Here is a 72,089-nt window from a genome sequence, read left to right as displayed (position 1 = left end):
ATGCAGGAACTGGAAAGGAATTATACTGAAAAGGCAATTGAAAATACATTCATTGGGGAGAAAGATGCACTGCCTACTGTAGTTAAAGGACGCTCTCCATGGTACTGAAAATGCCAGAAATTGGGGAAATAAATATTATATTAAGCCATAAAATCAAACTAAGCCCTGTCTTTATATATTGAGAATTGAATGTAGCTCAGTGTTATTGAAATTCACTTGGTTGTGTTTCACTGAAACCAAAGGAAAACTACAAAATATGGAAACTTATATTAAAACAATGATTGCTCAGGGAAGGCCTAGACCAGGGGTAGGCAACCTTGGCTCTTTTATGATTTGTGGACTTCAATTCCCAGAATTCCTGAGCCAGCCATGCTGGTTCAGGAATTCTGGGAGTTGAAGTCCACAAGTCATAAAAGAGCCAAGGTTGCCTACCCCTGGTCTAGCCCATGCAAGCCTTTGGCCTAATATTAACAGAAAACTTGTTCATCATTCATACTGATAGTTGCTCCCTGTTTCTGATCTGCTATTGGAGAAAGGAAGAGAGGGAGTCCCTCCAACCACTATTGGCTTTTCTGCTTCCCTTTTATTACCCAACCCCAGCAAATTACCTCTGGGGGAATGTGGTCATTGATGGGAACAGGTAGGGTATGAGCTTCTAGGTTTATTTCCTTAGGGAATGAGAGAACTGCAGGTGAATATATAAAAAGATATTGGATTATTAAGAAGCATGACAAAATGAGGAAACTAGTAAAGGGCGAGGGCTGTCAGGAAGGTAGGAAAGTAGGTAGGCAGTCTCATGAAGGGAAGCCAGTTTGGCGTAGTGCTTAAGGCATGAAATCAGGACACCATAAGTTTTAGTCCTGCCTTAGGCACAAAGCCAGCTGGGAGACTTTGGGCCAGCTACACCCTCTCAGCCCTAGGAAATATGCAGATAAATGTTCTTCAAGAAATGCAAAACAACATAGTCAGTCCCTCCCATTTTTCTTCCCAACAACTCTTGTGAGTTTGATTGAAAAGTAATGATTTGCTGGAGGTCCCAAAGTGAGTAAGCCTGAGGCATCAACTAATGAAATACTATAACCATATGCTATATTTCTGTTAACTACTGGTATATGCTGTTCAGAATTCCACTGGGCAGCCTTATAAATGCATGAAATAAATAAGCAATACGTCACAGTGGGTATGTTACCAATAGATTATATTTATTACTCCAGCAAAGGGAATGGAAGGGGAATTAAACTGAACCTACAGTCTTGTTCCTGATTTCTAGCATAATTTCTGCTAAGCCCAACATACAAATCTTCTGGAATTCCTGTTGTCCCTTTCTAAACTTGATGGATTTCTCCCTCCATTTCTGTCTTGTATTCTATCCAACTCTCAATGGCTCTGGGCAGGACAAACAATTTAAAGAATTACAATAAAACCAATAGAACATGAAAAAGAAAAGATGGCAAGTGCAAAAAGTGAGAGTTTGAACTTTGCCAAAAAAAGGTCTAGGATAGAATAATTATTGTATATTTATATAGTCTGTATGCAGTAGACTGTCAGGATAACAATGGCTCCTTCTCCCATAAGGTCAAACATATCCAGTGGAGTTGAGAATGATTCAGTCTCAGGATGTTTAAAACTGGGAAAACAATTTTTTACTCTTTTGACAATGCCCACTGTATAATCCCACACCAAACCAGCAGGGTTTAGAAGGAAAGCCAGTTTCTACTTCCTCATTTTCAAACATTCATGTGCTCACAGGTTTCTGCTAGACCAATTCTTCCACCAGAACAATGAAAAAGAAGAGAATGAAGAAGGGGGGAGACAATTGTTAGGGTTCAGGTTAAAAAAACTGCAGGCCAGGACAAGTTTATAAATAGATACAAGGGTCAGGATCAAGATGGAAATGAGTTGTATCCTAAGGTTGAAAAACACTCCAGTATTTTAAGTTGCATGTACTTCAGTAAAATATCAAAATGCCTAAATTCTAAGTACAGTTTCAAAGTGAGTTAGATGATAGGTGAAAACACAGTCTATATTCAATTGTCTTCTATAATAATAACGTTCTCTTAAACCCTTTGGGTGCAGGTCATGCTCTGGGAGGACCATGGTCTGAGTTTTCATTAATTTACCAACACAGCAGTTTTCAGCAGCATATGCTGGGATGTTTAAATGTTAACATCAAAAACATGGTAGGATGAAGGCAGAAGTTGAGCTGGTGTAAAGATAGTAGAACAGCAACTTTCCCATAGGTGGAAAAAATGACAAATGATTTAGGAGTTTTGTCTTCAACACTTTTTATAGTTGCTTTTGTAGTTGTCTACCTCTAGATTCAAGGCTTCTTCACCCTACTAATAAAGACACCAGAAGTCACACGTGAATCTCCAGTGGAGGAAAAGTTATTGAGCACGAAATGTAACTTCAGTATAGGGCTAGTTGGATAACAGTCAGGCTTACAGGCTACAAATGTTGTGTAATCCTCTTTTTTCCCCTCACATAATCATGCCCAATTCTCAGAGACTGACTGGACAAGTCCCTGGTGTTTCCTTGGCAAGGTTTTTCAAAATGGTGTGCCATTGACTCCTTCCTAGGACTGAGAGAAAGTGACTGACATAAAGTCCCCCAGCTAGTTTTGTGTCCAAAGCAGGACTCACCATCTCCTAGTTTCTAACCTAATGCCTTAACCGTAAGGCTCGTCTTATCTTAATATTCATTATAAGTTATACTTGGAACAGAAAGTGAACAAGAAACTTCCCTGACTTTTCCAGGTCCAAGTAGAATTCATGTTGGAATTTTTTTTTAAAGCTTCATCTGTCACTTCTGATCTTAGCTGAAATCCATTTCTTTGCAATATCCTGATTCAACCTTCATAAAAATATTGCAAAGAGAAAGAAGATATAGAGCCAGTTTGGTCTAGTGCAGGGGTAGGCAACCTTGGCTCTTTTATGGCTCGTGGACTTCAACTCCCAGAATTCCTGAGCCAGCCAATTCTGGGAGTTGAAGTCCACGAGTCATAAAAGAGCCAAGGTTGCCTACCCTTGGTCTAGTGCAGGGGTAGGCAACCTCGGCTCTTTTATGACACATGGACTTCAACTCCCAGAATTCCTGAGTCAGCATAGCTGACTCAGGAATTCTGGGAGTTGAAGTCCATGAGTCATAAAAGAGCCAAGGTTGCCTACCCCTGGTGGTTAAGGCACCAGGTCAAAAATCAGGAGAGCATGAGTTCAAGTCCCACTTTAGCAATGAAAGCCAGCTGGGTGATTTTTGAGCCCGTCACTTTCTCTCAACTCGGGGTTGTTGTTGTGGAGAAAATAGGGGGAAGAAGGAGCATTAGATATGTTTGCCACCTTGAGTTGTTTATAAAAATAATAAATGCGGGCTATAAAGAATGAATGAATAGATGAAAAAATAAATTCCATACCAATACAAAGTAGATAGATTGTACAGGCAGGCAGACAGAGAGAGAGACAGATAGATGAACGGATTATATTAGATGGGCCACAAGTACTACTTAAAAACTGGAGAGGCCTCAACATGAGACTCAACATGAGCACTTAAAAAAAACAAGAAAGCAGGACAGGAATAAGGGAGCTGCATCACTCTATTAAGGGCTATTTATATTACCATGTTTAATCCTATTAGTGAGGGCCTGGAGCTGTGATCTGTGGCAAAGATTTCTCTTGGTTGTGAGCATGAGGCATGGGGCTGGCAGTGGGTGGCAGAATGGGTGGGCCGGGAGTGCCATGGATCCACTACAATAGAAACATCACCATCAATTTGTTCTTATTTCCATATCAATGGCATGGCTCAGAATGGGCAGCTGGGGAAATAAGGCTGCTGGTCCCATCTGGATAATCACCCCTCCCTTTCACTGGGGTATGATGGGCTTTGGCTCCTCCTGCTCAGTGTCCCGTTGCCCCATTTCTTTTTAACCAGTTTCCTCCACCTTCGCCCCAATTCCCTGCAGTCCATTCCTGTGTGCTGATATCCATTTAAGCAATTAGGAAAGCTTCATTAGCTCTGAGTTGTTAACAAGGGTAGGCGTGTTCTTCCCTCCTGTTCAGTTGTCATGTCAGCCTTTCTGTTTCATCAGACATTCTGTGACCCTTTTTTTTTTTTAACCCCAAAGTCCTCACTGCCTGTTGAATTAGTCACGCAAGTCAAAAAGAAGCAAGACAAATGTTTTCTTTAAAAACAGAAACGGCTCCCCTGAGGCTGAATCTTGCCAGCAGAAGGGTTGCAAGCTGATTAAGAGAAACCTGATGTTGGGGAAAAGTCAGTCTGATGACCCAAATGAAAAAAAATGCAATACAATGCAAAGTTGTGTGGTATGAAAGTAGACCTTTTGTCTGTCTAGCTCAATTCTAACTTGGGTTAGAGGGGGTGACAGACCCGTTATTTGATGTTTAGGTCTATTTGATAGTGTTTATTTCTATATTTTTCTCTTTTAGGTTATGTGCATTCTTGTTTTCTTTTCTGATATTGTAAGTTGCTCAGAATTGTCATTGATTACGGTGACCTTTGCATTTCCATATAGAACTGTGATAAATATCATTTATTGTGATCACGGTCTCAGCAGGGAGAGAAAAGGGACATTCCCCCCCCCCATCTAGGTCTCTGAATTCATTTTAGTTGGTGATATTTGGAATCAAAACCTATATTTCTTCATAAAGACTATGCCATTTCTTTTGATCCAATTTTCAAAAGTGCTTTTCTATCATCACAGCTTAAAAACTATTTTGGAACAGAGTAAGGCTGCATCTAGCATCTATATATCCACTATAATTGTCTATCTTCTCTCTTTAAAATAGTACACAGAGAATATAATGCTATCAAAACCAGGCACCCTTTAGAAAAATACAAAAAAAGCGAAACCAGTCTAGCAATTTGGTCAATTATAAGCTGAACAGTATCCTGTGGTGATACGACTCATCTGAAAAGTAATTAATTTAGACATAGGTTTCATATAAGTGCATTCATCCATCTTCCAAAATAACAATTGCCTCTGTTGCACACTAGTCAACTACACTTGGTCCAACAACTTGCATCCCACCATGACTGAAACAAAAAGCTAATTTTTTCCTGAGAAAAACATTGTTATAATTTATAGGCATTCTGGGGTGTGTGTGTTTGTTTGTATCTATTATTTAGAAAAGATCTGCATCCAGGGTGCATGTTAATGCTTACTTGGAAGTGGTCCAGCAACATTTATAGTCTTACTTCCCTATCATTTTTAGATTTGTAATCTCTCTACACCGTGGGTTGTATGTGCTAGGTACTTTCTCTATTCCAGTAATAGTTTGGCATAAGACCTTGCAATGTAAAATGCTCATCTCTAATAAATTAAGGTGCAGTGCTGTAGAGATGTTTCTGTAATTTATTCAATATCTCATCATGGAGAGACAAGAATTAGATTTCAGGGCTATGGGATCCAAAATGCCATGAGTGAAGAAAATGCTCTAATTCAGCCTGCTCTTGAGCTAGCCAGGTAGGATGCAGAAGTAGCCCAAGCTGAGTTGGGACATTGGGCATCTCAGACATTTTAGTGACATCTTTTAAATGAACTCTTTGCTGTCCAATTATACAAATATACTCCTACCATAAGCTATTCTACAGTAAATCACCCAGGATATCCAAAATAGACCAAACTATATTATTTTGGTGCTGGTGTTAAAAAAAGACACGTGCAAGTCCATAACCTCTTGAAACTGTCCATCAAGGAGAAAGAAAGGGAGTCAATTCTCATCAACAGGGATAGCAAAGGTTACTTCCTAATGCAATTGTTTAAATTCACTTAACAGAGAGTGACTAATTATATACATGTGGTGCTGTGGGCATATATCAAGCTATATATAATTTATAATGGACTAAAGCAGCCTTTCCCAGTTTAGTGCACCTAGAGTTTTGGATTTCTAATTCCCACCATCCCGATCCAGGTTGCAGATGGTAAGAGTTGAATTCAAATGTCACTAAAATGTCTGAAATGCCCAATGTCCCAACTCAGCTTGGGCTACTTCTGCATCCTACCTGGCTAGCTCAAGAGCAGGCTGAATTAGAGCATTTTCTTCACTCATGGCATTTTGGATCCCATAGCCCTGAAATCTAATTCTTGTCTCTCCATGAGATATTGAATAAATTACAGAAACATCGCTACAGTACTGCACCTTAATTTATTAGAGATGAGCATTTTACATTGCAAGGTCTTATGCCAAACTATTACCGGAATAGAGAAAGTACCAGGCACATACAATCCAAGGTTTAGAGAGATTACAAATCTAATAATGATAGGGCAGTGAGAATATATTTAAACCCTGTTTTAAAGCCATAAATTCAACTTTTGTCACCTAATCAATCATGCAGAGCCTTGCAGAACACAAATGGATTGCTGTGGCTATTGTGATGCGACAGTCAATGTCTGTGCAACTTTTGAACATGGAGAGGCAGGGTGGAAAAGGAAGATTGGCAGGACATTTGCAAAAGCTCTCTCTTTTCCTACAGTAGTGCCAAACGTAGTAAATTTAATTTGAGAACAAGTGTCCCTTTCTTGCAATGGTTAGTTGTTTGCTTTTGAAAAGAGCTGATGTACTATCCTAGCTGTCACAGCTAATCCACGCCCACCCACTCTGTCATGGGTGGCTCCCCTCGTTGCTTACGATTTCGCAGTAATAAGTTAATATAAATAAGCTGAATTGGTTTTTTTTCAGCTTGAAGGAAATATAACTTTCAGGCTGAACAATTAATGTGCAATCAATTTCTTTCTTGAAGGAGAAGAGGAACAGGCTTGTTAAATGCGAAGTGTACTGTCATGTCTCTCAATGCCATTCTCCTTAGCTGTGAATCCTTTTCCAGCAGCTCCTTTGTGGCTAGCAGCTATAATAATAATAATAATAATAATAATAATAATAATAATAATAATAATAATAATAATAATAATAATAATAATAATAATAATAATAATAATAATAATAATAATAATAATAATAATAATAATAATAANAATAGCTTGACTCCCTCTTCTTTGTGGCAGCCCCTGAGATATTGCTACCAACAGGGAGCATGTGGCAAGTACCATAGCTGTGCCCTAAGAATTACACTCCAACTAATTTGATTGTTATCTTGCAGTGATACTCATGAGGATCTACCCTATTTGCATAAGCAAAATCACTCCATTTGGAAGCATCCTGTTTGCATGTCCCAGTTCTCTTGACTGAGTCTTTCAAACCAGTTCCAAATGCCTGATTTCTAGGTAGGGAAGGCATATTCCTAAAATGGAACATTTGGTTTAACCAGCTGTGTGGGAAGAGGACCCATGCATCCTCCAGCAGTATAATTAAAGTTATTTTTCTTGGAAATATCTGCTGATATGTAGCACCCTCTGCTGACCCTTTATGGAATATTTCCAAGGTAAGGAAATTAATTGGCAGTCCCTGGTAGAGGCAATACTTTGACTTCTGTATTTAGAAGAGTTTTGCTATTCATTTATGTATGCCAATTTAACCTAGACATTCTCATGCTTTATCTCAAACCCATCATTCCACTAACTTCCTTCTTGTTGCCAATCAAGTCTCCTTGGTCACTGATTATTTTTTTTAAAAAAACATGTCTGTGCATTAAAAATAATTTATAACATTCTGTCAACAAGTCTTCTTAAGTCACCATTCATCAATGAAGCTAACCAGAAACATCCCATATACTAGTTCACAAGTGAGCAATATCTTTGGAAAAATCTCAGTTTGTCAAGATGTAATATTTTGAGCAAAGTATTGAATAAAATCGGGGCTTCCAAATTTGTTTCAAAGTATTTTAAAAAGAATGAAGATACTAATAAAAATGTAAAACTAAGAGAAAGTAGGGAGGTGACTGCTAACTATTTGAAGTTGAGCTACTCTTTCTCAAGCTTCATGACAATACTAGCAAGGCTTAATTTTAATTTTTTATAAAACTGGAAAATAAAGATGGTTATAAATGTAGCCCAGTTTCATCTTTGGCTACTGCAAAACCGATCCTTGTAGGACATTTGAGAAATAGTTGTCAGCCTCTCTGCTGAAAAAAGTTGATGAAAGAAAGAACGCTACTTTCAAAGATATTCGTTTCCCCTCTTATTTGATAGAAAACCTTCTTATGAATGTGAACCCATTGTTCTAATTCTTATCTTTTGGAAGAGCAGAAAACTAATTTGCCCATCCTTTATTGGAAGCCTTTTAAATATAGATATAATTATTTCTTCTCCAGGCCAACTACATCAGCGGTTCTCAACCTATGGGTCGCAACCCCATTTGGGGTTGATTGACCATTTCACGGGGGTCGCCAAGCAAGGCTGTCTGCCATTTTTTCCCCCTTTTCCGGCGGGTGCCTTACCTCCCTTGAGCTGGGCCAGCTAGTGGTCGGCCTGCTCCGTCTCTGCCGCTTGCCAGCTATGCCTCGGCCGGCGCAGGGGGCGGAACCACGCATGCGTGGCGCTCCCAGGCAGGGAAAGTCCTTGACTTACGACCGGTTGGGTAGTCCTCGACTTACGACTGGTTTAGTCCTCGACTTATGACTGGTTTAGTCCTCGACTTACGACCGGTTGGGGGTCATGGCATTAAAAAGGTTGAGAACCACTGAACTACATCCAACCTCTTCCGGGCTTTAGTCTCCAAGTTGCTCCTTATCTTTTTCCTGTTTCTAGAAATGGATAAATCTCTTCTTGCCACAAAAGAAGACAAATTGTGATTGTTTCTGCTCTCTACAGTGAAAAGGAAAAGTGCTGAGCTTGTTAACTTCTGAGCACTGTGGCAAATAAATCACTGTAAAGTTCTATTTCTTTCCAATGAGTGAAAGTCTGTATATTTGTGGGTGTAGCAAAGTCCCCCCCCTGTATATTCAGAAATAGAGATTTGAAGAAAAACACTATAATTTTGGCTTACACAAATGATCATCCACCAGACCAAAATGCAAAATGCTGGCTATTAGATGCGCAGAGTCACCTTGCAACAATAGGGGTGATATAAACAAATTCAATAAATATAAATATAAATAAATATGAACCATGTATATGCTGACAAATATTAGAAAATATTGTTTATTTTGTGTCTCCAACAAGTGAGAAAGGGGATTTTTCTTTAATGGAATTTATTTATCTTAAATAGGGAAGAGCAGATTCATTAAGAGGGGGAGTCAGTAAAACTGCAAAACCAGAGTCTGCAGAAAATACCAGAATTAGTAAAATACTTTATTCATTTAACAAGTAACAAAAAAAACTTTGCCCAAGTATTTGGAATTGGCATAAGGCAATTCCCTAAATTGCCACTCAATTAGATAAGTCATATTAAACAACCTCTAACTTTTGCTGATTGATATATTATGGATTTGGAACACTGTCGCTTTTTATGATGAAGTCACTCTTGTCTCCATTCCCAATAGTCCAATTTATCTAAAATAATAATCCATACATCTGAAAAATTAATTGCTTTTCTGTTTTCTTCAAGAAACCCTTGTACACAAATGTTGCATTGACAGAGAATAAACCATTTATTCACTGAAGATCACACCAATTCTGCATTAGCACATTTAGTATCAGAAGAATAGACCTTGTTAACCCTAGCACTCACTTCACTGACATGTCTATGGACTTTGACCAAACTACAAATGCATTAGATTCCGTAGCCACCATTCTTTTTGGAAACAAATAAAATCCCATTGTTTACTCCAGCATTCAAATGTGCCATTTGATCACATTGGTATATAGTAGTGCAATACATAACCCAACTAAAGGCTGATTCAGTTTCAAAAGTTATGACACCAACCAAGAGGACCTAATTCACTTTCCAGGCTTAAGGCGCCCAATCTACAGTACTTATCTGGTCATTTTCTCCCTAATGGATTTCTTGTGGCAATGAGGAAGTAATGGGAAGAAGCCATATGAAAGCGCAGCTGTGCTACAGACTTTAGGTAATGTTTATTCTTCTCCATGCTGATTCCACAGTGAAATTCCATAAATTATACAATAGGTTTCATCTGAAAATATTCTAAAGGCAGGTTACTACCTTAGGCTAACCCATAAATTAGTTTTGTGCAAACCCATCCCTTCTGGCTTGTAGTTTATGATTTAGCATATTTGAATCTAAACATTATGGTCTATTCCATGCATCATGGTTCAAACCATGATTTAGTGTGATGTGATGTGTTGTACTTGTTTAAAGATGCCCTCTTAACTAAACCAGGGGGCATTTCTCCCAGCACATATTATATTAGCATATATTCTCCTGATAGTTGTTACAATTTTCTTCCAAAAAGGAGTGGAGTGAGCAAGCCACTCAGCCCTTTGATATGCATAAAAACATACAACCACTATTATCTTAGATAAAGATCCTACAGGATCCTAGAAGCACAAGTCAGAAATAATAATAATAATAATAATAATAATAATGATGATGATGATGATGATGAGGATGAGGAGGATGATGATGGAAGGGACCTTGGAGGTCATCTAGTCCAACCCCCTGCTCAGGCAGGAAACCCTACACCATTTCAGACAAATGGCTGTCCAGTCTCTTCTTAAAATCTTCCAGTGTTGGAGCATTCACTGCTTCTGGAGGCAGGTTGTTCCACTGATTAATTGTTCTAACTGTCAGGACATGTATCCTTAGTTCTAGGTTGCTTCTCTCCTTGATCAGTTTCCATCCATTGCTTCTTGTCCTGCCTTCAGGTGCTTTGGAAAATAGCTTGACTCTCTCTTCTTTGTGGCAGCCCCTGAGATATTGGAACACTATCATGTCCCCCCTCGTCCTTCTCTTCATTAAACTAGACATACCCAATTCCAGCAACCGTTCCTTATATGCTTTGGCCTCCAGTCCCCTAATCATCTTTGTTGCTCTTCTCCTCTTTCCAGAGATAGGCACCATAATTTAATTACTGCATGAATTGGCTTAAGACTTAAGAACTGGCTGGTTTTGCTTCTCCCCCTCCCCATTTCAATTCCACTGCTCAGTTGGATCCTGTCTTTTGTGCTGGATATGTGTGCGCCCACGGCCATGCTGTCTTTTTAGTCACAGACACTCACAAGACATCCAGTGTGAGTCAAGAAATTTATTGGATTTCTCATCCATTTGAGAAATTTACATCCAGTGAAAAGACAAATGCTTACACTTCCCTCGCACCCTGCCCAAGATCACATAAAAACTGTGCTTTTCTGAAATAATTCTTAAATTTTATTAGAAACAATTATCCCGACCAATCCCCATCCCCACCCCTTTGGTCTCTTTTAGCAGAAAGCTTTTACCAACCAGGGAATTCTGAGCATTTTGCAAAGGACAGGGAAATAAATAAAAGCAACGTGAAAAGCAAATCTACTACCACTCATGGGGTCAGATTTAAGTATGATGGTGAAGAGGCATGAGGAGCCCCTCTGTGGGTAAGAAGAAACTTATTCTTGGTGGGTAGTTAATGGGCTGTGCTGGTAGCTACCTAGAAGCAAAATGTTAGTTGTCAGAATCAAAGGTGGAGGAGGACCAATTGCTGATGCAAAGATGTCATTGCAGCACAGTATCCTCAAGGAGAGGCTTAAACTGGGAGATCTGGACCTGGTTTTCACGTGTGACAATTTCCAACATGGATTTAACTAAACATGTGGGAACTGCTGGGTGTACTTGAAAACTTACCATTTTTCAACAAATCCATTTTTACTTAACCCAAAACCTGTTAAGTTTTTGATCCAGAGAGAGAGAGCAAGAGAGAGATTAAGCCACTAATGCTTTTCCTGTACAGCTGAAAACCATTTTCTAGTAAGTTGCATTAGATGGAATTAGCAACCCGTTTTATTTTTCTGCATGTAAACCTAGCAATTCACTAGTTTTTTAAAAAAAATGCACATATGCATCTAAAACAATAATTTTGTCAACGATCGTCAGAGTTGAGTTGATCTCAGGCGTACTCTGTAGAAACATGATCGATATAAAATGCACACAATTGTCCTAGTGGTGGCTTTCCACATTGCCTTGGCAAAGAAAGATCCATATTTATCAAACTAACGCAAAGAAGAAAGGATCTGCAGAGCGAATAAGCAATTCTTCTCTGCAGATGGCTTTGGGTCTGTTTCTTTTTCTTACATAAGCTCAAACATCAGATCCTCTGCTCTGTATCCCTCCCTTTGGGATGCCAAGAAGACAGAAAATTAAGCTCCTGAAGAACATCTGCCCTCCTGTACCTTCAAAAAGCAATAAAACACTTTGCAAAATCAAACAACCCATTTTCCCTCCCTGACTCTTAAATCTATCCCTCCACAAGCAGAGAATTCCCAGTTCTGTTTTCTAATTTTGTTCCTCTTGGTGAATTTTCAAGACCAGCCAACATGGGTGACATGATTAAATAATATTATTACGATAAACCACCTTTTGGTGAATCCAGTTAGACTTGGCTTCTTAAAGCAGGCTGAGGTCTTTTTCCCCCTCGTGGCACCCTGTACTCTTCCTTCTTTCAGTGCATGTTTTTAGGTGGAGTGATTCTTTTAATTTGCATTAGTGGATGCAGAAGACAAAGAGAGAGCTTCCATTACTGCAGTTCAATAGTCTACTGATCCAAAGACGATGGTATGATGTCCTATACAACTTTCCTCCTCTCTGTTGCCTGTTCCCTTACCATAATTGATGTGCCCTTCTTCTTTCCTGTGCTTATTGCGCCCAGATTAGGTGAACTTTCAGCTGGAAATAAGCATTTCCATCTTTCTTCTCACAAGGGCGAGAATCCAGGAGTGTCTCCCGTGTAGCTGCTTTGGCCACAAAGGAACAATGCCAGGAGGCGTACAGTTCCTAAAAGGAGATGTTTTTTGGGAGAAGTCTCACAACCCCACACTTGGCCTCTCCCTACAGCCTCCTTGCATATACAGTCGCACAGTACTTCCTTAATCTGCAATCTGGAGTTGCAGAATTTCCCAACCACCTTTTTCATTCATCCCAGGTTTGAGGATCTCCACCTGGCTCACTCTCCTTTTTGCATCAGAGGCTCTTCAAAACCAAAATAGCAGCGTATGGCCCCATTACTGGGCACTCCCTTCTTAGCCAACAGCACAAAGAAGGCAGAAACAAAAGTCGAAACCTTCCTTCCACTCTTGTGCTTGGTATAGGTGAGGGGAAGTCAGAGGTCCCACCTCCTTTCCCCCACCATTGGGGTTTGGCTGCCAAGCAGTCCCACCCAAGAACCAGTGGAGGCCACTGGGTTTCTCCCTGTCTCAGAGGCAATGGAAGACATTCACTCAGCTCTCAAACTGCACTGTGGCCAACTGGTGGAAGCTATCTGAAGCTAGGAACATTTGGCCCAGACGGTAAAGCAGGACAGAGTACCAGTGCAGACCTTCTGGCTGGGTCCAGTCACGCCCTGCCCAGTGGAGATACAGTCGCAAGGGCCAGAAAGCCCACTGAGCCAAATGATGGTCCCGCACCAAAGCAAAACAAGAGGCTACCACTTCATCCACCACCAGAGTCCCATGACTGGTGAGGGGCGCATAGGCACCAATGTCCACCTGCAAGGAGACAGCTGCTACCCTGGCCGGCTGCAGCTGTCCCCCCTCAGTTACCAGCACGTATTGACCTGGCTGGACCAGGCTGGCAAAAATAGTCTTCATGGGTGCGGTTGCGTTCTCCCCGACAAAAAGGAGATGTGCTGCTGTGAGAGCCAAGCGGCGGGGTGGGTCCTGTGTCTCAATGACGTGGAAAGCGGTCCTTGATGACAGTGCCTTATCCAGAAATGCCAGGAACTCACTGTACACGAGGTGGCCTTGTGCATCCATGGCTTGGACCCGCTGCCCGGGCTTCAGTGCCCACAATGGAATCTTGGTCCCACTCTCTAGAGTTGCCAGGGCCCGGGCTGGGAAACAGCCTCCCGTCTTTGCTGCTGCTGAATGCTCTGAACAAAAAGAGAGAAAGAGTGCAGTCTGGTTATTAGAAAGAGGGGAACTCAAAGGCAGGCATAAAAATTAATGGGAGATGGAGTGAGGTGGGAGGGTCTCCGGGCTCCCTATAGATTGGATAAATAGGATCAATATACTGTATGAATAAACGTATTGCTGCTGTGGTGAAGGGGAACAGTTTTGAAGCAATCCGCTGCATATTCATCAGGAAGAAATACAGACACAAAAATAACACGGATGGTGGAGAACATCGAGAAGAAATGTGTTTTTCCAGCTGTAATCTGGCCAGGAAGAAATACAGATTCTGAAATTATAGAGCCAACTCAATACACCTTCTGGAAGCTTAACACCGCTTCCATATAATAGCAGACAATTCTCTGGGTGGATGAGTGGCAAATGTTTTTTTTTTTTTAAAGGGGTTTGATGGAGAGTGGGAAATAGATTTTATACATCTAATTGAGGAACAATTTTATGTTTTGGGGGGTAAGATAGATTGGCTTTGGAGACTTGACTTATATTTAATTAACCAGCAATTGATAAGGGATAGTATAAAGAAGCAAATGTGGGTATTTGATCCAGGATCAATTAGGATTAATATTTGGGATGATTGGGGACTAAAGCCATGGTAAATTTTCTACAAGTTGATCAAAATAACAGCTTGTTAACAGAGTGTTTTAGTATTTCAACTTTGGTTTTTTTATTACTGCTTACAATTTCTATTATTCTCGTAGTATTAAATAATATGTTTATTATTATTGATTTTACTACTAACCATTTTGTTATTAATATAGTTCATAAATGATAGGCTAACAATTTGTAAGTAGACTGAGTAGTTTAACAGTTTGAAATTTTGTTGGCCTGTTATGCAAGGGGTGCAAAACCAACATTGTTGTATTATACTAATCAGCATTCAACTAGGGAGGATGTTAGGTGTATATGTGTTAGTATCCTTAGGACGTTTTTTTGGTTAACGTCTTTTTTGTTGTATTTTTTTCTTTTGTTGTTTGTTTAAAAATATTTTGGTATTTTGTATTTTAAACTTTTTTGAATAAACTACAATTTTCTACTATAAAAACCAGTTTTGAAGCAACAAATGAAGGTTGGTTTTCTTTCTCAATATGGAATGACTAACACATCCAAAGTTCCACCTGGATGTAGGAAGGAGAATCAGTTTATAGTAATGCAAAAGAGGGAAGATCCTTTTTTTGCACAATTTAAGAGACAGTGGATGCAATCCACTTCAGCCATTCTAACTTCTATGCTGCTAATGAGTATAGTATTAATCTGTATTTATTGTTTTTAAAGAAAACAAAATAAATTGCTCCCAAACTCCCCAAAGAATTGTAGAACCTGTTCTTTGATCATAGTGCTTGAAAGCAACTTTTATTCCTACTCCTCCCAATTAGTTTTCCGGGGGGAAAGTTCTTATGGCAGGAGAAGGCTCAAAACGGAACAAGACTCTTCTCTCTTAACAGCTATGAGGAAGAGAGAATTTCAGCAAGTACAACTTGCACGACAGGGCACATCACTGATATTTTGAGTCCAAAACTCTTTGGCAAGCACCCTGCATCACTTCTCCAAACTGATCATGGTGTAAAGAAGAGTGAAGAACCACTTCTCTGGCCCATATAACCCAATGGCAAGATAAGGAAATCCATCCTTTACTCAGAAGGTAAACTTATTGTTCTCCAAATACTTGGACAACAAAACACATCATTACTTGCCTTTGTCTCTTAAAGGTCTGTATTTGCTGCAGGAGGGAGAATAAGAGAAAAGCAAACCAGATATCACAAGATGGTCTGCACTCCAGACACAGTTCTACAAGTCCTGGACTCTTTCTCTGCAAGCACTTCTTCATTCTCAGAGAAGAGTTCAGAGAGATATGTGTATTGATTCCTCCGATTTACTATTATGTCTTTGCACAGAAATAAATGATGGCATAAAAGGATCCCTAGAAGAACAGCACATGGCAAGTATAATTCAGTCGTAATTTTTCTGCATAACTTTGTTGTTCAAACTTAAACATGATTGTATTCCCTGTGTGCCAAGACCAATCTGCCTTCTTTAGACCTCAAGTCTTGGAATATCTCACTGGGATTCTGCACATAGGTGCTACAGGAATAAGGCTAGTCTGCAATTATGTGATCCTATTTGACCTTAGATGGAACAGAGAAGGATATATAGATGTGTAATTCAGGGATCCCAATGCTCTCCAGGTGGGATATTACAGAGAGTGGCGCACACTAGCAGCTGATGAATGCTACTCATAAGTAACCATGAACGAGAAATCAAATATATATATATATTTGCCTGTAATAAATTGACATTCATTTGAAAGTAGATTGATTCAAGCTTAAATTGGCAATAACTCTTCTACGTGAACATTTTCCAAGTTTGTTCTAGAAGTTCATTGCACTGGGAAAATATGTTTCATTACCGGAGCCAAGCACATGTGCTACAAAGAATATTAAACAGTTAAACTGTCCAGTTTTGTTTTTCAATATTGCATAGATATTTACAGAGTCCAAGCAAGAAAAGAGATGGAGAGACAAATAGGCCAGATTACAGAACTGATACAGATGTTAAGTAGCTGTTATCAGGCCAGATATCTGGGGTACACAGCATTACCAGTCACATAAAAATTATCTGATTAAACACAAAAATCCAATTGCCATTCAACCAATTCATTATCGTTATATAGTTTCTATACAACCCTTTCAAACAGCTCAAGGCTAAGGTATCCTATCTGTACTGCCCACTAGGTTTTCTAATCTCCATCTGCCTGAAATCCTGAATAAAGACCTCTTTTAAGATTGTCTGTTCCCCCAAGTGCCGGTTCTCACTACCAGCAGGAACTGGATTCTCTCACTTCAGTGACCAGTTCTTTATCCCTGCAAAATTCTCCTCCTCCAGTTGTCCACTACCATGACAATTTTTCTGTCTTTGAATAATTTGGAACATCCATTTAGAAATGTGAGCATCCAGAAGCAGACAGAGTATCCCAACAGTGTGCACAGCATTAATAAGATAAAGCAAAACTGCTTTGCTATTTTTGCCCGCAGAGCTTAGAGAAAGTGTCTTAAATATATGATCTGGGGAAATCACCTGGCAGTGATCTATCAGCAGTCCAGGATCTCAGCTTGGCAACAGACAGGCCACGGTACCCAGTGCAACAACTCAGTTATGAATATATCCATAGCAGTTCTGCTGATATCAAGGCTTTGGATACCCAAAATCCAAGGGGGAGAAGTTGGATAAAGTTTCTTGACACTTGGCTAGCAAAGCTCCATCCAGTGGTCTATAAGGCAGCATTGTCCATCCTAATACCAGAAGGGAGAGGCTGTGCTCCACTCTGCCTGGACCAGTCTCTTTCTCCAGCGCCGTTCACTCCGGATAGGCTGCAGTCAACTGATGGAGATTTGGCTGCTGGGCCAAGCACTGTAAGATCAAGCCTGGGCAAAGGCACTTCGTTCCCATCAGCGACAGAGCCTGTGGGTCTGGAAAGGGCTGGGACACCCGCAGGTCATGCTAATGGTCAAAGGACAGGAACAAGAGGCCACAGTCAAAGCGTGGTACTCTGGCCACCAGGGGGAACCCCACAGCATATAATCCCAACAGACAGCATAGGCCTTAGGACTGGGCCAGGGTTCAGGGATGCCTTCTGCTGGACAGAATCTATACTTCTGGGCTTACATCACACACACACACAAAATACTAGCTAGTGTTCTCCACTGGGCCAGAGTAAGAACTTCCACCTATGTTCAGGTGCTCAGGCTAATGCTGCAGGGAAAGGTTGTTTTACAGAAGATACCTCTCTTATCTCAACTACTCTCCACCATGCTTGGTAAAGAGAAGGTGAGGTAAGAGAAGTACCTTCTGTACAACAACCTTTCCCTGCAGCATTAGCCTGAGCACCTGAATATAAGTGGGAATTCTTACTCTGGCCCAGTGGAGAAGACCCTGAGGGGGAGCCATGCTGAATGAAGGTTGTCTAAATCCTCATACGTTAACTATGGCTTATATCCAATGTTGCCTTTCCATAAACAGTAATGGGATGTCATTTCTTGTTAATTACCTCACCTCACCTATCATATTGCTCTGGGAAAGAAAAAGTCCCTGGTCCAGAATCAAGGAATTTCTTCCCATCCATTCCATCGACAGTCTCAATGCCGTCAGCTATGAGGACAGAGTCCTTGGAAACTACACAGATGATTTGTGGGATGACACTGGTGCTGCTGATGCAGCAACGAAGAGGGAAAAGGGGAGGGGAAATGTGGTAAGGCACCATCCATTCCTTCAGCCCGAAATTCTACACACCTATCAGATTATCCTATCTTTCCTATCTTTGTGTCTCCGGCTTCCTCAGAGTCCCCATTATCTCCATTGTTGTCTTTTATCCTGTTCTCAAAATAACGCCTCACCTGATTTAACAGAGCAGTGAATGTGAGCCTTGGATTCATAGTAAACCCAGTCAAAACCAGCCTCCACAGCCAGGCGTGCGAGCATCCCATACTTGTTGCGGTCCCGGTCAGAGGTGGTGATGTCAACAGCACGGCCTTCATAGTGCAGGGACTCCTCTGAGTGGTGTCCATCTTCATCCCAGCCTTCTGTCACCCGGAGCTTCACCCCTGGCCACTGGTTCATCACTGAAATGGCTAGGGAGTTTAGGCGGTCTTTGCAGCGCTGTGGGAGAAGAACAGCAAAAGAGGAAGAGATCAGCAGCGCAGATCTCGCAGTCCGGAGGAAGCATTATTCTACAGCACACCATTGAAAGTCTTCTGCTTCCATCTAAGCCAGGGTCACACCCTGTCAGTGCATGTGCAAAACCCTAATGAAGCAAAATGGATCCTGCCACTTCCAATCACAAAAGCTTGTTTTTAAAATCCAAACTCCTCGAATATGGGGGCGGGTGGGGAAAGGTGCAATCCATCTTTTTCAATTTTTACTTCTATACTTAAAACAACCCATAACGGAGTAATGAGAAAAAATATGATTCCATGCCAACAGTCTAAAGCAGGGGTAGGCAACCTTGGCTCTTTTATGACTCGTGGACTTCAACTCCCAGAATTCCTGAGCCAGCATGGCTCAGCTTGGAAACCTCTCCCTTTTCCCTCAGCATGACTGGCTGAGGAATTCTGGGAGTTGAAGTCCACGAGTCATAAAAGAGCCAAGGTTGCCTACCCCTGGTCTAAAGCATGGCTGGCTGAGGAATTCTGGGAGTTGAAGTCCATGTGTCTTAAAGTTGCCAAGGTTGGGAAACCCTGATCTAAAGGAATGTAGTAATCAGAATATGACATTCTCATTCACAACTGAAAATAGTGTAATCTCTTCTATCAGCCTGCAGGGTTTCCATCTCATTCTAATTCCTATTAATCTAGGCCCTTACTCCCATTAAATTAGTTTTTATTCAGAAATAAGTTAATATAACTTAAAATGCCGACATCTTCATTTTGCTCAGATGAGAACTGTGTTCAGTGTTCCAGCTGTAGATATTTACCACAAATCCAACTGTCTTACTGGCAAAATGGACCCCTCCCTTCATAGAGGTTGGCAACAGCCCAGGACCACATCAGAATGACCGACGTACACAAGATGAGGTTATGCCACAAAGTCCACTCTGTGTAGTTGCAACTTGATGTCTGATGTGCGTATGTAACTCATCTTTTGCCTGATACTGTGACAAACATTTTGCCACTTGCCTTCTCCCCCAAGCAGAAATCATGACTGCTTTCTATTAGCGGTGGAAGAATTACCATTTCCGGATGGGAGTAACTTGAGAAAGTTACATTGCAGAACACCAAATCACAACCTGTCTTATGCTATGTAACATTTCAAGACAGCAGAATAGAGAAGGCTATTTGGAGTCCTACAGATTCATTTCCATAACTGTATACAGTTTAGAGTGACTGATCCAGTTTAAAACAAGGTAAAACTTGATACAAAGACTTTTGAGTCAAATCCTGGCAAAATACATAAATAAGTCCAGATAAGGTTTTTTTTTTGAGAGCAATACAACATGTGCCATTGCCTTCATGTTGCTTTGCTTTTACCTTCCTGATGTAGCTCATAGCCTTGGGATTTTGCTGTATCCAAGTATTAATTAGTCCAACACTCACCCCACTGATTTTTTTTTTCCAATTCAGACAAGGTCAGTTAAGTGCAGCCACTTGCTATGGGGTAATTATCCATTTGTGGAGGGAAGAGGGAATGGCCTTGATGGACAAGAGAAAGAGCTGCTACCAAGGCAACAGTCAGATTAAAGGGTCCTGAGCCCAAGTCAAGAAGATACAAGTGAGTAAATGATTCAAGCCCCTCTCCCTGGTTCATACAAAGATAAAGGGGAGGAGTGGAGAAGCACATTCAAATTTGCAAGGTTCTGTTTCTATGGCTCTTCCAATAAAAGTAGTTTTAGATCTCACATGGCTTTGGCTTCTTAGTCTACTATCCATATCTCAGCTATCCATATGTGTACAGTCGTTATTAGTCATTTCGACCCCTTTTAACCTATTTAAAAAATTCACCATTACATAAGCATTTTTACCAATACCAATTTCTATCAAAAGGTGAATTTCCAAATGAACAGAACCACAGAATTTGTTGCAGCGAAGAGGTCTCTTGCACCTGGAAGACTGGCGTATTTATGATTGGAATTACATTCTGGAATTGCATTCATCAGATGCCTAATATGTAATCCTAAGTTAGTGGACACTGAGCACACAAGCTTTGTTGGTGGGAGTGAATAGCAGAGAGGAACAAAGCCAGTAAGAAGAAAAAATGTGACAGTAATAATTGCAACATAATTACTGTGCTTAGGAAAAAGTCAGTATTGGTTCCAACAAAACACTAATTAACTTATGTATTGTTAAAAATGTGTAATTCCAGTTCAAGCCACAGAGGATCAGAACTGAATTTTCTGATTAATGTCTGCTTATTTTCTACATGAGGGAATCTTCCTTCCAAACAATACTGGCCGTAAGGATCCAAATTTCTTATGTCATATTTCTAAATATATTTTATATTATTCCCATATAAATTTCAAAACGTATAAATATATTTGCGGAGGGGGCAGGGGGCTCAGGTAAGTGAGCTAAGAATTAATGCACCAATATATTTGGGAGGTGCAAAAATGATTGGAAACCAGGTTCCTACAGTATTTGTCCCATTCACAAAGATTCCTCCAACATCTCTAATACTTTCCTCTCACAGGGTTGGGTAAAAGGTTGAGTTTAAAACATTTCAATATCAAAAACGTGTCCTGAATCAAAGCTGAAACTGCAGCCATGTTCTAAACGTTTGTCTTAATCTCAGAAAAAAACACCTCGGTTTTGTTCTAAGATTGTTTTATTTGTTCCAAGAGCTTCAGGTTGTATGATTGGTTTGGTATAAAATTATTCCCCCCCCTCCCCCTTTTTGCCAGCAAAGCCAGTAAGTGTCAGGGACTGGTTCCAATAGTGTTCTCAGCCAAGACTGAGTGGAAGGAAAAAGCTAACGTTACTTCAGTACATATATCAACATCTAAGGGGTTGTAGATATTGATTCGGTTTAAGCAAAGCTGATCACACAAGCCTCCGACCAATAATAGGCTAAGACTGTTCCCAGTTCCATTCTAAAACCAGTATTAGGAAAACAATAGCAAAAGGAAAAGAAAACTTGAGAATCGAGACAACAAATGGGTGCAGATACTGTTCAGAGAATCTTTCCTACTGGCCACTGCTAAGGGACAACAGAAAAGATGCTGACTGGATTTAATCCTCATTTTAAAAAGCAACTGCAAACTTTTGTGGGGTGTCTTCTGGGCAAAATGCAAAACCACTGTCAGCTTCAAGTTGGGCACGCTTCTTAGCTAATGGCGTTAGCAAACCCAGATTGCATTTCCTTCCTTGTTGGAAATTGGAATGGTGAAAACTCAACCAAAGAGCATAGGGGACAAGAAGGACATAAAACACAGCTCCTTTCCCCTCCCCTTTGGTCTTATCTCTTATCAGACAGTATTGGTGGGGACCTAATAACCCATCAAGTGCTGCTACAATACAATCACCATGGCCCTAATCAAGCTAGCTAGTGATAAGGGATAATAAAAGTTGCAATTTAACTACCCCAAGAGGGCCATAGTTTCCCTAACTGTTTACAGGCTCTTTTAAACCAAGACTTTACAAATTCATGCCTGTGAGGTCTGTTTTTTATTAGAATCTGGAAGCCCACGCCTCATAAAGTAAAGGTTTGCTGACTATAGGGGCAGCGCTCATCTCTGTTTCAAGGCCATTGAACCAGCACTGTCTGAAGATATTTCTGCAGTCATGTGGCCAGCATGATGTCACGGAGTACTGTTACCTTCCCACCAAAGTGGTACCTATTTACCTACTTGCATTTACATGTTTTGAACTGCTGAGTTGGCAGGAGCTGGGACAAGGACAGGAGCTCACCCTGTCACGTGGTGTTTGGGTCTCAAACTCAGGCTGCTGGCTTTCCAACCAACAAGCTCAGCATCTTAACCGCTGAGCCACTGTGCTGCTCACTCGTCGTAGCTACTTGAAAAATAGCGGGATGCTAAGTGGTCAGTTATTCTTTGCACTTCATGAGTCACACACTGGAGAAGTGAACCGAAATACTCACCTAAGGCACTACTGTACAAATCTATACCTGTACATAAAATTCTCAGTCTGAGAGTTGCTGAGTTACATAATTAACTTGGGCAAAGGCATTTGATATTTCTATTTCACCGGTGACTGACATCTGAGCAAAAAGATAAGTGATTGCAAGGCAAGTGATGGCAAAGAAGGATTTGTTGTTGTTGTTTCATTAAAATGCACTTGATGTCATTGCTAAAAAAAAAAAACATTGGGAAAATTGCTTCCTGATCTATTGCAAATCACTGAGTGATCTTTCACTAGATCATTTCTACACAACCCTGCTCTAGACTGAAAGAATTCTGGAAATGTATAGCTTTTACTTTAGCAAAATTCTGGGGCCACCAGATTTCAGGAGGACCCACCATCACAACTCACCTCAACTTTTGTATATGTTTTAATGGCTTTTTATTTGCTTTCAGAGCTACAGTGGGGTTGGGGGGATTGTTCTTTAAGAGTTTGATCTTTTTTGTAAAACAGTTTTGTGGCCGATCTGAAGCTCCCTTAAAGGGCAGCACTGCATTTATTGGGTTTTTTTTTCTTTGCCAGGTTGTTGTGGCTGTCAGATTTTTTTCTTGGGTGCCACAAAGTCTGGATGTAGACCAGTGTCCTGTACAAATAAAAGTGGTTCACTGTTCACTTTTGAAAATGCAATGCAGAGTTATACAGGCAATTTGTTTGTTAAAGGCACTGTCCCCTCCTGATTTTGTTTTGTTTTGCAAAGTTGAGTATACTTTGCATTCCAGCCTGCATCGTTTCTTCAGAATCTCAGGCATCCTATTCTGATATCAAGAAGTATCATATAATGTGTATAAGAAATGTTATATAACATGCGTTTTTATTTCTACCAGACCGCAAACCCTTAACCTCGCTTATGTACTGCCACGCTTCTTTGCATTACCCCAAGGGTTTTCAAACATTGTTTTCCTTCCATTCAATCGTGTCGGATTCTCAGAGACTGCCTGGACAAATCTCTACAGTTTTCCTGGCAAGGTTTTTTTTTCAGAAGAGAGTTTGCCATTACCTACTTCCTAGAACTGAGAGAAAGTCTAAGGCAGTGGTTCTCAACCTGTGGGTCGGGACCCCATTTTGGGTCGATCAACCATTTCATGGGGGTCGCCAAGCAAGGCTGTCCGCCATTTTTTTTGTCTGCCATTTTTTTTGTCCGCCATTTTTTTCCCTTTTCCGGCAGGTGCCTTACCTCCCTTGAGCTGGGCCAGCTGGTGGTCGGCCTGCTCCGTCTCTGCCGCTTGCCAGCTACGCCTCAGCCGGCGCAGGGGGCAGAACCACGCATGCGCGGTGCTCCCGGGCAGGGAAAGTCCTCGACTTATGACCGGTTGGGTAGTCCTTGACTTACGACCGGTTTAGTCCTCGACTTACGACCGGTTTAGTCCTTGACTTACGACCGGTTGGGGTCGCGGCATTAAAAAGGTTGAGAACCACTGGTCTAAGGTCACGCAGCTGCCTTTGTGCCCTAGGCAGGACTAGAACTCACAGTCTCCCTGTTTCTAGCTTGATGCCTTAATATCACTAAACCACGCTAGCTCTCTTTCAAACACCACAGAACTCCAAAATAATAAATGAATGGAAACGAATGAATTTGTAATTTCATTAGGATTAGAATTGGCAAGAAATAATAATAATACATTATACCATCCTTTTAATCTATATCTCAATACAACGATGATAAAAGCAAATAACTTCAGCACAGCAACTGTAGAAAATTCTGACTTTGCTGTTGGCTTGCCAGACTAAGCAGAATGAGTTCTGATAGTGATCAAACTTTGGATATGCAAGCCATCAAGCTTTTCCCTGTGCTTTGCATATATATATATATATATCAATTAAAGGCTGGCTTGTCCAGGCAGATGGGAGTGATTCTGGCAGCAATACTGCTTTCTACCTACAAATGCAGAGGCATTAACAATATCAACCACTTTTATCAAAAGGAGCATTGTGCCATTGTGATATAAGCTCTTCCCCTTTTACAGGTATGTGTGATGCCATAATTCACATAAAAGGAGCCAGCACCTGCATCATGTTGTCATGATGTCAAGAACATTGTATCTGTCCAGCCACATACCGAGAGATCTCTCTGTACAAGCCCTCTAGATATTTGTGATGGTCCTCGAATTGTCTTGTGACACCCCCCCCCCTCTAAGTGGGTAACAAAATACAGTAAAGCAGTGGTTCTCAAGCTTTTCTTCACCACAAGCCCCCTTTAAATACCTTTTGTGGCCACAGACCATGGCCACGGACCACCAAGACTTAACTCAAGATTTAAATCATAACATTTCTTCAAGCCTTTGCGACCCCCTGTGACCACATCACGTCCCCCCAGGGGTCCGCGCACCACAGGTTGAGAACCACTGCAGTAAAGAATCTCTGTTGTATCCTATTTCCTGAAACTTACTAGAAACAAGTGAAGGATTGTGAAATATGTTTCTTGTGAATGGAGCAACAACGTGTCTTAAAATTGGGATTCCTGGCTTATACAGATTACCTCAGGCTCTCATTCAGCTCCCACCAGGACATTCCAGTCAGATACTCAAATGTTGCTGCATTTCCCCAAGATCTGAGGTAGAACTATGTGGAAACAGCTCCCATGTAAAAAGAAAGGGTAAGAAGATTCCCAACTGATCACAGAGGACAGTAAGACAGCAGGGCGCCCATCTCTGACCTTGGAATGTGGCCAAATGGTCTGCAAGGGCAAAAGACTTGGCCCTCCCACTCCTGAGGTCACTTCTGCATCAGCCTTGAGAGAAGGAGGAAGCTACCAGAGCTGAATTTTCCCTACGTTCAGAGGAAAGGTTATATTGTCAGGGCTGGCCTTTGTCCCCAGGAGAGCAGGGCAGGTTTCTACAACCATACTCTGTTGTTTATTCTGGGCCTCAAGTGATAAGGTGAGATAGAAGGATACAAAAACTCACGCAAAAGAGACATGTTTATCCTTATTAAGTGCCTAACAGGAGGGCAGGGGAATTGGAAGCTTCCAAGTTAGGTTCCTAAATTACTTTCTGGCTCATAAATCCTCCTGAGATAACAGGTAACAAAATTACTGCCTTAATTCAGCCCACTATAGAAACAAAGAGGTCACTGGGGAAATGTCCTGTACTGGGCTTTTATGGATTTCCTGCAGAGCAAAAGTGGAGATGGTGCTCCTTCACAATACAGATACTAAAAAAAAAAAATCACAGCTTCTTGAGATAGTGCCCAGATTCATACAGGGTGTTAAGTCATAATGTTTGGTTTGGCTTAGAATACTATTATGAAGCCAGCCTATGTGGTGTATTAAATGCAATACGTGAATCCAGACCCACCAACGTAACTCATTGCATAATCCCTTGAAAGTCTTTCTACTGATCCCTTTAACAGAAGCCAACATGCCATGCAGTCAACACCACAGACAGCAAGTGATGTGCACCTATACACATGCACTACTCACAGCTGTTTGCTTTCAACACCATCACACATATAAACCCTCTTGTTTGTGCTGCTATTCCAGATCAGGGCTACGTTGAAGAGTTACCCATATGGATTTCAGAGAAAAAGTTTACTGCCTAAAAAAAAAATCACATGTTCAGCACAAAACTACTGTAATTTGTATCCTGGTTAATTCCTACTGCAGCCAGCAGGGGTCAATGGAGAGCTGCGAAGGAAAAACCAATGGACCTCCGGCAGGGTCTCTTAACTTCTGATCCCAGGATAGGATCCCAGAGAGTCTTAGCCCCCCTGGACAGCCAGGCATGTTGGAGGGACAGAGGAAGAAAGCCCTCACACCAGATTTGCTGGGATTGGTGAACCACACCCCATTTCAGTTCAGGCCAAGTTAACTCAGTTGCTCTAGATTGCCCCAGCTCTTATCATTCTGCCCCAGCTTAGAAGTGTCTTGCCTCTGTGGGGAGGGGGGGGACAAGTGGGATTTTCCTATTGTAGGATGCCAAGTGCTTGGAAAAAATGCAAAACATTTTCCCCCTTCCTCACAGCTCAACAAATAACCATAGTTATCCAAAAGGAACAGCAGCTCCCGTCTCTTGCACAGTATTTGCCTTGGGTATAGGGGGATCCTGCTGTTGGGTGGAAGGAGGCAGCTGCTTCAAGCAGTGGATGCTAGAGGAGGAGACAGTGGGAGCCCTATATAGAGGGATGGGGTGGGAGTGTCTTCATTCCTTATTTCTTTTACTGTGGCAAATCTTCTGCCAGTAATATAATGTCTTAAATAATTAAACCAATTAACCCAATTTATAAGGCAGGGGTGTCAAACTCAATTTCACTGAGGGCCGCATCAGCATTGCGGTTGCCCTCAGGGGGCCGGGTGGGTGTGGCCAGGGTAGGTGTGGCCTACTGGGTGGGCGTGGATGGAGTGAGTGTGGCCAGCTCTACATCGTTCGCGTCAAGGGTGCCTGTGGGGGCCTGGGCAGGAGTGGGACAGATCTGAGGGTCTCTGGCAGAAGGGGGTGGGACCGGGGCAAGTGCCAAGGCATGGTCCACTGGAGGAGCCTCACTGTTCCTCTCAGGCCATGGGGTGGGGGGGCTTATGGAGCTAAGACCGAATGCGTTTCAGCATAGATGGCCACCACAAAATTGTACATTGGCTCCCGGCTGGCCTGGGCCAGGGCCAAGGCAGCGGGAGCCGTTCCCTCACTGTTTCCAGGATGGCTTTGCGGGCCACATGAAACCACTTTGCGTTTGACATGTCTGTTATAAGGGAACAGACCTTATTTCATTAGTTTCCCATCAAATAGCAGCAGGAAATCCCACCTCCAAAGTTCATTAGTTTGTTGCCCAGTGTCAATAGCTGCTCTAGACGAGGGCTAAATAAAAGGCTCTGGACCAAATATGGCCCATGGGTTGCCCAATCTGTGTCTGCCATATACTTCAGGGAAAAGGTAAAATCCTGTCAATCGACTGTCTTCAGCATGTAAGTTCTTACCAAGTGCATTTTTCACCTAAAGTTCATTGCAGACACAGGTCGGGCACTGTTGGCAATGTACGTTGGGAGAATAATGCATGGCACTATGTTGCTCCTTCTAGAGAAATCAGAATTTTTTTAAAATGAAAAATGATACTTTAGAACAAAGCAAGAAAAAGCCAGACAGCAGATAAAAACTAAGGATGGCCTTGTCCTATGTAGCAATGTATGTATTGCCTATGCTAAATATATGGGAAGCATAATCTGGAACAATAAGCGCTGCCAATTCCGGCTCTTCAGATATATAGTAGGGATTTTCCAAGTAGGCTGAGATGGACAGGCAGACATCCTCCATCCCGAACATCACCAGAAAAAAAAATTACTACAAGGAAATACCAACCCTCCTGTGTGGGTGTGTGTTACCTTCAAGTCAGCGTTGATGCCTGGTGACTGTTTGGGCAAGTCTCTGCAGTTTTCTTACCAAGAATTCTGAAGAGGTTTGCCATTGCCTCCTTCTTAGGGCTGAGAAAGAATGACAGGCCCAAGGTCACTCGGTTAGCTTTGTGGCTAAGGTGGGGCTAGAGCTCACAGTCTTCAAGTCTTTAAACTGGTCCCTTAACCTCAGTACCAAATTAGCTCTCTACCAGTCCTCCCAGCCCCAGCTGAAATCTGCATTCTCTTGGGTTCAGAAAGCAAACAATTGCATCCTTGTAGGAGCACTGATGGATACAAGAGGATTCTAGGGAGCAGACCAAGGTGGACCATCTGGAACAGTAGTTCTCAGCCTGTGGGTCGGGACCCCATTTGGGGTCGATCGACCATTTCATGGGGGTCACCAAGCAAGGTTGTCCGCCATTTTTTTTGTCCGCCATTTTCTCCCCCTTTTCCGGCGGGTGCCTTACCTCCCTTGGGCTGGGCCAGCTGGTGGTCGGCCTGCTCCGTCTCTGCCGCTTGCCAGCTACGCCTCGGCCGGCACAGGGGGTGTAACCACGCATGTGCGGCACTCCCGGGCAGGGAAAGTCCTCAACTTACGACTGGTTGGGTAGTCCTCGACTTATGACCGGTTTAGTCCTCGACTTATGACCGGTTTAGTCCTCGACTTATGACCGGTTGGGGTCGCAGCATTAAAAAGGTTGAGAACCACTGATCTGGAAGAACCGCTGCTTTATTCAAGCAGGAAGGCTTTGCCTTGAGCTGAACCAGCTTGTGTTCTGGCTGCTCAGACTCCATTTCTTTCCCCTGCCAAATCTGGAGGAGAGGAAGCAAAGACCCTCACGGCAGCTCACCACAGACTGGCAGGGCTTGGCCTGGCTTTAGCGCTTGCAGGCCACACGGAGGGATGCTGGGGTTTGGCTTGGAAAGCCAATAAGCGAAGGAAGCCAGGCAGGGTGGGGAAGAGGTGAGGCAACCGTGCCTAGGCCTTATCTGAGCTCAGGCACCACGAGAGCAAACAGAGACAGAAATTCTTGAAAAAGATGGAGTGATAAGAGCAGGTGGGTGGGACCCGTTGCCCAGGGATATGTAGACCCTTGGACTTGACGAAACTCCATCTGCAGGGGAAAGCCAAGGAGCAGCTGAACAGGAGCTGGATCCCCAACCTGACTACTCAGGAGCTGTCCCTTTGAACCCCATCTCGGTCCAGCCCAGAATCAATCCGGCAGGCTGGCTGAATTGTCCCTCTCCCTGGAATGTTAAGGGAGCAGAGGAGAGATCTATCGTAGCCAGTCTTGATATGCAGCTTTAATGTGTTTGGTAAAAAGATAACCCCATTAGCACCCCTGTGTGTGTGTGTAGCATTTCACACATTACACAACCCAAGCATGGAAAATCATTCAGAGGGAAGAATGGATCCACAGGAGTAATCCCAATTTGCAGACTGAAAAAAAAGACTCCATAACTATCCAGGACTCGGGAATTCTGGGAGTTGAAGCCCATGAGTCATAAAAGAGCCGAGGTTGCCTACCCCTGAGCTAGAGAAATCCCAATTCCCAGAGTACATCACATAATCACATAGGCATGGGGGATGGGGTGGGCAAGGGAGATGTCTCCATCCTGCTTACATCTCAGAAGACGTAGCCTAAACTCTGAAATAAACAAATAGCTTTGCCTATGGTGCTCAAAGCGTAGTAGCCTGGTCTTGACTCCACTCACTGGATCCTGCCCTTCCTACTTCAGCCGATTAGCCACCCTGATGCCCCCAAAGGCAGATGAGACTACCAAACTCAGCAGGCCTCCAGTTCCATCACAGGGGCAGCCCTGGACCATCATCCTGGCTGGCAAGCGAAGAGGAAAGACCCCCCCCCCCCCCCCCCCCCAAGGGTGCAAAGCGTCTTATCTGCATTCCTGGATCCCACAGGCATTTCTCCCCAGGTTATACCAGAGAGCCCTACATAACTTTCGGCCCCACACCACCCATCCCCCTGCTGTCGCCACCCTGGTTTCCTGCTCCAATGGGGCAAGACTTGTGGAATTTACAAGAGGGAATCGTCCCCTGTGTAAGCATCTCAGTCATGCTTGTGTCAACATCTTCACAGCCCCGCTGCTGCTCGGCGCTCACCTTGCTCAAACACACTCCCAGCAACCCTGGCCCGCAGGGAGAAGGGAGAAACTGAGGCATGGGGGAGGGGGTGGAAGGAGAAAGACTCAGCTCGGGTTCCGTTCAAAATCAACCCTGCATTTAGGAGGGGGAGCAGGGGCTCTGGGTTTCGAACTACAGAAAAGACCCTATTTTGCTTGTTCTGTACACACATTCAGTGAACCCAGGTCATCCCTATCTTCCTTCCAGGTTCTTCCTAGCCCCGCGATAAGGGTATAGCAAGGTCCTCAAATAAATCTCACTGGCTTTTGCCCGCTTTTAGTATGTTTTTAATGTTTTACTATTCCTCTGCAAACTGCCCTAGGAATTTAACTGAAGGACAGGGTGAAAAATCTTGATAAATGATTAATTAAGGCTGCAGTCGTAGGCATACTTCCTAGCTAGCAGGAGAGTAGTCAGTCTGAAATCAGCAGGCCTTACTTTTGAGTAGATCGAGAGGACTATTACACACGCTGTTAAAAATAGCTTTTTTCCAGTTTAATCTTAAACCTATCTACTTCTCAATCTCTCTCTCTCTCTCACGCACACACATATAAACACACACAGGAATATACTCAGCTATGAATCATGGCTCACACTCAGTGATATAGTTAGGTAACGAATATATAAGGCAATATATAAGGAGAGAAGCAACCTAGAACTAAGGAGAAACTTCCTGACAGTTAGAACAATTAACCAGTGGAACCACCTGCCTCCAGAAGCGGTGAATGCTCCAACACTGGGAGTTTTTAAGAGACTGGACAGCCATTTGTCCGAAATGGTATAGGGTTTCCTCCCTAAGCAGGGGGTTGGACTAGATGGCCTCCAAGGTCCCTTCCAACTTTTTATTATTATTATTATTATTATTATTATTATTATTATTATTATTATTATTTATTATCATCATCATCATCATCATCATCATTATTATTATTATTATTATTATTATTATTATTATTATTATTATTATTATTATTATTATTATTATTATTATTATTATTATTATTTACGTGTCCCAGGATAATGTTGCAGGATCCAATCTGGGTCGGTTACCAGGGCCAGAAGTTTCTGTCTTCCGAGCTTTCGGACTCTTGTACAGGAGCCCATCCTCAGGGAACTTCTCTCCAGCAGAGAGAAATTCTTTACAGATGGGCTCCAGCATGAATCTGAAAGCTCGGAAATCAAGATGTCTGGTCCCAGTGACTGACCCAGATGGGATCCTGCATAGTTAGGTAATTTTATACTTTTGTTTCTTTTTCTTTTGTCCCCTACCTTCCTTTTGAGATATTAATACTGTATATATGCATTTTGCTTGTTACAGAATGTGATGCGCCACTCCTGACTCAGCAACTCGGGCTGCTCCTGAAGGTAGCCCTGACTTTAGTCTTGCCTTGATGACCCTGCTGCTTGTTCTCCCTGCTCCAAATCTTTTTGAAGCTCACCACTCTTTGCGAAGCAGGAAAGGGAAGAGAGAAGACTTCATTTTATTATTTTATTCCCATCCACCCACATTTTGCAGCACGAACCTTACGTATATAAACTCATACATGCATAAATAAAATAAAAAGAAGCGTTTATTTCTAGAAAAGTTTTTTTTTAAAAAAGAACACTAGAATTCTGGCTCTTAATAACTGGAACCAACTCATCTAACCAGGCTTGTTCACTCCAGCCTCCCTTCCACCCTCCCTCCATTTCTCTGTCTCTTTCAGTAGGCAATGTTTGTTTTGGGATATTTTCAAAGGTGAGGCTTTCATCAATTTGTTTTTCATTTTCCGTATCTAGAATGTAAATTTAAAATTTCCCCACTAGCCATGCTGGCTGGGGAATTATAAGAGTGCCAGGCTCCCAGAAGAATACCAAGTTGGGGTGGGCTGGACGAGGGTGATATGCATTATTAGTTTAAACAGGAATAAGCCACTTTAACTCATTAATGGCCTTCCTTCACAGAAATGGCACATTTCTATTTATCTGTTTTGGGGCATACGATGTAAAAACATTTTGTTTGGGCTGCAGAGAAAGTAGTTTAATAATCACAAAAGCAGGATTCCCAGCAGGTTTTTTCAGTGCTGGTGATACATGTTCATGTGAGGTTGCCGTTCCCCCTCTCTTTTCCAATTCCATGGCTAGGAACTTCCTGGACCAGGAAAATCCAGTGTCTATTGGCTTTCACATTATTTTCCAGAACCAGATGTGCCCACAGCTACTGTTTTTGTCCAGGTAAAAAGCTCTAACAAAGCAGCTTGTTGAACCCAGTTAGAAGTGCTGGAGTTTATCTATCTAGGACACCACTTTTATTAGACAGGTTGTGAGTAGCTTTGGTTCTGCCTTCCTGTTTAACCTGATAGGACACAGTCAAATGAGATTTCAGTGGAGACCCTGCCCTCAAGAACCACTTATTCCTAGAAATCTTTTATGTCTCCCCCCCCCAACCCCCATCAACCAAGACTGTCAAAACATCCCATTTAGGAACACTTTTAATCAATAGAACTCAGCTACCTTCTTGATACTACTTTGGAGAGAAGAACTGATTGCAGCTGAAGCTTTCTCCATAAATTTAATTTTTATGTGGGAGAAGGCCGATGTCCATGGGGCACAGGAAAGAGGGGGTTAACTCTTCCCTCCCCATCTATGCATACCCACCCACCCAGTTGTTTCACTAATGTCCCTATTGGCACTAACAGAAAGTTTCTTCCTCAACTCTCTCTGTCTATATATCTTAAATTGCCAGATTGGGAGACCAGAATTTCTGCAGTTTGCAGCACATGATGGAGAGGATGATTAACCGTTGCTGCTTCTGATGCAAGCCCTCCCCACATCTAGCATTACACTTATGGGGGAAAATCTATTGCTATCAATGAAAATATAAGGAGAATTGATTCAGGGGAGAGTTCTCATTGATCTGTGCCTTGCAAAATCTCTGCTTCTTATAGACCCGTATTTGGACTAGACTGCCAGAGTTCAGACAAATCTCCCTCTTTGGCCTCCAAATATTATTTTTGCTAACCAAAGTCAGAGTAGCCAGGGGCCTATTACAACAAGGCATTAATTTGCACTTATCTAGTGTTTCCATTTAGTTCTCCCGAGTCTCCTAAACATGTTTTAGAGCACCATGTTCATGTCTCCAGGCATTCTTGGCCCAGAGTACCTGGACCATTGCTGCTTTTTGGTTCTGCTGCTTGCTACATCATCTGACATGAAAATGTTGCATGGTTAGTTTATCACAAGTTACAGGGATGGTAGTAAGCTTAGAAGCACTTGGGAAATACCAGTGCATTAAACCAGTAGCCTCCATAGCCCAGCCTCTAGTCTCTCTCCTGATTTTAGCCAACCCTTTTGTAAGGTCCAGAAGTAGAATATGCTGAACTATCCACATGCTGAACTATTAATCCCCAGCATTTGATAGTCACACTACAAACAACCTCAACAATGAAGATTAGAGATTTTACTCTCCTGGCCAGTAGCTACTAGTGGACCCCATAATCCAATAGTGACTACATTCTGATGCCCATCTATCATTTGGTTGTATAGTTTCTTGTGAAGATTGCCGGACTATAAGGACTTTGGTCTGATGCAATCAGGTTTTGCTTATATTTGTCTAATTGTTTGTATCTCACCTTTCAGGCCTAAGTTCGTGCTGCCTTCTTCAAGATTGGGAAAGTAAGTAAATTTCCAATTGCTTGGTTTGTAAGATTTAAGTAGGATTTCTAGACCAATTTGCTTTAAGAGATTTCCATTTTTTTAAAATAAAAAAGTCATTTATCCTTGGAAGGCAATATCACCTTCCTAAATTACACTTCCACTTACAGAGTTTTCCTACTTTTAAATCTAGTTTCGAGTGACTGTACCACTTTGTATCCATCACACCTTCAGATTCAATGTTGGGTATTAGTCTGAGTACTAGGAGCAGTTACTTTACAGTACATCCGGATTCTGAAGACAGAAGCTTTAAACGATTTATGAACTGTCTTCAAATGGTGCAATTCAGCTGAGAATTTCCTGAATTCTCAGGTCTTCTGGTGTTGCTGCCATTGTTGACCCTGAATTAAGTGCTAGGGAAAGAGTCTTTGCAAAATTGGGGAGGGCAAAAAGCTGGTGGTTGTTCCTGCTCCCCTGGGAAGCCATATACTGTATGTGCAAATCCTACAAAGAGGCATAAAAAGCATTACCTCCCCCCCCCCCCCAAAGCACTGCCTACTCAAGATTAGAGAGTGTGATGCTTCACCAGGTTTCTACTGAGTATCCATACAGACAGCTGGAGCCTGGGGAACTGCCTTAGCCTTCACTATAAGCAGCCTTCCCTGCTCATGCCTTTCTTTAAAACTTCCATTAACCCCCTAGCAGATTATGGGAGTTGTAGTCCAAGACAAGCACTGGTCTGAAAAAAAAAATGCTGAACTTGGAAACCTGGTCTGAAGGAAGGATCCTCACCCAAGCCCTTTCGCTGAATAGCTTGGTTTCATTTATTCTATTTTACAGTCGGTTGAGAGGGGCTAAAACCAAAAAAAAGGACTCCCGTGCACATCATACTGCATTTCCCCCTCACTTTGGAAGGTAGCAAGGGGAAATAAGATTTAAAAGAACAAATTGGTTAATTATCCTTTCTGTCTAAAACAATCAGAGTCACTCTGCTGGCTGAGCCATCATAGCTATGCCTTCTCTGAAGCAAACCTTACTCAGTTCCACAGAATTTATTTCCAGGCAGGTGGGTCTACTATTCAGTTCAGAGAGCAAAGATTTCTCTAGCTTTTGAACGTGGACTGGTCTCGTTGAAGTCATTTCTTTCCTCTGCAGAAATTGTGCCACTTCTCTTTGGAACGGGCAAAAAAATAATAATAATAATAACATTTCCCACCCTCTTAGGAACAGGAAGACGGTATCCAAATATTTTCGATTCTTCCCATCCTACTAATTCCTCCATATATCTGAAATAATAGTTCCGAGTCCGGAGTACACCAGCAGGATCGTGTCTCCGCGCACGCGGAACTCGTGCCTAGCCATCCATTGTCTTGGCGCGTAAAAGGGACGGTCTAACTGCTATTTGGTTTAAACCGGGAACGGGGAGGTTAGTTATCCTGAGGCGGCCGTCCGTTTTTTTTAAAACTTCCCCCCCAACAAGGAGATCCTGAATCTCGGGCTGGAAACGAGCCCAACCGAAAAAGGCAAAGGAGCCCCGAGGATTCCCCCGAGGGGCTTTCCAGGGCTCCCGTATCATGCGCTTCCATAACCGCCCTTCGCTTTCTTTACGACCCAAAGAATCAACAGAAACGACCAGGGTCGGGGCGCCAGACAGGTGTCCCGAGCCGGGATGGGACAAAACAGGTGTTCCCGCGCGCGGTGCGTGCGCTCGGCTGGCGTAGAGAGGAGTGCGCGCAAGACACCTTGCGCGGGATCCGCCCGCAACCCCGGGGATCCCGCTCATTCCCGGGCAAAGAGCCCAGCTACGGAGGCGACAGGCGTGCAAAGGGGGACGGCGCCCTACCTGGGTCATGAGGCGGTCGGCGCCGGTGTTCTCCTCGTCTTTGAAGATGATGTCCGGGTTGTAGTTGGGCGTCAGCTCCTTGAAGCGCTCCGAGTTGCGGGCGATCTTGCCCTCGTACCTGCCGCTGGCGCCCAGCGTCTTCTCGGGCACGTTGGGGCTGAACTGCTTGTAGGCGAGAGGGATGAGCTTCCTGGGCTGGCGGCGGCGGCTGCCCACTACACGGCCCGGCCCGCAGCCGCGCACCTCCGGCGCCAACAGGAGCAGCGCGCAGCCGCTGAGGAGGAGCAGCAGCCGCGCCGCCTTCATGGCTCTGACGACCCACAGGAGCTCAGCGGGACTCGCTGCGAGAGGGGCGGCGGCGACGGCCGGGCTGCCCCGGGAGGGGAGCAGCGGCCGCGGCCATGCGGCGAGGGGGGCAGGTGAGCCGGTCGGCCGCTCTGAGCCGGCCCGCTCCGGCCGCCGCCAATAAATAGCGAGGGCTCCGTTTGTTTTGGCTGCCGCGGTTAAAGCGTCGCCGCCGCCGCCGCCGCCGCCGCCGCCGCGCTCTAGCGGTCAGTGCTGCCGCCGGAGCTGCTGCTCTCTCTGACTGCGCCTCAGCTCGGAGAGCACGAGTGAGCGACGGAGAGGGGAAATTGAAGAAATCCGGATCGGGGACCGCCAGGACCGCACCCAGCCCGTGGCCGGCCCTCTCTCCCTCCCTTTCCTCCTCCTCCTCCTCCTCCTCGCGGAACCAGGGCCCCGCCGACCGGGAGGTGGGCGGGGGGGGGGAGAGGCAGGAGCCCGCCCGACCCACCTCCGCCGCTCGCTCACGGCTCACCTGCTGTCATTGGGGAGGCGGACGCGCGCCTCCTCCGCGGGAGTGCCGCCCCCTCCCGCAGGCTCCCGACTCCACGTGCTCCGGGCCGAAGGTGCCAAAGAGGTCATCGAGGCTGCCGTCCGAAGAGCGCTGCCTCGTGCCAGGGACGGCGTTGGCGCAGCCGGAGCAACTGTCATTGGGTCGGGCGGTAAACGCCGTCCCCGGGGCGCCGAGAAGGGTGGGAGAGCGCGCCCTCCAGTCCCAGATCATAATCAATCTTGGGCTAATAATAAAAAAAGGCGGGAGGAGGAATGATCCACGGCTCTAGGCTACCCTCGCTTCTCAGCCTGGAAGTGTGTGTGTGTGTGTATACCCTCACTTCGCAGTCTGGAAGTGTGTGTGTGTGTGTGTGTGTTGGGGTGTCCCTGGCTTGTTCGCGTGCCCGGCTCTCCGGGCTCTGGCAGGCAGGGAGGGGAAGCTCAGCTGGTTGAAGTTTAACCACCACCTCCTGGGGCCCTATTGTTCGGCCAGAGGCCCGATATTTCCACAGCGGCTCGTAGGATCTGATTAACCGGCTGAGACAACAATGCCGCCTGGGCCGGGCTTCCCCTCGCAGCTGCCAGCGGGCAAAGTCAACACAAGGCCCGGGAGCGCAGTCCCGGAGGAGCCAGAGTACTTCGTGGGAGTCGAGCCTTTAGTCCCGGACCTGTTTCGGTGCCAGAGTTCAGCTCCGGAGCACTGGCAAAGCTGCAGGAAGGAAGAGACGCCCCCCCCCCTCCCCGCCGAGCATGTGCAAAGTTATTTTCTGTGTCACAGAAGCCCCAGCCCAGGCGGAATGCAAGGCGGTTCCCTTTTCTAGAAATGGCCAGCCAGCCTCATCCCGATGGCTTCTGCCAGATTAAATGCTGTACTTCCTTCCTCCCTCTTTACTAAATCCGGGTTTCTTATTGACCTGAAGGGAAACTTACGGGAGGCACCTTTATTCTCAATCTGACTCTTTGCTTCTTTGCCCTAACACAGACAGTCTCACTAGGGCCTCTCTGGAAGGCCTGTATTAACCTTCTCCAGTTTGGGATCTGCAGCTGTGTACCATCAGGAGCACCCGTGTGCATCCCGTGCAACTGAAAAGCTTCAGGTAGGGGAAATGATGAGCTGCGTGGGAGAAAAGTCCCTTTCCAGTGAGAAGAGCAGGACCATCCTTTCTGCAGGACATGAGCATCAGAGGCTGAAGCCTAAGTGTAGCAAATTGCCCAAGCTCCTTGTGGTAGAAATGGAAGAGGAAGATGGCAGAAGAAACCACATGAAATCTGAGCTTGCATGTAGATCCTGGAGGTGTGCGCTCTTAAGGGTCATACTTCAGCCAGCAGGAAGTGTTAAGGCACTCCCATTGTCTGTGGCATTCGGTCACTTCTTGGCACCCTTGAAAAGAAGGCATGCTGAGAGATCCTGCAGCAAAACTGGAAGGGGGAAGCGTTTTCCATCTGGAGAGCAGCTTTTTTTGCAGTGGAGACCAGACTAAGCCTTCCCTGGGGTCCTTATCCTGAAGGCTGGTGCCCAGAAGGTGCCTAAAAGCCAGCCAATTGCAGATTAAAAATATAGAGGAAAGGAAAACAGCCAGGAGATGTGTGGAACTGATGGGACAGAGAAAAGGCTTCCAGGATCTGCAAACAATTCCCTGCCTGGGATTTTTCCTTGCAAGCATCTGGTAGAGACAGCAATGGCACAATAGCCCACTTTCTTTTCCTTAGCTATCTAGGCACAAGGCCTGGATCCTCTTTTCTCTTCAGAGCTGGCTCTTACATGTAAGCGACTACATCTGGGGAGACAAGCCAGGATTCAAGTTCAGAAAGGTTGAACTGCAAGTAAACTGGGAAGCCAAGCCAGATGGTTGCCCTCAAGAAATCTCTGCCATTCTAACACCTCATCAGCCAAAGCACTTTGATCTTGCAGTGTGAGCTGGTGTACCCTATGTGGTGACCTCTAACTGTACTCTGCTATCATTCCCATTGTTCCCAGCCAGACACACTTCTGTAGAGCACCTGATGTGGAAAGGCTGTTCCCAGCCATATAAAAATACGTTCAACTATTCTAAGCGTCTTGCCCTGGCTTGTTTCATCCCCAATTCAAATTTCTTCAAGGGTAACATGCCTTGAAAATGCAGTTCCCCCAAAGTAAACCATGGTGTTTATTCAAAATTCAGGAAAATAGTAATCTTACACTCAGATTCTGGATCCTCAGCCTGGCAGTGGTTACAGTGTGCCCACAGATTTGAATCCCTACTCTGATCTTTATGGATTTTTTCCCCCCAGGATGGTAGTGGTGGTGTATTCATAATGTTATTGCTGTTTGGCTCTTGGTCATTTTTAATGGCTGTGTGCACCATGGCCATGCATTTTGTCACAGCACCCCTTGCTTCCTTCCAACATTCCAACTATAATATTCCCAAGGAGCCCTGCCTCAGTCCAATCTCGTGAGGGAACTTTGCAATTCCCTGAAGGCTGAGGTGAACGTTCAAGAGCCAAGGCTATGGATGGAGGGGCTCTGTCTGGTTCTGACGCGCATCAACGGCGGCGCTTAGCAACAAGACAAGATGCGGGCTAACGCCCTGGCCTGGCGCGCCTAATGGGCGTCCGCGGAGGCCTCTCCACAGAGAACATGCGGTCCAGGGGGCGCTATTTCCTTATTTTTCAATCCGGCAGTTGTGGGACAGAAGACGGAAAGGTCGATTTTGGAAGAGGCTCAGCCTCGTGCTTTAGGCTCAGCGTCCACGCGGTCCCCGTCCAAGTCTGGCTGATAACGCTCGTGCGTGCACACTAAAGGCGACTGGTCCACCGGTAAGCACGCCGGGTTCCTCCAGTGTGCTGGCTTGGGCGTTTAATCCAGCAGGCGTTTTTACTCCAGGGCAATAAAGAGCTTACTTCTTGCCGCCCCACCTCCGATCGCTTAAGTAGGGGGAGGGTAAACCATGCCCGCTGCGAGTGAAAAGACAGGTCAGGTCTCTTATGTGCAAAACCTTTGGAGATCCTGCAAGCTGATTGCATGGAAGCTGAATTTTCTAAATACTATAAATATGAAACCAAAGGATGCCTAAACTCGCACTTGTGGACCCCGCCGACTCGGGAGTTTGCTGAACAAGAGTGACGCAATAAGATTGGCGGAGCGCCTGAGTTACTTTCCTCGAATGCCGCCCTAGAGGCCCCGCCCCGTTTTCGAAGGCGTTTTAGAGCGGCTTCCCTCCAACAAGATGCCCGCAGGAAATTTGGGACTACAAAATGATCTCGCCGATCGTGTGGACTTAGGAGATGGCAGTTGCAGTGTGGGGAACGCGATGTTTGGGGGGAAACTGCCTTCATGCTTAAAGAAGCGTGTTGGTTTTTAAGGGCGAGAAAAAAGGAACGGCATTAGCGAATTCCAAGTCCGGTAAATGATTTCTTGGAATTCACATATAGACCATCACCTGAATGTGGGCACAAGCCAGGGGCAACGGCAGGTGCAGAAGCTGCAACGAACTGAGAACTAGAGGAAGAATTGATGGGATGGGTTGAAGAGCAGTTAAATGATACTGCCTGGCTTGGGAGGAAAATTGCTGAAGAATGAGGGGTACGTTTACTCGGTTGAGGAGAGGGCTGCAGACAGCCAGAATTGCGGATTTCAAGTATATGAAGGATTCATATGTAAAGCAGTGGATGGAATTGTTCAGAATTATTTCAGAAGGCAGGAAAAAGAATCAGAAGGTTTAAACTACAAGGAAAGAGATGGAACAAATTTCCCTAGGTGGAATCTGTTTTATTATTATTGTTGTTGTTGTTGTTGAAGGTATATTTAAAAAAATGGGGAACTGGCTGGGGACTCTGGCTGGGCATAGGGGTTGGGCTAGATCAGAGTTTTCACACCTTTTCAAGCTGCAAAACCTGTTAATTTAAAAAAACAAACAAACCCAGATCCTGGAATCCCTGCTCAAGAGACAATGCTCTACCACTAGAAAACTGACAATAAAATGAAAACTATTCTCATCATTTATCCAAACACCAACGACTTTATATGTAACCTCAAATTGACAAAAATCGATGCTCCACATTGTCCCAGAAAATTCCTCTCCTTATTGTAAATATAAAAAGTTAACTTTAATTGTACATACAACATTAATGTTTCCAACATACAAAAATTAAAACTTGAATTTCACAATTCACTGGACAGGTGTTTTAAACAACAACAAAAATCAATGTTCAACAATTGGGAGGTGATTATTTTTCTTTAAAATCATTGATAGGTGACCTATCACCCCCCCCCCCCATTCTTTTCCTCATAGTTTGAAAAATCCTGGACTAGATTATCTGTAAGGCCCCTTCCAACTCCTCCTTTATATAATTCTGTATGATAAAAGCATCATCTATAATTTCACCATCAGAAGTAATCCTTGACCTATGACCACAGTTGGGTCCAGAATCTAGTCACTGAGCAAAGCGGTGGTTAAGTGAGATGTCCACATGACTACTTCTTTAATCAATCATAATCCCTGCTCCCCCAGCTTGCAGTTGTTAAAGCAACTGTGGGGGTCGTTAAGCAGGTGAAGCAAAAGAACTGTTTGCCAAAGGGGGGCAGGCAGTTCCCTTCATGGGTGGAAGCTCTGCGGCAGAGCTTGGCACTGTTTCTGCAGCCCTTCGGAGGAGTTCCCCTCCCCTCTGCCAGCAGCCCTTTCCTTCTCAAAGGGTTGTTTGCCAGCAGGAAATCTCAGCTTTGTAGCAAGCCCCAGTAGCAGCTTGCACCCTTCTTTGCCGGTTTCCCCCAATGATCTTTCGGGGAAGCCAGCAGAGAAAATAGCAAATGGTGCTTGGCAACTGATCATACAGGTTGCCAAGCACCAGATTGTGATCACAGGATTCCCTCTCCCTCCCTCTCTGTGTGTGAGAAAGAGAGAGAGAGAGGGAGAGATGTTTTAGGAAGGCCAGAAGTGCTTTATCATTTCTGAGACCACCATAACTTTGAATGGTTGTTAGAAGTTGAGAGCTAAGAATTGCATTCCTAAGAATGCAACACAGCTCCACATACGCCCCACAGACATTCTGAAATGTATGATAAGAAGAGATGGCACCATCTAATATTTTTGAAATGTCCCCAAAAAGAAAATGGTAAAAAAAAAAGCTTCCTGGAATTCACCAGGTTGCACTTCGGTTTATTAGAATCTAGGGTTGTTATGACCAATTGTAGTTATTTTATTAATAGAAAAGTCTGATTTGGGATTATGGGGACTGAAGTCTGTAGCAACTGGGGATCATCATAGCAATGAGAAGAGCCTTTGCCTCTCTTGGCTAGTCATGATGGAACAAGTAAACCTATCCAAATGTAAACAAAAAAGATAATAATGAAAAAAAGCAGGCCTGGGAAATAGATACCGGTATTGACAAAGCTAGAGGGGTACAAGTAGTTTTCAATTTCTAAGATACCTAAAAGCAGCCAGGAATCAGTAACCAGTCATTTTATCCCCCAATTAGCCTGAACTTATCCAGAGTTATTATGAAACACCAGTTTTTGGCTGACAGCCTTTCATTAGCTTAAGTGAGCCTTTGCTATAGCATCCTAATACTGTATTTTGCCAGGGCAGTGATATGCTGATTCCTCTTTGTTGTTCTGGATAGCTAACAAAAAAATTATCATCCCCGGTGGTCAGAGAATATTTTGAGGATGCTGATTGGCTGAGGAGTAGCCAATGGTACCTGTTTTACATTGCTCCTCATAAGATAATAGGCACCTTCTCAGGAAATCTAAGAATGCATCTCAGAACTCATCAAGGTTGGCCTGGTCACATGAAAAAGAGCAAAATACAATAAAGTTTATGTACCATGACTCAGGGTTAGATTAAACAGGAAAAACTGGTTATTTTCTTAAACAGAAAGGATCGGCGTACGGCTGTTTAAAACATGGGCTGGGAATGAGGTAAAGTCTTGCATTGTATGGTCAAAGGGGAATATTGGGATTGGCAGATCTTTGTGGCGTTGGTATAAAGCGTAAATTGGCCCGTGTGTCTATACTGGCAATTATTCGACGAGAATCTCTTGAAAGTGTGATAAAGTGGCAAACATAATTCCCATTTAATAATTTTCTACTGATGTTTTTCCCCCTTGTCCTTTATTATTTTATCTTTTTTTTCCTGAATATTTTATATAGTAATTTACTATTTGTTTTAGTATTGTAAATCACTGTTTTAATTTACTGGTGTAGGCTGTCACAACTGGTATCTATTGGACAGTGTTGAGCTGCAGGGTTTAGTGACTGTGGTCCAGACAACAGATTTCTGTTGAACCCTGAAACCAGATTCCTAATCAATTCCGAAGTCCAATACTATTATTTTAAACATTGGCTTTTATTGCCAACCACTCTGGTTTTATTTTGAATAAGTGGTACATAAATATTTTAAATAAAGCATGAGATCAGTCACAGCACTTAGTATCCAGGGTTCTTATGACTGATTATGCTCATTTTATTAATAGAAAAGTCTGATTTGGGATTATGGGGACTGAAGTCTGTAGTAACCGGGGATCATCAGGGCAATGAGATGCCCTGATGATCCCCGGTTGCCTCTCTTGGCTAGCCATGATGGAAGATGCAAACAAAAAATATTTTTAAAAAAGCAGGCCTGGGAAGTAGATATTGACAAAGCTAGAAAGGTACAAGCAGTGGTGGGATTCAAATATGTGAGCAACTGGTTCTCTGTGTGGATGTCGCTTCCAGAAGTCCATTCTGGGCCTGGCCAGAACTCAACAAAAAATTAGCTACCGGTTCTGCCGAAGTGATGTGAACTGACTGAATCCCACGATTGGGTACAAGAGGTTTTCAGTTTCTAAGATGCCCCCAAACAGTCAACCATATGACTGAAGAAAGCCTAAGGCTTAATTTATTTATATACGGGCAGTCCTCAACTTATGACCACAATTGGGAACATAATTTCCATTATTAATCAAGACACTTGTTAAGTGAGCCACGCCCAATTTTAGGACTTTTTTGCTATGGTTATTAAGTGAATTACTGCAGTTGTTAAGTGAATCATGGTTGTTAAGTGAATCCAGCTTTCCCCCATTGACTTACTTTGATGGAAGCCTGCGAGGAAGGTTGCCCGTGATGATCACATGACCCCTAGATACTGCAACCGTCATATGTGCCGGTTGCTAAGCGCCCAAATTTTGATCATGTGATTGTGGGGAAGCTGCCACGGTGGCAAGTGTGAGAATTTGTGGCAGGTCATTTTTTTTTTTTTTTTTTTTGCAGTGCCATTGTAACTTTGCCAAACAAATGGTTGTAAGTCAAGGACTACCTGTCTCTTGCTTACTTTGGAAACAGTGCAAAGAAGGATAGATAAACTACCATAATGTTTCAGATCAGAAGCCATGCTGGAATGCCTTGCGGGATAATCTTGGGCAGGCTTGTAAAACTTATTTTGCTTTTAGTAGAATGATGAGGCCCACAAATAGGGTGCCCACAGATGCCTACTTTGCCAGACTACCTACTGCACTGTGTAATTTTTTTTTTTTTTATAAAAGAAAGTGGTGGAAGCTATCATGATGCAAAATTAAAATGCCAGCCTCAACTTTCTTTTCAAGACTGCCTCCTGGGCCTCAGATGGCTTTCCTGAAGATAAAAGGGATAGCTGGTTGCAGCCCTGCGGTTTGCTTGGAAGCACGCCTACATCTCCAGGAAAAGGGCAAAAGAGAGCAGGGATAGGAGAGAGTATCCTGCTGGGGAAGGAGAGATGGTATTTTAGCTAAGTGGTCATGGCTCCACTACATACAGGTAGTCCTCATTAAGCAACCACAATTTGGAACAGCAACTCTGTCATTAAGCAAAGCCGTTGCTAAGTGAAACCACAACTGTGCTTATTATGGTCTTACCATAAAGCTTTCCTTTGCTTTACAGACCTGTGAAGTTCGTAAATGCAAAGACCAGTTGCAAAGTTACTTTTTCATCACCGTTGTAACTGCAGTCCTGACTAAATGAGCCAGTTGCTAAATGAGGACTATCTGTATCCTCAAAATGCAAAATATACACATCAGCTCTAAATGGCCGGCGACATTTTTCTGAACTAGAGCTTGGTGTAAAATATTTCAAATGAACTAATTCCGAGGCCCAGGAATGTGATTTTGAAGTGGCAAAAATCCACTTCTGATTATCTTAAACTGCCTTGCTTTCCAACATGTAATTTAAGAGGGGAAATGGGTGGAAGGAAGCGCTGATTTTATTGCTGCTGCCTTTAAACAAATGGATCTAGATTCCCTATCAATTGTAAATTTATCAGTGATCTCTCAGGACTCATCTGCATATCGTTAAAGCACGGAGATGCCAGCTGTTTTTGAATGCCATGACCTCATCATATTGTCTCAGTCCTGGCCTATAGCTGAGGCAACTTGAAGTCATATATAGCCATCCAATTTTAGAGTAAAGTTTTTGTTCTTCTCCCAACAGAATTTTGGTTGGGGACATGATAGACAAGGCTTCCTTAATGATGTGGTTGATTGTACAACCAGTGGCTAGAGTTTGTCCAGTTCATATTAGTCATTGTAGCCTGCTGTGGCATATTCCCTACCCTTCAGTCACTGGAGATGTTTTCCATGGCTTTCCTTGAGCTTGGACTTCAGAAGAAACTGGGAATCTGGCTTATTTAGAGGCATTTGTCACATAACACCTGACCCCGGCTTTGGAAAACATTAGTAAGGTGTTATGCAGACTCTTTATTTGCATGGGTTTAGCACTTTTGGAAAAAAGCACTAAACCTATTTCTTTAACAAACAAGACTAACACTCTGAGGAAAATGCTAATCCTGTGTTGCACTGATGGTTTATTTAAACCAGAAAAAACAGCTGAATTCAGATCTACCAGCTGTGTGTAAGACCAAATCACGGTTTATTCACACAAATCACGTTTAATAACTAAAAGACGAGGAGAGAGGTGTTCACCAATACTCAAAGTACAACGGTAAGACAAAAATTATCAACCCTCTATGACGATAAAACGTATAAAGATCCGATAAAAGGGGAAATACCTAATGACGGAACAGCACCGCTTCCCCGAACGCATTGAGTCACTTGCTATGAGCTATGCCGTGCAGGGCCACCCAAGACGGACAGGTCATAGTAGAGAGTTCTGACAAAATGTGATCCACTGGAGAAGGAAATGGCAAACCACTCCAGTATCTTTGCCATGAAAACCCCATGGACAGTACTAAAAGGCAAAAAGATATGACGCTGGAAGATGAGCCCCTCAGGACGGAAGGTGTCCAGTATGCTACTGGGGAAGAGCAGAGGGCTAGTACTAGTAGCACCAGAAAGAATGAAGTGACTGGGCCAAAGCCGAAAGGACACTCAGCTGTGGATATATCTGGTGGTGAAAGGAAAGTCCGATGCTATAAAGATCTTTTCTCCATAGGAACCTGGAATGTAAGACAGAGAATGAGGTGGCTGGATGGAGTCACTGAAGCAGTAGGCGTGAACTTAAATGGACTCCAGAAGATGGTAGAGGACAGGAAGACCTGGAGGAACGTTGTCCATGGGGTCGCGATGGGTCAGACACGACTTCGCAATTAACAACAACAAAGGCTATTTTAGGATATTTTTTGCAAGATGGTCAAATTGGACTGCTTGGTCATTTACCGTCAGCACTGCCGCTCAACATGCACAAAAGTAGAAATAAGTAGAAGTTACCCATTCAGTTACATGGACACATCTCTGTCAATGCAAATAACTGCAGAAGTCCACCTGTGTATATCTTTGCTTCTGAGTGATTGACAGGTTACAAGCATAGGTATACTCATCAGCACAGTGGAAAGAAGCACCTTCATTGCTTCTCACAACCCTTTCTATGCACATGTGACGTACATATACAGACACAGACACAGACACACACACACACATGACTTACCATTAATGTGTCCTATTGTTTTTGTCGTATCTATTTGTATATTTGTATTAGTTTTTATATTTTGATATGGTCAAGTGACTAAAGTTTCTATTTTATTCTATACAGGAGCTAACTTTCCCCTTCTCTGTGGCTTAATACAGAATAACAGAAGAGTACTGGGCCTAAGGAAGAACCTTGGGGTACCCTACTGCATGCTTCCCTCCATGTGGATGTAGATACACTTGGTTTGCAGCTGCCTCCCTCCCCAGCCTTAATATGTTTAGCTCTGCTGTTTTGTCTCCAGGAATTTTTTTTCATAAGAAAGCACACAAGTTCTGATTGTGATGGTTGTCGTCTCTGGAAGCTTCCCCTATCACTTGTAACCTGATTTCCTAGCAGGAAACATCTACTGCAAGAGTGAAAGTCAGGAGCAGCCTCTGAACAGGAATGCCAGCCCCTCTGATCCAAGCTTCTGTTTTTCCTTTGGCTAATGATGGGCCCTTAATAGCAAAAGCAGATGCTTGCTTGGGAAGCACCACTTCGACAGGGCCAAGTTGCTATTTTGCAGACAGAGCCTACGCCCACTGCGCTGTTCGGCTGGTGGCTGGCAAGGACACCCTTTGCGACACTCTCAGCCCTGTGACAGATGTTGTCTTAAAGCATTCAGTACCCAACCACTTTCTCTCAAGGATGCCTGACTAGTCCCACCATCACATTGGGTGGCTGTCCTGGCAGAAGCTCAGGAGAGACATATTCCAGCACATTCTGAGGGCTCTAAGAAAGGGACGAGTGCTTTAAAAGGAGTTGAACACAATTTAAGAAAGGCTTCATTTTTTTGTAGCAAACTCAGTGGTCCATGGGACCTTTGAACAAGTTAAGTTGCACTGGACGTTGGAAAGCGTTTTAAAGGAGTCCTCTCTGACTGGTTGAACCCGGACTACTGAAAGAATGTGGATCCATACAAGTAGAGGCCTGGCCTTTTCCAGGAACCTTCTGCTTGAACATTTGAGACAAAGAGGTGGATTTTTGTTCTTTGCCAGTTGAGGGCCTGGTCATGCCTAGCAATTGCTTGCCTTGAAATTAGAGCTTGGTTTGAACAACGATGCTGTCTTTCTCTTTACTGCTGGAACTGGATGCATAAGTGGAAGAGAAGAGGGTCAAGATACCTGGGTTTTGATTTTGCTAAAAGATGGAGGCAGAAAGAATTAAGATGCAAAGATGCCCTGATACACGAACCCTTGACAAATAAGGAAAAGGCCTACTAGCATTGACTGAAAGATATGATGTCCACATTTTCATGGGGAAAAATAAACCTGAAAAAGGGGCACATCTGAAAGAGATTCACGAGGATAAATTAATTGTTTATAACGTTGCTTTAGAAAGAAAAATTCAAAAGCAAAACCAAGAAAATTTTGCAAACACGTATATTCTAATAAAATATCTAAATTCAAATGGTGTATGTAAATTTATTTTAAAAAAGACAAATCAGTTTCCATATTTTTCACATAAATAGTGTGCATTAAGAGGTACCATTTGTATGCTAAAAGTTAAATGGCCAAAATAAAGGAGAAGAGTCAGTTTTTAAAAAAATAAATCTAAAGGAAGAGCAAAGACTTTATTTCCTGACGGGAAATATTATTTCCTGTATGCTAGTGTCATGATTTTTTGTAACACGTTTTTTTGAATAAATAAAAAATACAAAATAAATAAATTTTGTATATCGACGGATAGAAGATTGGTTGAGACACACCAACGGTTAGTTTTCAATTTTGTTGTATACAAAATACAGGAAATAAATATAGGTTTCCCACTAACAATCTGAACGTGGGCAGCAGAGAATGGATGCTATGTGATATTATTGTACAGCATGTTTTCAGCCATTCAGTAATCAAATGCTAGTTGATGAGCAAACAATAATCAGTAATACATATAATCTGGGAATGGTATCAGTTTAAAATGGTGTGAGCCATATCACATAGTCAATACAATATCACATAGCTAAACTGGCAAGATCATTATAAAATAAGATAAGAATGAAATCAGTATATCTACATTATTTAAAAAAGCAAACACAAAAGTCATCAAGGAAAATCAAAATCAGTGCTAAAGAACAGAAGTTTATGTTTGACTGTAATATACTGTAATATTATGAATCAGCTGTCAGGACTGAAATGTTTGCAATGGACTTTGAAATTAGGCTAAGGATTGCTTGTGGATGTTGGTTGTTCACTTCTGTTCTCTGCTTACTGGAAGTGGTGCTACAGAAGTTCCCAGGTCCATCTGGAACAACTGGGGGATTAAGTTAAAGAACATCAGGAAAACAAATGAGCTACAGTCTTTTCCCAGAATCAGTTCCCTGAGCTTAATCCCATTTTATGCATTCAAAGAGTCCTAAAATGTTCTCTGTGACCATTCAGAAACTTGCTGTGGATTTTCAGAACCATGCTCTGAACATGAGATTGTTTTTAAAAAGTATATAAATTTCTGCTTTGGGGAGAAACAGGCTGGAGAATGTGTCTGCAGAGAATATCACTACAGAGCTTTTAAACGTATTAGTAATACTACTAATTTTTCCAACCAGCATTCATATGCGTTTGGTTTTGCTTGATTACAGAAACTCACGCATTAGTAGATACTGCAAGAAGGTTGATCATTAGTCTGGAGTCTGGACAAACATGTTACCTCCTGACTGGAGGTCTCCCCTAGTGTTTGTGCAGTAAAGAGCAACTTCAAATGCCTCACTTGAAATCATACATCTGAAATCAGCAAGTTGAAGAAAGGTGACTGAAAAGAAACAAATCCCTTCACTTCTTTACCTATGCTATTTAATAAAGTAAATAATAAATTAAAAAACAATCCTGGCAATCTAGAGGGAATACTTTCCTTTGGCCTAGAAAGCACTGTGCCAATTCCCTTTACCCTGTTTCCATCAGTCCAAATCTTGATCAAACTAATCTAATAAAAATTACTTCAAGTATTTGAATACATTCAGATTCTTAGTAATCATACGTCCGAAGCAAAAACACCCATGTACTTCCCTGTGGCATATTTCAAGGCTGAACAGTAACCTTGTTATGGATTCCTTCGCCTGGCAAGGGTTATTCTTATCTGACGTCTTGTAAAGTTATATACCTTAAGTGCAGCTCTTGCAGAGTTGATCTTGTTTACATGCTACAGCCAGTAACATCATTTAGAAAGTTGCATTGTAAAAGGAAAATGATATGATACTGACTGGAACAAATGCAAAAAGAATGGATAAAGTTCAGCCAATAGTTAGCAGAACTCCACGATAACCTTAGAAATGAGCATTATATGTCATGTGTCATAAGGGATAGATAAAGGTGGAGCTTACATTATCCCCTGCATTTTATTTTCTTCCAATGTTCACGTGACATTTTGAACAGTACACCAACTGATTACTAGTACATTGTCCAAAGCAGTCCTGGATTTGATTCATGATTGTGTGAAGCCAGATAATTGGGTTAGTTGACCAACTTATAATTAAGTTAATTAAAGGTATTCCTATCATGCAGGTGGTATAAATTAAACTCAAAGTGGGAAAGATAGTGAAAAATCTCATTGCTGGTCTCAAGGACAGTTAGGGGGTCTGAATATGAAATGTTAGAGAAATGTGTTCTTGTATATGGAATCAAAGTAAGCAACTATTATTCTGATGAAAAAAGTGACATTGCAAGACTAATTTAAAGCAGCTTGAATGTTGAAATTTGCCTGCCTTCTTCCCGTTACACCATTCTATTTGGTTTCACTCTTAAGAAAGCTTTTTGAAATTTGCCATAATTGGGGTTGAAATGTATTATATGGCTACCAGACTGGACCCCCAAGATTAATTGGTCTGCTTTTCCTTCATACTGGATACCACCTTATGCCTCCAAAAGCTGCATGAAAAAAAATGAGGATAAAAATCAGAAGCATCATTAAGATACTAAGCCAGACAAAAAAGATATTTATGTTGCCAAAATATGCCATCCAAACTAAATGAGAAAGAAATCACTCAAGAAGGACTGGGTAAGTGCATATTCATACCCGTCAGGGCAACGAGAGACAAAGTTACTGAGAGGTGCACAATACTAATCCAGCTGGCTATCTACAGTACTTGTCATTTCAGGACCTCATGAGTCACTTAGTTGAATTTCTGAGTAAACTCAAATGGTTGGCTGCTACTGAACCATGGGCAAAAAGAGAAGCAAGGTATAATATCTATGAGTATCTCTGAAATGGATTCTGGTTTAGCAGAAGAGAACTGGGTGAACAACCATGTCTCCCTCAAATATTACTGTACACATTACACGTTCCAGGCAGAGGCAGTATAAAATGATGCAATTTTCATCCTTGAATTTTGGGATCAGATAAGACACAGCCATGAAAGATGATTTCATTCCCTACGAAAACAGTTGGGATTGTGGTGGGATTATTATTGTCTTCACACATGGGAAAAAGAAGGCTAAGCATAATAATCTGCTCTGTACCCCCCCCCCGAAAGTGTGTGTGTATGTGTGAGGGTGGGTCTATTTGGCTCTTGACACCTACTGTATTGTAGAGAGGTTATTCAGAATATCTAGGAGGAACTTGCCTTGAAGGAACAAAATACAATGACTTTGATATGTTCACATAACCCACATTAAACCACACTGCAAAGAGCAAAGAGTCCATTCTCCATTCATTTCTCTCACCCATGCCGGTAGCCAGATGAAAAACCAGCTAAACGTGATGTTTTATTACACTACAATCTGTGAATGCCTAATGAATAGGGAATTTTCCCTGCCTCAATTTCATCCCACTCCACTAGACTTTCCTAATGTCTTGTTAACACCCAATAGTTGTGTGCTATTCCAACTAAGCATGCAAACTCCACATAGGTCAGAGAAATTAATTTCATGTGAATGCTTCTGTGGCCATTGGGAATGGCTCTGTGGGACAGCCTGTGCACCTAAAAGACCAGCTAGCAGAACAGTATTTGAGGAATAGCTAATAGTTGAGCATCACTTGCTCTAGAAATCTTCCTTCCTTCCTTCCTTCTCTCTCCTTCCTTTCTCTTTCTCCTTCCCTTCTTTTCTTCCTCTTTTCTTTCTTTCTTTCTTTCTTTTTCTTTCTTTCTCTCTCTTTCTTTCTTTCTCTTGTGGGTGCAGTTTTCCAGTTTGCAAGGAGTCTGTAACTCCCCTGGCCAGAGCAGCCAGTTTTTATCTGTCTTTTGATCTTGGAAGCAGTTATGAGTGGTTAAAAAGTTAAGACACTTCCTCCTCCAGTTATAATAAAGTACTTTTGCTTCCTCTCAGAATCTTTGGCCTCTAAAAGTAATGTGGTGCAGTGATTAAAGTCTTGGACTGGGGTTGGGGAGACATATGTTCTAAACCTTTCTAAGCCATGAAAACTCCCAGAATTGGGCCAATTACTTTTTCAACCTATATTTCCCCTGCTTACTACATCTCTGGAGTGCTGACCAGTTCTCTGCAGTGTGACTTGAATTCTCCTGGGTGAAAAAAAATGGCAAGGGATCATTTGCAAGGTCACTATGAGGACTGTTCTTGGCACCTGTTGGATAAAATTAACTCAGATTCACACTGACTTGGACTCATTGTGTAGGTCCTATGGAATTGAGATACAACCTTACAGAGTTTATCTTGGAGGAGTTCAATGGTGTTAATCCTGAGAGAGTGGACAGGATCCCAGGAGTTGTTAATGTGTCCACCTGCGTTCTAGATCCATGGCTTTCTTGGTTGAGAGAAGGCTAGTCCTACCAGCTCTGAAAGAGGCAATAATCTGCCCCCTTCTCAAGAAGCCATTGCTTGATCCAAGAGAACTGGACAATTTTTTAGGAAAGATTGACAAGAAGGTAGTCAGTTTGCTAGTCTAAAGTATCCTGAGGAAGCAGCAACATCGCTGGTGGTGAGATTTTTTTTTATTACCTAGTTTCTCTTTTCCTTTTTGGGTTGTATGGGAGTTTTCAAAAATTGCAAAATAGATGTCCCATTTCTTTTGACCCCCTCAAGCCCATGATGTTGCCTCATCATGGTGATGATGGGTGTTCTTGGGAAGGATGAAGGAACACCAGCCATGTACATCTAGCATGAAGGTCATTCCTGAGGCCCAGCCAACACGGCCCACTACTGGGCCTTGAGTCTTTTGGAACTGGGCTGTGGAAGTGGTGGGAGTACGCAGAACCATCCCCTCCCTCCCACAGGCCGGCCTACAAAGCCAAAAGGGAACTTTGGATTAACATATCCAATAAACACACCTTCCTCCTCCTATTTTCTCCACAACAACAATCCTGTGAGGAGGGTTGGGCTGAGAGAGAGTGACTGGCCCAAGGTCACCCAGCTGGCTTTCTTGGCTAAGATGGGACTCTAACTTACAGTCTCCTACTTTCTAGCCTATTGGGCCTGAACCAATAGACCAAACTAATCTCTCAGGCTAAATGACATTCAACATGCTACTGAGGAAGACCTAAAGAATATTCAGACTATTAATAACAGCAAGCAATATCTTGACCACTGTGTTGTTCTCTAGATTTTCTGGCATAATTTGATTAGAACCTTTTATGAGTCTTGTTCTTGTTGCTTGCCATATTTTTGTAGATATTCCATCAATTCCTATAGTACAGAGGTCCCCAATCTTTGGGGCACCAGGGACCAGTTACGTGGAGAGAGGTTTTTCAGCGGACCAAAGGGTGCGTATAAACACAATAGTAAAATCAATACAATTAAAATCAAAGCTGTTTGTAATTAAAATCAATTATCAGTTCCAAACTTGGTGAAAGAGATATATTTTGCCATGTCCTAAATATTGAGAGAATGGGAGGTCACTCCATCATTTGAGATAATTATCCAAAGCCTTGAAGCAGCACAGAAAAATCTTTATCCTACATATCAAGATAGCCAAGTTCTAGAAGGGAGAAGGGGATCTTTATATCCACCCCCTGCTTTTCTCAGTAACTGAGCAGGTTCATAGGAGAAGAGACAGTCACAGAAATTGCTGTTTAAAGATCAACTCCCATATTTAAATTGTATTCAATAGGGAATTGGTAGCCAGTCCAAGTCTCTCAGAACAGGAATCATATCATTTTTGAACCTTATGCCAGTCAGCAGCCTGGCTGCCACATACTCTGAAATTTTCTGGAGCACCAATTAAAGAAATTGACACATTTTTTACCAACTGCAATTTTACAGACCTTTTGAGAATAGCCTGTGCATTACAAAGTGCATGTATGGAAATCACTGCACTGAGTAATCAACTTATAGCCAAGCTCTTTATTCACACTTTAATAAAGCAAAGTACAGGAGGTAGTTCTGCTTCTTTCCTTCTTACCTAATAATCCATAATTTCTAAGCTTCTAGGTCAGCAGGAAAGAATAAGCAGGGGTAGAAAAGTAGATAGCTCTGGGGCAAGGGAGATTTTCTAACTATAATGTTTAACGTGGCAAAAGGAGAGGAGTGACCGAACTGTTAGCTTCAGTAGGAAGTCCAGCTTTCTTCTAGATGTTCCAGGAAGCCAAAGAGAAATTCAGAACTGCATCAGCATCCCTGTTTTTGTAAAATGATCAGTTGTATCAGCTGAAGAGCCCTTTTGCCTTCTTCCTTTTGGTTTTAATAACAGGCATTTGTGCTTTCTGAGCTTGGGAAGATGAGACCTGGAAAGAAGAGGCACTGATCAGAATTGGTAAGTCAACCAGCTAACCCAAATAGTAAGAGTAAAACCAACTAGTTGTAGCCAAATAAGATCTCATCATTTTATTTGACTTCCATAGTTGAGACACAGAATGTGCCGTTTCTCTCTGGAGTGTGAGTAGCAGTCAACAGCAAGCAGCGGTGGCAGGTAAGAAAATAAAAATGGCATGCACACATTTCAGTCACAAAGATGCCCCCACAGGATTAGAGAACCTAAAGGTTGCTGCTGACAACCACTGAACTTCACAGACATACTCTAAGCAATAGAAGAGTTTACTACTAATTCTTTTAAGAGGGCTCTTCAAGGGGATAAAGAAGCAGAGATGACCTCATCAGGGAAAGAGGCTCTATGGTTCTCCAATGTTCAGTTACATCTCTGAACATCTTTTACTACTGGTTATGCTGGCTGAGGCTGATTAGGGCTGGGGCAACATAAAGAGAGCCATGCATGTAGGGATGTGGGTCTATACATATGTCGTTCATAGTATGTTTAGGTGTGTGTTATGTATGTGATTCACTTTGAGAGTGGGCAACTAAATTTCATTTTTGATGTGTGCCGTCATGCCCACAGTATAAAAATGACAATAAAGGTTATCTTATCTTATTGAGGCAATGTGGCCAAGGCCATTGTTCCTTCAGTAACTATTTGAATACCACATTTCTAAGGCCTTTCTAGACAGTGACTTTTTCACACAGTAAATTAGACCCGTACACAGATCTAATTTCAGATTTTGTCTGATACAGATATTTCAGTACTGCTGCTATGGCATACGGCCAACAGATGGATTTGCTGATTAACACATGTGTAACTGTTACTGTGCTACAAGGACAGGTAGTCTTTCTCAGGAGAGTTTGTTATGGCTGTAATGTCACTGGGAAATTGTGAATTTCCTACCATTAAATCTGGAATCTGCTTGTCAAAGGACTTATTTCCCAATATAACACAGGCCTAACCTTTTAATCATAGTATTTTTAATTGTATGTTTCTTAATGCTATAATTTTGTTTTTTTTTAACTGTACCTCATCCAGAGTGACATCTTGTGAGATGGGCAGTCATAAAAATATAAATACAAAATAAATAATCAAATCTCATATTATCCTATGACTTTCTTCTAATTCTGATGTGCCTTTATAACAATAGCTTTCCATAACCACATTTTTTTTTCAAGACTACAACTCCCACGTGCCAGTGTAACATGCTGCTTTAGAGATTATGGAAAGCACAGATTAGAGAAGTTGCCTTACCCACTGACTGTCTCCATCCCATTATGCACCAGACAGAGTAGCAGCAATTAATACAAATTTTGGGACAACTGGCAAAGTTCCTGTTCTCCAGCCAGTTATATACAGTATCACGATCTGTTTCCTCAACTTCGACACTTTGAGGACCCCCTTCCCATATGTATCTAGTAGCCATGGACCCACCATTGCTTCTTCCACATGCTGTGCAGATAGCAACTGGGTCTCTGTGTTTTCTTTTGCTGCTGGCAAATCTACCACCTCTTCTGTAGGGTCTTGAGAAGTAGCATGGTCTTCTGATTCTGTCAAAGGAAGAAGATAACAAATGGTGGTACCATGAAGAGGGAGTCAAGCTATTCTCCAAAGTGCCTGAAGGCAGGACAAGAAGCAACGGATGGAAACTAACCAAAGAGAGAAGCAACCTAGAACTAAGGAGAAACTTCCTGACAGTTAGAACAATTAACCAGTGGAACAACCTGCCTCCAGAAGCGGTGAATGCTCCAACACTGGAGGTTTTTAAGAAGAGACTGGACAGCCATTTGTCCAAAATGGTGCAGGGTTTCCTGCCTGAGCAGGGGGTTGGACTAGATGACCTCCAAGGTCACTTCCAACTTTATTATTATTATTATTATTATTATTATTATTATTATTATTATTATTATTATTATTATTATTATTATTATTATTGGTTAAAGTATGAAGGTTATAGGAATTATAGAAATAAGAATTGACCCTTATAGTTTCACAATTTGGAAGCAGACAATTTATGCCTTCCAGATGTCTTGAAGTACACTGCCATATTCCCAGATCGCTGACCGTGCTTCCTGGAGCTCAAAGAAATTAATTTATTTGAAATACATATGTACGGTTTTTCATTGATTCCAATCTAAAACATACATAGAAAACGGTATAAAATATGAAAATGATATTTTCAATTTAAAAAGTAAAAGAAAAGAAGGAAAACAATCTACACCATACATACAACTTTGTTTTAGGAAAGTCTAGATGAAGAGACAGGTGTCTCTTTGGCTGTCTTCAGAGTGCTTCAGAAATTTCAAGAAAAGGCATCTTTCAGAGCGAAGACCACCTTGTGTGCCCCCCCACTTACGGTTACAAAATTGGCCCTATTCAGGAAAGCATATAATTGGTATACAACCAAACTATAGGCACTGTAGTCACAGAATCAACATGGGCCTCCAGTGACATTATACATCCTATATTACTATAATAGCTATTGTTTCTGAGGGATTATAAACTTATTCCAAACAGGAAAAGTCCAGTTCCCAAACTTGGGAACCAACTACCCACAAGGACCTCTGTCTTGCTAAGATAACGTTGTCATCCCCTCCACAACTGTATCTGGACACTGGTTTGGAACATGCCAATTCATTAACGTACTGGAAACACTGGCTCTATTACTCCAGTTGCCTGCCGTTGGTGGCTTCATATACAGTAGCTGTTAAATAACAGGGACAGACATAGTGCCTTGTCGCAACACAAAATGCAGAGGAAGATTCATTTATTGTACTTCTGAGATCATCTCCACAAGTATGAAACGCAGGGTCCTCATGCAGGCACTATTGGTGCTCAAGAGATCAATGCACCCTGTCTCTCTTTTGCAGGTCAAGTGCAAAATGATAACTATGGTAGATTCTGTCCCAGAATTACAAGAACCAAGACTGGGAAGGGTTGAGATAATCAGTGTGCTGCAGAGACATCATCCTCTCAATAAGCATGAAAACAGAGGTACTGCACATTGGACTGGACTGCAGAAAGGGTTGATGCAGGGTTATCCATAATCTTTTAATTACCAGGCCGCTCCCTCAAGACGGAATGGGCCAATTTGCCATGGCCAACGAGCTGCAGCCAACTTGCCACAGGATAACTCGCTGTGAGACGATTCAACAATTCAATTTAATTATTTAAAATAATTAAAATTATTTTAATTCACATTTCGTTTTGTCCCCCCCTTTTGCATCCTTTCTTTAATGATTCTATTCTACCATTACTTTGATATTAGTGTAACTCTTGTGCCATGGTGAGTTGTTCCGTGGCGAGTTGGCTATGGTGAGTTGGCCGTGACGTATTGTCCTAGACCAGGGGTAGGCAACCTTGGCTCTTTTATGACTCGTGGAATTCAACTCCCAGAATTCCTGAGCCAGACATGCTGGCTCAGGAATTCTGGGAATTGGAAGTCCACAAGTCATAAAAGAGCCAAGATTGCCTACCCCTGTCCTAGACCCCTCTCAAGACCAGAGGGTATGTTTCACTCTGTTCATTGACTGAGTGGCAGAGACAGGCTCACAGCTGCCTTGGAAGCTATACAATTTTATGTGAGCCTTAACCGTTTGGAATAAGCTACAGACTAACACCTAAGGATTAACAGGTTGCCTACCCCAATGCTCTACGTATAATGTCAAAATCAGATGCTAAAGAACAAAACGGCAAGGGAAATACAGGAAGGAGCAAACTAGGCGCATCAAAGGTTGTTTGGTTCTCTTGAACGATGACTTTCTGTTAGCCAGATGACAGCACAAAATCAACCGAATTAATTTATTTCTGGCAAAGATAACTAAGGAGAAACTTCCTGACAGTTAGAACAATTAACCAGTGGAACAACCTGCCTCCAGAAGCGGTGAATGCGCCAACACTGGAAGTTTTTAAGAAGAAACTGGACAGCCATTTGTCTGAAACGGTATAGGGTTACCTGCCTGAGCAGGGGGTTGGAATTGATGACCTCCAAGGTCCCTTCCAACTTTACTATTATTATTATTATTATTCGAGATAAGTCGGCTTGTCTTCCAAAGGCAGATGATGGCAGAGTAGACACACCCTTCCCACACTTGATCCACTCACCTGCACAGTGCCGTTTGCGAGCAGCTCTGGCTTGTTGCTGGGTCACTGCCACATAGAGCGATTTTAGGTTAGACGTGAACAAGCGTCCATCTCCCAGGCGGCAGGCTTGGGGCAAAGTCTGAAAAACAAAAGAGGAGATAGCGTGCAGGGTGGAGACTACAAAGGGGATTATAAGAACACAGGAAATAAGCGCACTACATTTCACCTAAAAAAAGGTACTTGCTGAAATGTTGCTGGCCTTGCTATAGTACTCCAATGTCTACAATGAGAAGGGCAATTCAGGAGTGATTTCGCAATATTGTACCTAAGCATCAAGATCAGCTACAGGACCTAATTCCATGGAACGTCCGCACTCCGCACGCAATGGGCGCCCTGTTATTTTCACTTACAAGGAACTTTGGTACCCAGAGAAGGGGATTAGCCTTGGGGGGGGTGTGTTGCAATCTTCGAAGAGGAGGCTGTCAGTCGAAGTAGAAAAAGGTGGACCAGAGAATAAACACGGAGCAGTACAATATAAAATTGCTTCTTTTTGTTTATAGGCAGTCCTCGGCTTACGACCACAACGGAGCCCAAGATTTCTGTTGCTAAGCGAGACGGTTGTTAAGTGAGTTTTTCCCCATTCTATGACTTTTCTTGCCATGTTTGTTAAGTGAATCGCTGCAGAGGTTAAGTGCGTCACCCGGCTGTTAAGTGAATCTGGCTTTCGTATTGGTTTTGCTTGTCAGGAGGTCGCAAAAGGAGATCGCCTGATCCCGGGACACCACAACCATCACGAATAAGAGTCAGCTGCTAAGGGTCTGAATTTTGATCACTTGACCGTGACCACTTGGCTCCTGGCCAACGACCATGGGGCGGCTGCTGCAACGGTTGCAGTCATAAGTTGCCTTTTTCAGTGCTGTTGCAACTTTGAACGGTCACTAAACAAACTGCTGTAAGTCGAGGACTACCTATATTCTAATAATCGGGTGCCATGGCTCTTACCGTCAAACAGCTCTGGGACCCCTGCCCTCCATTTTTAGGCAAACTCATTGTACTCCAAAGAGCTTTCCACTTCTAATATAGAAATGGTATGAAAGCTTAACTTGAGAAATGCCTAGCTCAGTGATGGCGAACCTTTTAGAGACCGAGTGCCCAAACTGCAACCCAAAACCCACTTATACATCGTCGGGTACCGGGTGGGTGTGGCCCATTGGGTGGGCGTAGGGTTGCCAGGTGTTCACTATTTGAGCGGACAGTCCACTTTTTTCACATTATGTTCACTATTTTTTTTCCACAAAATAGTGGACATTTTTTTTATTCAAAAGCTTTATGATGAAATGGTACGTAATCTAAAGCTGTACAGTCTACTTTTTTTTACTACTTAACCCCCCCCCCCGCTTGTCCGCTATTTTTTGAAAGCAGACCTGGCAACCCTAGGTGGGCGTGGCCCATTGGGTGGGCGTGGCTGCAGTGGTAACAGCAGACTGGGTGGGACTAAAAAGTTCAATCAATCAATTCCAACTTTGCAAGATCTTTTTTTTTCCCGCGAGAAGTTGAAATTGACTGATTGATTGAACCTTTTTTTTTTTTTTTTGCACACGGCGACGGAGGCCTAAAGCGAAAAGGTTTTATAAAACCCAGCTGAAGGCCTAGGACTGGGGTGACGGCGCGTGTGCCCACAGAGAGGGCTCTGAGTGCCGCCTCTGGCACCCGTGCCATAGGTTCGTCACCACTGGCCTAGCTCCTCCATTTTCAGGAGGAGGACTGTTGCGTTGGAAGCTCCCAAGCGCTGCACGCACGCACGCACGCACACACACAAACACACACAAACACACACCACACACCTGTCCATCAATAAATGTTAAGAAACTATTTTATCCCAGCAGGACAGAAGGGTGAGAACAGGTACTCCGTTGCACCCAGGCCACAGGGATCACCAAGGCCCAAGTTTCACTCCACCCCCCACCCCACCCCCCATCCTGGTCAGAGAGAACCCAGAATCCTGCCGGCTGCCTACGTTTCAAAGGTTTCCAAAGATAATGTCTCCATGTGCTGCAGCTGCTCCACACCCAAACAGGCAGGAGAACAAAGTGTAACAGATAACAGGCCGGTTCCTCTGCAAGCACTGAAGCGCTCAAGGCCAGAGTCCAAAGCTTGGCCAGTCACCCACTCCTCCCTCTGCAGCCTGCAGAAGTGGCACAAGGCTCCTGGCCAATGCCACAGGGCACAGCCTAGCTAGCAGGATGCACTGGGAGGTGAGAGTGAATCATATACTGGCATTATGATGACTCCCACCTTCTTTTCAGAGCCTTAAGGGGGGGGGGGCAACTGGGCCTCAAGTGTCTCTCTGGACTGAATGTCTGAAAGTACTTTTAGCATTCCTGCTCTCCTTGTCTGGTCCTTTTCAGGATCTTTTAAACTCGATATGCCAGGGATTTGAACCTGGGACTTTCTGCAATGCCAAGCATCAGCTCTAATTTTCAGATACAAGGCCATTCCCTCCTTGGGTAAAAGAGGCTTTTCCTTTTAAGTACGAATGTTTGTTTCTCACATCCCCTTGCAGAGATAATTCTAAACAAGATGCCCCGGGTATTCCAGGAAGGAAGAAAGTGAAGTTAAGATTATTTATACACATACCAACATGCATATATACACATGTTTGCCACACCATATCCCTTTGGTGTCTGTCCACCCCTCACAAAGTTACAAAATAAAAAGAAATGGGAAAAGGAAGGCTAGGAATGCTTTGTTGAATTCTTAAACAAATAACCAGTGGAACAACCTGCCTCCAGAAGCTCCAACACTGGAAGTTTTTAAGGAGAGACTGGACAGCCATTTGTCCGAAATGGTATAGGGTTTCCTGCCTGAGCAGGGGGTTGGACTAGATGACCTCCAAGGTCCCTTCCAACTTTTATTATTATTGTTGTTGTTGTTTTGTTGTTGTTATATATATAACATAGTAAAAAGGGGAAAATTCACCAGCTAAAATGGGCATCGGTTAAAATTTGCACATTCACATAATAAAAACAAACCCTAAAAGCTATTTATCATATTGTGAAATACACTAGCTTACTTTCCTAGGGCAAAGAGTATCACAGACCAGTGAAAAAGTTTTCCTCTCCCCCTTTGCTTCCATCAACTGTGCTCTGCCGTGGTTAGAACCGAGGAATCGATGAAAGAGAATACTTTTGATGGAGGCAAGATTGAGAAGAGGTTCTCAAGTCTGGACAGGTTTGTAAAGGGAGCAGGTTTTAGGGAACGGTGTGATCACAAGCCATCTCCAGCTTAATAGGTTGTCATTAAGAGTGTGAATTATGCCTAGAAACATGCCTGATAGCTGGTGGAACGGCTTTAACAAGAGAGTAATTCCCTCTAAATAGAGGCACCTATCAGTAATGTGGCTGCAGCGGTCTGAGCTACCAGGACGTTATTTTATTTATTAAATTTATATGCTGCCCATCTCGATATCCAGAGTGACTTTTGCAAAGCATCTCCATGCAGAGTGTATTACAGTAGCCCAGCGAAGAAGAAACTGTTATATGTTAGCATCTTCTGATCCAATGGCTCCAGAAATGAGCAGCATTTATTTACAACATAAGATTTGCAATGTTAAAAATACAGTATTATGTCACTGAAAAAAACCGCAGTGCATCCTGAGTCTTTACCATGTACAGCAATATTGACAGTGCAGACAGATAATGTTTTTGTATTGCTTACTGTCCATTATATGTCTTGTGATAACTTGCCATTTGCATAGGATTCAATTCCTTTTTTTTAAAAAAATATAATTTTAAAGAAAATTTTAGCACAAGAGCAAAAATCAGTACAAATTCAAGCAGAGTAAGAAGGAAAAAAAGAAAAATAAATGAATAAAAAAGCTAAAGTGCAAAAAAGAAAAACGGAAAAGGAAGAAAAAAGATAACGGAAAACTTGCCATTGTCGCTGGTTTCCGATCTTTACAGCAGTTATAACTACAATTGTTGATCTATCCATCTCTTTCTGTAAAGCTACTTAGGGATTCTCTTCTTTTCTTATTCTAACATTTCTGATAATCAAAACCATAAATCATGAGTCTTGTTTTTTCTGTTTTAGGCAAAAAGTCCATAAGGGGTTTCTACTCAACAATAAACACAGAGGTTGTCTTTTCTCTAAACAAACAGGTCAATTTGGCCATCCCAGCAAGTTCTGTCATCTTCACCGATCATTCCTTCTTTACAGGTGTTGCCAAATCTTCCCATCTTTGGGCATTACAATAATCTGGCTATGGTTATCATATACAAAAGCAAAGTTCCATGACTTTTCTTCCAACTGTTTATCAGTCTTGAGAAAAAGTTCTGGTTTCAGTTGTATATATTAATGTTTAAAATCCTCTCACTCAGTGTATGCATTTGAACCCCAAATCTTCTAGCTTTTTTACACATCCACCAAGCTTGATAAAATGACGCTTTTGATAGTTCACATTTCCAAAATAATTCTCAAGTACTTTTTTTGCATTCTAGATAATTTTTCTGGTATCCTATAGCAGAACGGTACATCGTTTTTAAAAGTTCTCTTTTATACTTTAACACGATACACATTTCAAACCTTTCAATCACTTGTTTTCCCATTGTTCTACCTGTGTATGATAACCAAAATGTTTAGCCCACTTTATCATACATTCTTCCACTTGTTCTTTTTCTGTTTCAAATTTCAATAAAAGTTTTGTACATTTTAGCAGTCATTTGTACACGATTCCATTTCAAAGTCAGTCTTACTGCATTTAATACCATTCTTTTATCTACTTGGAATCTTTCTGATAACTGTAAATAGTAAAACCATTGACATTTATAACCCTCTGCCATCAGTTGTTCTCTTTATTTTATTTTGTATTTCCCTTGACAGAATTCTAATATCTCACGGAATGTTACACTTTTTGTGTTTGCCTATTAATATTCATCTATACAGGGGCACGGTGGCTCAGTGGTTAAAGACGCTGAGTTTGTCAGCTGGAAAGCTGACAGTCTGAGTTCAAGATTCAAGCACCGTGCTATGGGGTGAGCTCCCAGTTCCTGCCCAGCCAGCAGTTCGAAAGCAGGCAAATGCAAGTAGGTTAATGAAGAGAAGGACGAGGGGGGACATGATAGCAGTATTCCAATATCTCAAGGGCTGCCACAAAGAAGAGGGAGTCAAGCTATTCTCCAAAGCACCTGAAGGCAGGACAAGAAGCAACGGATGGAAACTATCCAAAGAGAGAATCAACCTAGAACCTAAGGAGAAACTTCCTGACAATTAGAACAATTAACCAGTGGAACAACCTGCCTCCAGAAGTGGTGAATGCTCCAACACTGGAAGTTTTTAAGAACAGACTGGACAGCCATTTGTCCAAAATGGTATAGGGTTTCCTGCCTGAGCAGGGGGTTGGACTAAATGACCTCCAAGGTTCCTTCCAACTTTATTATTACTATTATTATTATTATTATTATTATTATTATTATTATTATTATTACTACTACTACTACTACTACTACTACTACTACTATTATTATTATTATTATTATTATTATTATTATTATTATTATTATTATATACAATTCAATACCTCAGCAATATTGGGGGGCACGGTCCCACTTCAGTTAAATAGCATGGACTATAACACAAACCAGCAAAACTAGAACAGCTGTGTGTGCTTCTCTACAAGCCATAAAATGACAAAATATACAACAAAGAGTGCAACACAAAGAATGAGAAAAGGCCACCATTTATCCACAAGGTGGTTTTTTTTTATCCCTATAAGCATAAGATCTGATACTCTTGTTTGGCACGGCCAAGCTGATTTGCACCTCTGCTGGCACAATGGATTAATCTATTGACAGGAAGAGTAGTAGCCGCTCAGCAAGAGCCTGGATATGATAACCCTTTGGCCCTTGGTTACTCTACCGCAAGGATCAGAAATACAGAGAGCTTTGCTCATAGCCACCGAGGATCAGCTCTCTCACTGTATCCAAGCTGCAATGAGTTGTAAACTGGCAGATGGATGGACCCCAAAGGTTGGGCAAGAACAGTCAACAGGCAGCTGGAGACACCAGATCAAAGGCAAAAACAGTCATAACGCAGGGCAAAGTAAATCACAGGGGCCTGGCCCAGAACAAAAACCACGTACCTGGGCAAGCAATGGGGCAACTGATTGCTGCCTTTCTTTTCCTTTCCATCCATTCAACCATCCCCAGGAATACTGGCAAGGCCTAGGCCAGTGTTTCTCAACCTTGACAATTGTAAGGCATGTGGACTTCAACTCCCAGAATTCCACAGCCAGCATTGCTGGCTGTGGAATTCTGGGAGTTGAAGTCCACATGCCTTACAATTGTCAAGGTTGAGAAACACTGGCCTAGACAGAAATCCCAGAGCACGGCAAATACCCCGCCCTCCCCCGCTTTCATAAAGTTGGTGTTCTCTTTGCTTCCTCAAATCCTTTGTAAGATAACTTATAACTATATTTCAAAACAGAAACTCGAGACATCATTCAGGCCACTAAGATACGGTGCTTCATAATCAGAAAGGACAAGAACTGCATTTGCTTTGGCATTTCTTCTGGAAGGAGGATTGTGTCATTGTGAATGACATGGAGCGAGGGGAGGGGTCTCTCCTGGCTAAGCATGGCCTTGTTTAGGATTAGGAAATTTCCCTGCATATATTTTATATGTAGTCTTTAAGGCAGCGGTTTCCAGCCTCTGTCAAGGACAGAATTCCATGTGGAAAATAGTATTCATGTGAACAATGTATGTATATCTGATGGACTTTGCTCTGCATACCTGAACCAAGTTTATATACTTTTGAATAAATGAATGTACATTGTGCATAAATGGTCCATTGGGAAGCAGCTGGGTTAAGACATATATTTAATTTGTCTGAGGACATGATGGTGCCCTCTGATGCTGACCCAGCTTCAGACCTATTAAAAATGTGTATCTCAAGGTCCAACCTTTAATAGATGTGTAAAACAATTAAAGCAGCCTCTATGAATCAAATGGCAAAACGGGCAGAGTATACCACTAGGAAAACTACATTAGTGTTCTTTGTTTTAGCATCTACACAAGGGGCTCACAGAATCAGTGCACTCATCGCTTCTACATAGATCTCATTTTAAGATTGCATTTTAATCCAGCAAGAAAAACGGAAATGATACAAAACACCTTTTTCCCCCTTTTCATAGCCACACATAAGTTATGTCTGCTGCATCACTGCAGTTCCCAAGCCCTGCTTAAGATAGCTATTCCTTCTTTGGAAGGAAGTGCCAAATTGCAACCACACGCTTTCAGTAATCTCTCCACTCACACACTAGCAATTAATTCCTGACATAGTAGCAGATCACGAATGGCAGCTGCCTCTCTATGGCTTTCAAAAATGGCTCTATGTGCAATTTAGTCCAAAGTTTCTAGTGCCATTTATGAATTACAATTGAGATGAAATGATCAACGAAGCTTTGAGTTTCCTAACGTTATCGAATTGCATTTCTAATTTCCCCTGCAGTTTAGATTTCCATTAGAAATGCGGTGTGGTAGGGTTTTTTTCCCTTCAAAATCCTCATCTTTCCCCCCCCCCCCCATCACCAAATCGACTTACATCTCTGCCAAGAAAAGATTTTAGAGAGACCGTTTCTGGCTATCAGTCTTTGTTGAGATAGACAAGCTATCAAGCATAGGGGAAAAGGTTAACAAGCTGAGGAAATGTGTAAGAGCACAAGTCATTCCTTTGCCCAGAGCTGCTGCCTCGAGAAGATTGACGTCAGGCCAAGAACTTGCATCTTAGCCAAGCCTGGAGGATGCACAATGCCAGCGTGCATGTTAAGGGGTGGATATTCTGCCTATGTTATGACTACATGACAGCAAGGCCAAGCATGTATCAGCTGATGGCAGTTCAAGGCTGACAGGAGGAGGAGGAGGAGGGAGGAGGAGGAGGAGGGAGGAGGAGGAGGAGGAGGAGATTTACAGTACGCCAACCAGGAGTGCAATGGTTTTCAGGGCAAAGATGAGCAAAGGTCCTGAAAAGCCCCCGTTCTCTTGAAGAGATAAAAACAAAACAAAACTAGATTCTAGACGTAATGTGGTCAGACAAAAGGAGACTAAACTAAAGGAGAGAGAGACAAACAAAGACAAAGAATTTTGGGAAAAGTATGATTGCTCAACTCTGCTTGCAAGAAGGAAGAACTGGTGCACAACTTCGGATTTCTACTCAGTTCAAAATTATCACTGGCCAATTCCTGGATGGAGACAATTTAGGCCTCCGGAGGGAAAAAAATCTCTAATCTGAATGTCCTGTCAATCCTTCCTAGATGCATTCAAGTAAGCAGTGGGAAGGAAGATTGGGCGTCAGGAAAAATGCCTGCCCTTCATCACAAGCTTTTGGGGCTCATCTTAACATTTAAATATCATCCCAAAAGCTAAACCTTGGTTCAGATTAAGTCTTGCTTCTGCACCACAAGTTTTGGCACAAGCTTAAGCAGTGACAAGGGACAAGATCAAATAAAATTAAGCAGGATTTCTTAGCCAGTGGGGAACTGCAGATTGTTGAGAGTGAAGAAAAAAACTTTGCAATCCTCCTCCCAAACTGATCATCCCCATCTACAGTATATCCTACACGAGATGCAAGATTGTTTTTGCTTGTTCTCTCTGGATTTTCAGTCTTAGAGAAAGTGTTAGAGGTCAGTGAACCCACCATTTAATTTTTCAAAAAGGTTTTAAAAAATTTCATTAAGTTTAGGTTGCAGGTCATTTAAGTATTCTTGTTTTGGTTTTAATTTTCTCTTTTGAGCTAGAAGATCTTTCGCTGGATAACAGTGTTTACCTTGGCAAACCTATGTTACAGATTTGTAACAAGGCTGCAATGAGGAAATTGGATGCAGTTTATTTGGATTCTGAGCTGGTCACGAATGCATACACAAAACAGGGAAGGATGAAGGAACATCATTTAAAAATTTCCCATACCAAACATTTTTTTAAAGATAAGAAATCTGGTAACAACTGTAGATAACATTTTTTTTTAAAGAGGAATCTGGATATTATCTTCAGTTACAACAAGACCAGGGCTCTTTTTCTCATAGAACGCCCAGAACGGAGTTCCGGCACCTTTTTTGGATGGAACCTTGTAGGGTAGGCAAGGCGGGTTGTATGACGTGTGTGAGTTCCGGCACCTTTTTTTTTTTTTTTAGAAAAAAAAAACACTGACAAGACAATGTTCCTTATACTATACCAATGCTCAAACAAAGGAAGTACCTTTTGGAAATTAAAACAAGTGGACATGCACAAACAGCTGAGATAGAAAGTAACCAATATATCAGACCTGGGCATTTTATGGCTCGCGACCCACATCCAGCCCACAATCTGTTGCAGTCCAGCAGCAGGGGCTTTGATGGGGGGGCAGTGTGGGGGGCGGGGTGGGGGGGGCATTGGTGGCAGAGGATGTCAGGGGGTGGGACGTTGGCAGTGGCCATCAGTGGTGACGGCCCTCCACAACAGTTCCAAGTTTCTTATATAGCCCCGTGGGAAAATCAATTGCCTACCCCTGCAGTATATATACTACTTGAACAACTATTGTTGTACTTCATCTTTAAGCTTGAGCTTGGTTCACTATCTATCAAATGAATGTTCTGGTGTAGCAGAAACACTGGTGGTTTGTTCAAACTCTTCCTTTAATTTATATTCTGTATTGGAGAGTTCTTCTTAACTCTTTGAAGGTTTTGGCGGATGACTCCTACAATCCCAGCTGGCATGACCAGTGGCAAGAGAGGGCAGATGGTATAGTTGAAAAATATTACATAATGAGGAATACAGATTGGGAGAGGCATGGGTAGAATGTCGAGGCAACATGCTGCATCCATCTGGTGGACAAGTGATTCTAAGTCCTTTGCAATCATTGTGTGAGGACAAGAGGTCTCCCTGACTGTTTACCCTAGGACACAATATCCAGAAATTCCATTTAACTATCAGCAATTATAGAAGAGAATTTTGTGAACAGAGATGGAGTGCAGCAGATAGAAGCAGCTTAGGAGAGCCAAAGAAAGGTTTAACAGGTATGCTTAGTGGCAGTGATGAAGCACTCTCACTTTTAAAAAATAATTTAAATATGAAATGCTGGATGTTCCGGCTTATTGTAGAGTTAGAAGGGTGTTGGAGATCATACAATCCAATTCTCCATCAATGCAGATCTCTGCATCTCTGACTGATGGCTGTCCAGCTCCTGAACACCCCTAGCAAAGAAGAGATTACTACTTCATACAGTTGTTTGTTTCACTGACAAGCAGTTTGTGCAGTCAAGAAGTTATTCTTGACAACTGGTCTGCCTTTACATCTTCCCTCAGTCTTCTCTTCTACAGGGGAAACATATCCAGATCTTTTGACCCTTCCTCACAGGTTGTGGTTTCAGATTCCTTTAACCCAGGGGTCCCCAACCCCTGGGCCATGGACCAGTACCGGTCCGTGGCATGCGAGCAACCGGGCTGCACAAAAAAGCAAAGCCCCATCCGCGAAATGCAGGCAGCACACAAAACCACACACCGGTCATGGAAAAACCTCTCTCCACCGAACCGGTCCCTGGGGCCCAAAAGGCTGGGGACCTCTGCTTTAATCCCCTCATACATGTCATTAATGAAAAGGATGAGTGGCACAGTGCTAGGGCAGAGTCCAGGCGCCCTCCATTTTATATTTCCCTCTAAACTAATATGGAAGCCATTGATGAGCACCTTGGACATTTGATAAAAAAAGTTTTGTCTGTATTCTATGTCTGCTTGAGGTTCCTTGTAAACTCCCACAACTATATCACTTTTATTTCTCCTTTTATTCTTACTCAAACATTTTCAATAGCATGCCATACTCTTTTTCCTGAATTCCTGGATTTTTTTAAAAATTTACATACAGTACAACACATCTCCCTGGTCTGTTCTTTTTAAACAAGCCAACACGCCAATTGTGAGTTTTATCTCCTATTTCAGTGATGCTATCATATCACATTTGTCTTCTTGATTTAAGGTTTTTCGTTTCCCTATTTATTTCCTATGCTGTGCATAGGGTTAGAAATGCATTAGTGGTAGCACCTAGTCAACTTTATCTGCGTTGGGAAGAGCCAGACCTAGTTAGTATTTGAATGGGAGGCCACCAAGTTAATTTTAAGATTGTAGGCTAGAATGGAAAGTAAAAACAAACCAGATAAAAGGTAATGGCAAATCACTTCTGTACTGTTGCCAAGAAAGCTATGTGGATATGTCCATGAAATCATGAAAGAGACTTTACTTTTATGTGATAATACTTGAAAAGTATTAGGCTACAAAATTTCCATCTACAGCTGGTATTAAGAATTTTTATATTTTGGGCAAAGTACAGCATCTTTTGATGGTTTATGCTGACTGACATTTAAGCAAACTATTTGCTTACTGTTTTTAAAAAATAATAAAAATAGTTCTCATTAATACAACAGCAACATATTCTGCTAGATTTCAGCCTAGAGATAATTGGAGTGCACTAAGAACAAGGTCATATGGATATCAAACTTCATTTCCCTCTGAAATCCAAGTCCTAATTTGAACATGAGGAGAGGCCAGCAAAGACTACCGGATAATATGCATTTACTTTGCAGGAAATGATCTAGGAGGGACCACATCCTACATAATAAAGTTAACGTATTGTGCTAGAAACTAGATTAATGACATTTATCTGCACAGGAAGGAATATTTAGAAATAAAGACATCACTTTGTTGACTAGAAGGCAAGATTAAAGAAAGGTAATTATATCTATGTTTGCATCTTAGTTGACCAAGGGTTGGCCTGCTAAGTAGACCAGCTGAAAGAAAGAAGTGGCCTTTGAAGAAAGCAAATATGGATATCTTTTTTGATAATACCTATAGCTTGCAACTAGGGTTCAGGCAATATGAGATTCTTCCAAGTTTTTTGAATGATTCCTCATAAAGATCAGTATGGTCAGAAAAATGTCTTCGAGAAAACAGTTTAATTACCAATTGCAATCTTTTCCGTACAATATATGGCTATGAGAGGATACATAATCTATTTTAGATCAAGCTAAATTTATTGAGGATCTTGGCAAGGCTTAGCAGGCCTTGCTTGTACCATGACTGCCTAGCCTGAACATGCTCCCAAATATAAGGATTACTTAGATTATAACAAAATGGATGACAGTAAAGAGAACTGCTGGATTAACGAAAGCAGGGAATAATTACAAAACATTCCCTATTTTTATTTCATATCTTAGAGTATCTACATCAGTGGTTCTCAACCTTTTTAATGCCGCGACCCCCAACCGGTCGTAAGTCGAGGACTAAACCGGTCGCAAGTCGAGGACTAAACCGGTCGTACGTCGAGGACTAAACCGGTCATAAGTCGAGGACTACCCAACTGATCGTAAGTCGAGGACTTTCCCTGCCTGGGAGCGCCGTGCATGCGTGGTTCCGCCCCCTGCGCCGGCCGAGGCGTAGCTGGCAAGCGGCAGAGACGGAGCAGGCCGACCACCAGCTGGCCCAGCTCAAGGGAGGTAAGGCACCCGCCGGAAAAGGAGAAAAAAATGGCAGACAGCCTTGCTTGGCAACCCCCGTGAAATGGTCGATCGACCCCAAATGGGGTCGCGACCCATAGGTTGAGAACCGCTGATCTACATAAATGTTAATTTACGCTCCTCTCCCAAACCTTGGCACCCTTCAGATTTGCTGGAGTAAAACTCTCCAGATCTACAGCCAGCAAGGACAATTCTGGCTGGGAATCAGTGTTTTAGAAGGGTGATATGTACACTTTCCTAGAGGGAATTCCCAATGAATTTTATAGTATGGATTGCATGTTGCATTAAGACTCAACGTCAGACAGTAATTTGCTCAAATAAGAATTATCCTATTACATCTAAAGATCTTTGTCCTAAAACAATTGGAACCCTGCAAGTTAACCCAACATCAAATAGAAATGGATGTTACATTACTAATATTAAAAGAATAGGATGATGTCTCCATGATTATTACAATTTAGGTCCCAAAGCAACAGCAAGTTAGGAATGCACAACAGATTTTCTGGGCATCTATGACCCATTATTATGGTGGTAGGTGTCTTGGTCTCATGACTAGCAGGTACTACGGTACCTGACCCATTTCTGTTTTTACAACAGAAATACCAGGGATTTTTGAATGGAAACCCTATGGTCTATTAGTTGCAATCCCTACCGTCAAATTCCTACTCTGTTATCTTGCCATCATCAACACTACCTTAGTTTATAAAATCTAATTCATTTAATTACACTTCCCTTATTTTGTTCACATGGTTCCTATCTGCCCATAACCTATAACCTTATGCAGATGTATAAGAGAAGTAGCATCTCCTCTTTCCACCTCCTGATTTCCAACCTGTCCTTACAAAGGGTTTTGTGACTAGATGTCAACCAGCACCAGCCAAATTAAAAAAGAGGTGGAAGTTGTGAACCAGGACATAGCCAGCATCTCCCACTGTGGCCATGAAGATATCTCTAGAAACTCTGTAATAGATTCTGGACAGAGTGTCTTACAGTGCCTGATTGGCAATTCTCTGAGTCACTTGAACACAACAAGGTTATGGCTACACATGGTCTGCAGCCTAGAAAGAGACAGGTTTAAGACACTATTACCTAAGACAAAATCCCCTCAATCCTCCTCTATCTCCGTATAGTTTAATGGAAAGCCAACAACACTGGACAGTAGTTTGGGAAGGCTGAATCTGCATTTCGGGGTGGGAAAGGGGAGCATATTGGGAAAGAGTGCCAGGTCCAGGGACCAAATCCCTATGTGAGTGCAATCTCTAAATCGGTCATTCCCCAGGGGTAGGCCGGACCCTTTCATTATCACACCAGAGCCTGCCAAGTGGTTACAAATATTTTCCCTGGCAAAACCCGCATTCCCATTTTTTAATATATTTTTAACTGATTAGGGCAGCCTTTGAAATTACAGCCTGGGCTGTGGCGGTGCGACTGTCAGATCTGCCCACATTCCCGTGGGCAACCTCAGCACATGTTCCATTGAGGGAGGGCCTGCTTAATAAATCACTCTGTGGCCAGGAGAGTGCCGGGGGTGGGGAGGAAGAGAAGCAAGGGCCCGAGTACTGGTTCGTGGCTCAGAAGGGTGGGACCCAAGACCCAGGATTGGTAGCATCCATGCCAAGCCAGAGGGAGTGAACTGGAGGGATTGTGAGACCGT

At 42.6% G+C, this 72,089-nt stretch overlaps 2 protein-coding genes across 3 annotated transcripts in view; both read right to left on the bottom strand.

Moving 5' to 3' along the window:
• Positions 1 to 13,216: 13,216 nt before the first annotated feature.
• IHH (Indian hedgehog signaling molecule) lies at positions 13,217 to 35,769 on the bottom strand. The gene is made up of 3 exons (XM_015820496.1): positions 35,464 to 35,769; positions 18,292 to 18,553; positions 13,217 to 13,866 (listed from the first exon to the last, which is right to left on the bottom strand). The coding sequence occupies exons 1-3, from the start codon at positions 35,767 to 35,769 to the stop codon at positions 13,217 to 13,219; spliced, it is 1,218 nt and encodes a 405-aa protein (XP_015675982.1).
• A 16,569-nt stretch (positions 35,770 to 52,338) lies between these two features.
• NHEJ1 (non-homologous end joining factor 1) overlaps positions 52,339 to 72,089 on the bottom strand; it is a 97,950-nt gene continuing 78,199 nt past the window's right edge. For both annotated transcript variants that reach the window (XM_015820480.1, XM_015820481.1), the window contains exons 6-8: positions 57,923 to 58,040; positions 55,253 to 55,368; positions 52,339 to 53,789 (exon numbers count right to left, since the gene is read on the bottom strand). In XM_015820480.1, coding sequence (XP_015675966.1) covers positions 53,709 to 53,789; positions 55,253 to 55,368; positions 57,923 to 58,040 — 315 coding nt within the window. In that variant the 3' untranslated portion in view covers positions 52,339 to 53,708. The remainder of the gene's footprint in view (positions 53,790 to 55,252; positions 55,369 to 57,922; positions 58,041 to 72,089) is intronic.

Source organism: Protobothrops mucrosquamatus, unplaced genomic scaffold, assembly GCF_001527695.2.
Source record: "Protobothrops mucrosquamatus isolate PMUCROS unplaced genomic scaffold, P.Mucros_1.0 scaffold1133, whole genome shotgun sequence".
In the NCBI taxonomy this organism is placed as follows: domain Eukaryota; kingdom Metazoa; phylum Chordata; class Lepidosauria; order Squamata; family Viperidae; genus Protobothrops; species Protobothrops mucrosquamatus.
Note: the sequence above shows the minus strand (reverse complement) of the source record. Positions and strands in the feature narration are given on the sequence as shown.

Excerpts from the sequence above, each read along its gene's own strand:
- IHH (XM_015820496.1), bottom strand. The coding sequence starts at position 35,769 with ATGAAGGCGGCGCGGCTGCTGCTCCTCCTCAGCGGCTGCGCGCTGCTC. Across the intron at positions 18,554-35,463 it reads CCGACCGCCTCATGACCCAG|CGCTGCAAAGACCGCCTAAA; the intron begins GTAGGGCGCCGT and ends CTTCTCCCACAG. Across the intron at positions 13,867-18,291 it reads TCACTGCTCTGTTAAATCAG|AGCATTCAGCAGCAGCAAAG; the intron begins GTGAGGCGTTAT and ends CTTTTTGTTCAG.